This window comes from Medicago sativa, chromosome 5, assembly GCF_051527215.1.
Source record: "Medicago sativa cultivar Bolivia chromosome 5, Bolivia_mono, whole genome shotgun sequence".
Lineage (NCBI taxonomy): Eukaryota > Viridiplantae > Streptophyta > Magnoliopsida > Fabales > Fabaceae > Medicago > Medicago sativa.
Window position 1 is genome coordinate 42742619 of NC_140753.1, and position 58151 is coordinate 42800769.

General features: G+C 34.4%; 4 protein-coding genes, 1 long non-coding RNA gene and 1 pseudogene across 6 annotated transcripts; 4 read left to right on the plus strand and 2 right to left on the minus strand.

The window, feature by feature from the left end:
* The first annotated feature begins 4279 nt into the window (after nucleotides 1–4279).
* Nucleotides 4280–9449, plus strand: SOG1 (NAC (No Apical Meristem) domain transcriptional regulator superfamily protein). Of its 2 annotated transcripts, none has more exons than XM_085715280.1 (6): nucleotides 4280–4384; nucleotides 5070–5211; nucleotides 6920–7106; nucleotides 7187–7671; nucleotides 8588–9046; nucleotides 9126–9449. In XM_085715280.1, the coding sequence occupies exons 1-6, from the start codon at nucleotides 4377–4379 to the stop codon at nucleotides 9180–9182; spliced, it is 1338 nt and encodes a 445-aa protein (XP_085571406.1). In that variant the 5' UTR covers nucleotides 4280–4376; the 3' UTR covers nucleotides 9183–9449. The 2 variants fall into 2 exon arrangements, with proteins under 2 accessions (XP_085571406.1, XP_085571407.1); XM_085715281.1 differs by having other exon boundaries at nucleotides 8597–9046.
* Nucleotides 9450–13082: 3633 nt separating this feature from the next.
* LOC146922249 (small polypeptide DEVIL 6 pseudogene) lies at nucleotides 13083–13742 on the minus strand (annotated as a pseudogene).
* Nucleotides 13743–16678: 2936 nt separating this feature from the next.
* On the minus strand, nucleotides 16679–21328 carry STN7 (Serine/Threonine kinase domain protein). Its single transcript, XM_085715275.1, has 10 exons — nucleotides 20870–21328; nucleotides 19991–20077; nucleotides 19504–19623; nucleotides 19282–19380; nucleotides 18739–18907; nucleotides 18551–18644; nucleotides 18303–18396; nucleotides 18144–18200; nucleotides 17400–17813; nucleotides 16679–16978 (listed from the first exon to the last, which is right to left on the minus strand). Exons 1-10 carry the CDS (start codon nucleotides 21293–21295, stop codon nucleotides 16817–16819), a joined length of 1722 nt encoding a protein of 573 aa, XP_085571401.1. The 5' UTR covers nucleotides 21296–21328; the 3' UTR covers nucleotides 16679–16816.
* A 3089-nt stretch (nucleotides 21329–24417) lies between these two features.
* On the plus strand, nucleotides 24418–25178 carry LOC146922251 (uncharacterized). The gene is made up of 3 exons (XM_085711500.1): nucleotides 24418–24441; nucleotides 24530–24949; nucleotides 25077–25178. Exons 1-3 carry the CDS (start codon nucleotides 24418–24420, stop codon nucleotides 25176–25178), a joined length of 546 nt encoding a protein of 181 aa, XP_085567626.1.
* A 286-nt stretch (nucleotides 25179–25464) lies between these two features.
* On the plus strand, nucleotides 25465–27307 carry LOC146922252 (uncharacterized). The gene is made up of 5 exons (XR_015012408.1): nucleotides 25465–25771; nucleotides 25881–25945; nucleotides 26090–26134; nucleotides 26308–26351; nucleotides 26934–27307. It is a non-coding gene; the product is annotated as an uncharacterized LOC146922252 (long non-coding RNA).
* Nucleotides 27308–32039: 4732 nt separating this feature from the next.
* LOC146922253 (Di-glucose binding protein with Leucine-rich repeat domain-containing protein) lies at nucleotides 32040–41480 on the plus strand. The gene is made up of 9 exons (XM_085715276.1): nucleotides 32040–32118; nucleotides 32197–33276; nucleotides 33557–33707; nucleotides 34208–34279; nucleotides 35935–36003; nucleotides 36552–36620; nucleotides 38170–38247; nucleotides 38697–38902; nucleotides 40817–41480. Exons 1-9 carry the CDS (start codon nucleotides 32049–32051, stop codon nucleotides 40921–40923), a joined length of 1902 nt encoding a protein of 633 aa, XP_085571402.1. The 5' UTR covers nucleotides 32040–32048; the 3' UTR covers nucleotides 40924–41480.
* Nucleotides 41481–58151: the final 16671 nt, after the last annotated feature.

Sequence of the window (58151 nt, forward strand, 5' to 3'; positions counted from 1 at the left end):
TCTTCATCGTTTTTAGGTTTTCGTCTTCAAATAAATTGCCTCGGAACTCGGAAACAAAATTCCTTCCTATGTAAATTTTCCTGAGGCCTCTTGAATCTTCATTCTTTGTCTTCCCAATGTCTTGACAATTCTTCAGTTGTTCTCGATTTGCCAATTTGCATGATTTCTTCGTGAATTATTTCAAAAACCCCCTAAAATTGCTTTGTTTTGGGAAAAGTAGAATTACAGACTCAAATATAGAAAACATTAATACTCCTCCTTTTTACTGCTAAAACCTACTGAAAATGAATGAAAAACATGCTAAGAATAATGTAAGATGACCTGCCATCACAACCCCAAACTTAAATTGTTGCTTGTCCTCAAGTAACGAAAGAAAAACATATTTTATTATTTGCATTTTTTTCAAGAAAAACATACCTTTCTGGGAGTTGTGCTTAGGACATCATCCATCGCATTTATAGCAGAGCAACAACTAACTTACCACAATATATTCAAGCGGGCAGAGCAACAACTAACTTACCATAATACATTCAAGCGGGTCTGGCTTGGTAAAAGTAACTTATGTTCATAACCATACTCTTTTCCATGATACACGTAGGTATCTCCTAAAGCTAGTAGGGCTGGTCACGGAATTTGCCCACTCCAGTCGTCACATGAATGTACCTTGCTGTAAATTTGAAGAAATTCTAAACAGACAGTCAAAATTAGTTTATTTACACACTTGGAGTACTTTTGAGGGTTATAACTTGGCTTAGGTTAAGGGTGAATATATTTGGGAAAGTAGGCTAATAAAGAAACTTGGAGTTAGTTTACTAACATAGGGATTCCTACTAAAACATTATTGCACTCATCCTTCCTTCCTTGGTTCTAACAAAATTGGGTAAAATAGTAGAACTATTTGTCTTTTTATTTTTGACAAAAAGATACATTTTTTTTAAGAGACCATTTTTTTGGCTCTTGATTTTTTTTCTTTTTTCTATTTTTTTTTGTAGATCCACGGTCATCTACATTTTTTCGTTTTTTTTTCTGACAAATGTGTTCTACTGTTACCCCACCCCAAACTTAAAATGTTGCTAATTCCAAAGACCAGCCCCTAACTTAGTTTCAAAACATGTGCAGTCATAAAATACATACCTATGTAACTCTAAGTGAAATCATACAGGGTTCATGTAAAGTGCAGGACTGTGACATGATTCGTCACTAATAAAGAAAAGAAATTTCATCTCAAGTGTTGAGTGTCTAATTTCTTCTGAATGGAATAATTTAGGCCACCAGCGACCATTTCGACTAACTCGTGTTCAGGCACTTGAGTGAAACATCTTTCCTTTAACATTTGAATCTATTGAGATAATCATCAATGGATTCAGTGGAATTCCTATTGACATTCGCCAATTCTTTTAGACTTATTTTAGATTGGCCCATGTAGAATTACTCATGGAATAACCGTTCCAAATCAGTTCAATGTTGGATCGAATGCAGTGCAAGAGTAGTAAAGCATGTGAAGGCATTCTTTATTAGAGAATTGGGGAAGATTTCAACCTCAAATTCTCATTATTTGCAAGGTCTCCTGCCTCCGTCAAATATCTTGTGATATGTTCGACAGTGGACTCACTTGTATCCCTTGCAAATTTAGTGAACTTAGGAATTTTATAACCCCTAGGAAGTTCAGATTGTAACACCAATTTCGACAAAGGAGAAACAAAGTTTGGCCTATGCAGGCCAATATTTAAACCATTTTGAGCCATCATATTTTCGACCAAATTGGCTATATTGTTATGCACTCCTATGTTTTTGTTGTTGGACTTTCCTAACAACTTCATCGGCATTATCATTTCTATCTACCAAGATCACTCCTATGTTTTGTTGTTGGACATTCCTAACAACTTCATCGGCATTATCATTGCAATGAGAAAACTCTTCGATTCCTGCAAAGTAAAAATGTCAAACAAATGTTGACCATATTAAATGAGCTTGTTAAATTTACAGGCTAACAATATCGCGAAGTGAAATGTCGGGAAACTGTCCCGACGTGTATTTCGCCTATGCGTTTTTTTGCTGACTTCAATCTTTTCCACTACTTCCCTTGAATTCCGCTAATATATGTTTTTTCACTTGTTGCTTTTTACTTCGCTATGCTCTCGTGATACCATTTGTCACTGGAAATAGCAATGCTCTTTTTATTGTGTTAATGCGTGTACATTATCAACGATATTTTATATAAGTTTTTTGATATAGATTAAAATTATAAGTGAGTGTGTGTGTGTGTGTGTGTGTGTGTGTGTGTGTGTGTGTGTGTGTGTGTGTGTGTGTGTGTGTGTGTGTATATATATATAGTAAAAATAAATTATAGATATCATGTGACTTTCAAATGTAACAATTTTTTTTATCTTTTTTAATAACACTGCGAGCCCTGAAACATGTTGGATTAAATAGTTCGAAACATGGTTCAAATATTATATACCGATCAAAGATATTTCAAAAATTAAACCAATAAAGGCCATGATAACCAATGTCCCACGATGCTGGTTAATGAAGAAAAAAACAAGTTCTAAATTAAAAACAACTTTTTTAACACTTTAAAAAATTGATTACACAAATTTCAAAGTAATACTTCTATATTTGTTTTCTTTATCCGTGCCCCGGAACATTTTATCCGTGTAAGCATTTTCCAAACAAAAAATAAGAGAGATTTACTTTTCCCACCCTGTGCCTTTCCTAGCGCGTCCTATTTTTTTTTTTTTCATTTTTACCCCTGGTCCAGATTTCGTTTTCCGGAATCGATTGTTAGAATTTTGCAGATGTATCCGGATTTTAAAATCCGGAATTGTTTTCTTCCAGAACTACTTCTACAATTTTAAGCTTTAAAATTCGTAAAATAAAATGCAAATAAAGTAAAAAAACATAAACAAAAAGACACAAACATAAAAACAACTCATTTTATTAATATATGAACAATACATTACAATAATTTTCAAGCTTTTTAAGCTTATTACATAAGATCCTAAATCTATTTCTAATCTCCTAAGAGCCTAATTCTAATCTCCTAAGAGCCTAACCACTGCTATGTGATAGGACATAGCAGTAGTTTCCCTATTGGAGGGCAACTGGAGGAGGAGGGCGGAAAGAAGAGAACAATGCCCCTGAGGAAGGTAGAGGGTTCTCAAACTTACGCCCAGACAGGCCAAGCTAAGAACCACACTGACCCACATGACCCCCCAGATGAACCACACTTCTTTGCAGCGCGGTTCCATCCTCATTGACCGTTCATACAAACCCTGAAAGTTTTCAACGAGGCTCTTATCTATGAAAGGCCAACGATGGAAAATCATGGTTGTAGAAGGAAGAAGAGGAGGAGAGGGTGGGAGAGGATGGTCGGGTTTGGAAGGCTATTTATTTGGAGGTGGGTCAAAAACGGTTGGGAGGTCATAAATGTAGTCAAAAAACGTGGTAAAACACGTTTTTTGACTTGACCACCGACAAAAACATGTGGTGCAAACCACCGGCATGACATTGATGCATTCTGGAAAATAAAATCCGGAATACACCTTTGTATTCCGGAATATATTTTCCGGATTAATACGATAATGGTGAATGAGGAAAAAGTTGGCACTTCTTGTAGGGCTAAGGAAGTTCCGGATTGTATAATCCGGAAAGCTTCAGCATTGGATTCTTTTGAAAGAGAATCATTAATGTATGTTTGGACGGTTACAACCACTAACACGTTTTCATTGACTGTACTAATGACCTATGCCTTGTTTTAGGCTATAAATAGGCTTCCATCTTCAACTAATACCTTCATTCTTCACATCACCTCTTTTCTTCCATTTTCTACAAATGTTTAGTTTTTTTAGGGGTGTCGGTGGTGTCATGGTCATTGTTGACCGTTCATATGAACCCTGCAATTGCATTGCAGCTTGTGTGGGTTCATATAACGGTCAACAGAGACCCTTGACATCAAAGAAAGACACAAAAAAGCACATAACATCTGGTCCGAAGTTCGTTTTTCCAAAAATCACTAACAATCTAGTCCGGATTTTATAATCCGAATCAGGGGTATTATTGGAATTTTTGCAGGGCGCGCGAGAAGGCAACTGGGTGGGAAAAGTAAATCTCAAAATAAGATGGGGAAAAATAATACTAAAAAAAAAATCGTTTCAAAAAAAAAAACTATAAAAAAAACTCTAAAAAAGCAACGTGGGCCAAGGTATTTGAACAGTCAGTCAGCAACGAGCGAGTACACAAAAATGATATAAAATTAAAAACAAAAATCATTGTTGGTAGTTTCTTAGAAAGACACAGCGAGAAAGAGAGAAGACAAAACCTAAAACAACCTGAAAAGTAGGTTTTGTGCTATCATCAAGTCAAGTCTCTCCTCTATGGCTGGGTATGTAACATTCTCTTCCTTAAACTATGTTTCATTATCAAACTCACTCTTTCTTGTTCTTGTAAAAAAATGATAGCTTTTTTGTATTCTAATTTGATTTCTGAGATGGGTTGGTTGTATTTGCGATGTTTGATGTTCTGTGTTTTAAAGTTTGTGTTTTTGTTCAAGTTGGTCAGTTTAGGTTTTTTTTTGGTCTTTTTGTTATTCAGTGTTTCTATGATTGACAAGAAAAATTAAAAAAAAATATTTTTAATTTTTTTTGGTTTTCTTTGATGCTACATTGAATCACTAAGTGTAACTAGTTCCTTGGTTTAAAATTGACATGGTTGGTCTTTGTTTTAACTTCATGAATTTGGACATTTGGATAAAAACTAAATGGGTGATAATCTTGCAAATGTGTTTAGTTTGAATGTGTTTTCTATGTTTACATGGCAATGCCGGTTTACGACATGATGTTTATTTGTCGAGTTTCTGATATTGATTAAATGCCTAAATCTGAAATATGGACTTGATAATGCTCATAGATTTTGTGGATTTTTTGTCTTTTTCAGTTACTAAATCATCTATGCAGTAAGACCAGAGGAATCTCTTACTTAATATTTGTTGATTCTCTTAGATTATGTGTGTTGACTAGGATTCTGAATGATAACTGACTTTTTACATTTTCTTGCTTTTCTATATGCAGACCATCATGGCTGGTGGACAAAAGTAGAATTGCAACCAAAATAAAAAGTGCATCGGGAGCATGTGATCCGGAAAATGTTACATGGAAAAGCAATCCTACCAAGGCTTGCCCAAATTGTCAGCATACTATTGACAATAGTGATGTATGTTTATCTTCCAAAATGAAAGTTGCTATTCCTTTTCCTGACTATATTTTAGGGTACATTGTTATGGGATGGGAGTTGCATCTGATCTGTTTATTTCAGTTTAATCCGTAGTACACATTGTATTCAGTCTCAATCTTTCTTGTCTCTAGTTTAGTACTTGATAGGTAATCCATTGTTAGTTAGTTAATGGGTTATTTAGGTAGTTGGTTAGGAGAAATAAGGAATATCTCCTATAAATAGGAATGGCGTTTAGATTGTGGGTAGGCAATTGATGAGATTAGAATCGGAAAAGTCTTGGTTTCTTGATATCTAGGGATGTTTGTCCTTTTATTCGTTCAATGATAGTACATAATACATTCTTTACATTCAAATCTAATCCATTAATTATGTTGGAAAAGGAGAGTTGATAATCGAGAAGTATTATTTGTGAGGGGGCCATTTGGCTTGGTCTGGTAGAGTTGATATATCAGATTTCTTTTGTTTCCTCTTTTGCAATTTTGTTTTTCATCGTCCATTCATATACCACAGTATTATTCCATCTAATTGTTTGCTTGAACCCATCAGTTTACTTTCAGTTTTAGACTTTTTTACATTCATGTGTGTTACGTAGCTATGAATGAGAAATACTGTGATATTATCTTCTGCTATTTTCATCTTCCTATTGAGTATCTTCGCTTGGAAGCTTAATTGATTTTTTTGAGAAATTGTATATTTTTAATTCATGTCTTGGTTGATATCAAAATAATCTTAAACGGGTATTATGAAAATAATTATTTTAACCATATTAGAAGTAATGTTTCTTGTGTCAACTGTTGATTAATGTTGAAACAAGTGTATAAGAAAATGGTGGACTTTTCATTAAACCAGCATGAAAGTGGGTTTACTTTTAGAAAAGTCAGAAATTATAGACCCGGAAGCAATGGGGCATTATTTTACTCTTAACATGGATTGCCCTATATAATATTGTTCCTTCACTTCTGGTGAAGAAACACCCATGAATTGCATATGCAACATCTTTCATTTTTTGTCGTTCTCATATTGTGCCTACTGGGATTTGTAGACTAAGTTAGACAATTAGAACAAGATCATGAACTCGTTGGTTGTAGTTACTGACTACAATAGCTCACAATGTGTTAGACCTGTCATAGTAAGGGTCTTTGAGCACCATGTGGCCCTTTTCAAATATTGAACAATTTGTTAAATTGTTATTTTTGGATTATTTCATTTTTTCCGCGCTGCTATCTTTTTAGTTTAGGCCGACTGCCTGTTTAGTTAGAGTTTTGAAGCATGTACTAGACGGAGGATAGAGGTCAAACCATCTGGATTCAAATGGTCTATCATTAGACTTGGTCCATCATAGGACATTATGAGATCGTTTGAGAAAAGGTTATAATTATCATCTTTGACCCACCTATTTAGCCTGCAATCTGTTGTTACATCAGTTGGGTTTTCGATTCCAACTCACAAGCTAAATGTCAAAACAGCTCTGTTACTTGACTGTAATTTTGACAGTGCTGCTTGCTGTATATTTTAGTTCCTGCAAATGTCTTAGGAAAAAATGATTAGCATTATAGAATTAAAGATAAGATTATAACATCATGACATTAAACTTAAAACTTCATCGTTTTTTATTTATATACCATATATATCATATTGATAGTTATAAACAATTTGACATATTTTTTTTTCTTCTTTCTGTTGTAAGGTTGTAAAAGAGTGGCCTGGTTTGCCAAAAGGTGTCAAATTTGATCCATCTGATCAGGAGGTAATTTGGCACTTGCTTGCAAAATGTGGTGTTGGAAATTCAAAACCTCATCCTTTCGTTGATGAGTTTATCATTACTCTTGAAGTGAATGATGGAATTTGTTACACTCATCCTCAAAACTTGCCAGGTTGGTGGCTTGCGTTTTACTCAGCTTTGAGTTGTTGATTAATTTTCAATCAATCTGATAAGCTTCAATGAAAATGTCAGGTGTTAAGCAAGATGGAAATGCATCCCACTTCTTCCACAGAGCAATTAAGGCTTATAATACTGGCACTCGGAAGCGCCGAAAAATACATGATCAGGATTTTGGTGACGTCCGCTGGCACAAAACTGGAAGAACTAAGCCAGTAATCTTGAATGGGGTTCAAAAAGGCTGTAAAAAGATTATGGTTCTGTATATGAGTAGTGCAGGAGGAGGAAAAGCTGAGAAAACTAATTGGGTTATGCATCAATATCATCTAGGAACAGAAGAGGATGAAAAGGATGGCGAGTTTGTTATCTCTAAAGTGTTTTACCAACAGCAGCAAGTCAAACTGGGTGATAAGGATGAACAAGATATTCCTGAAGCTATTGAAGCAACAATCACAAAAGTGGATCCGGTTACTCCCAAATCTGTGACTCCTGAGCCTCCTTATAGTGAAAGGCAGTATTCAGATGTAGATCTAGGACAAGACACACCTGCCATTCCCCAGGTAAACCTTAAAACCATTTTTTCTTGTTATCAAATATCAAAATCTATTTCCTATTATGACTTGCCATGAACTCTACTGTGTAGTGTATTTTAATTATTTCTAAAAAGTGTACATCAGATAATGAGTACTCAGTAGTAGAAATACGCGTAAAGCATCTGTACTTTGTAAAAACACTTGTTTTGATCTGATAATTTTGAACACAATTTTTAAAGAGAAATATCATCGGCCAAATCACTGAGTATTTAGATTTTAATAATTTGCCTTTAGACATCATTTAAGATAGGTTTTGATGGATGTAGTTAAGCCCACTAGTGAGAAAAGGTTTTGTTGTTGTTCAGTTTTCCCTCATAGCGTCCTCGTGAGCTTAGCTCAGTTTGTAGGGATAATGCATAATATATGCAATGTCCGGGGTTCAAACCCCGGCCACCACCAAAAAAAAGTTTTCCCTCCTAGCATGTACGTACTGTGTTGGAAAAGCTGCCCTAGTTTCAATCCACCTATAGGCCTTAATTGCGGCATCTTTGAGCTATCTTTGTTGCTTTCTGTAGTATCTTTCTTGTGCTGGTGTGAAGAGTGTTTTGACTTTAGTTTCACATCCTCTAGAAATATGGCTTTAATAGTGCAGATAAGGCCTTAAAAGCCTGTACCTTACAAGTTGTTTTGTGTGTTTGAGTTAGGTACTTCAACAGTCTCCCTTAATGGCTTTAATAATGCTATAATAATTTTGCCATTCTGCACATTTTTGTTTATTAATCAAGGAGTGTAACATAGCCACTTGGCTACATTTCTAACTTTGGATTTGCTATAAGGTTACTTTTGCAAGTGCTGCTTGTGATGACTTAGCATAGTGAATTTGAAATTATCTCTTACTATGCAATTCCTGATCAATTTTTGTGTTCTACGCTATTTACCGAAGCCTCCTCAGATGAATTGTCTGGATGAAATTCAACCTTATTGTGAAGAGCAAGCAAAAGATGATCTATCCATGGTAGAAACTGAACATAATGAAGGGACAGATAATAATGAAAATAATGCTGATGATGGCCAAAAATGGTGTGAAGGAACAGATAATATTGAAAATAATCCTGATGATGGCCAAAAATGGTGGGATAGTGAATCACAAAATCTGTTGGATTCACAACAACTGGTTGACGCATTGTCATTGTGTGATGATTTACTTCGTAGCCAGTCTCCTACTAGAGATGGTAAAGATGAAGAACAAAAGAACCAACCCAGCCTTTCTATTTATGCTCAGCTAGGACCAGAGCATCTGAAGAAGGATATTGAAGACTGTCAAAATCTCGTCCTTGAGCCTTCAAATGCAGAGTCAAATGTAGAGAATGACACACCTTCGGAGTTTCGACTAAGTCAATTGGTATTCCCATGTTCTCAATGAGTTTTTATTAAAATGAAATTATTTTATTGTCATTTAACGCATTTTTGTGTTTATATAGGAATTTGGTTCACAAGATAGCTTTATAGCATTTGGTTACAACAAGGTAGTAAAGTAATATGGTTCTTCGCCTCATCTGAGATGCAGATTTCTTGTAACTATAAGTTGTGGGTAAGCTGACTCATTATTGTTAAACTCTCCCGCAAACCTAACTGTTGCTTCTTTGTTTGACAACTTGGGCTGTAATTTTTGGCAGTGAACAAGAGTTTGATACTTGTTCAACTTGTGCTGCAACACTTCAAGCATATTATCTTCTTTTTGGCTTATTGAAGTTTGACTAATTGTGATGTTACTGCAACACTTCAAGCATTTTTTTTTTGGCTTACTGAAGTTTGATTAATTGTGATATTTCAACCGCTCAAGTTTGTGGACAAAATGCTGTTTATATGGCCATTACTTTTCCCACCCTAGTTTCTCGCGCGCTTGTTCAGATTTAAAATCCGAAATGTTTCAACTCGTTTTTGGAGGTTTTTATGGGGCGTTTATGCCATTCGGATTCTATAATCCGAACTTCATAGGGCGTGCGAGAAACTCATAGGTGGGAAAAGAAGCCGTCATAATAGACCATTGTGCAAGACCAAGTTTATGGGGTGTTTATATAGCTGTTAAAATTGGTCTTGCACAATGGGTTTTTTACTAATAGACCCCTATGGTTCTATGATGAAACAGGATTGGTTTAAAAGGCCTAGGGCACTATAGACTCACTCGGGTCCATGGTGAAATAGGATTTGGCCAACGCCAATGTGAAATTCTTTGACCGTTAACTTTATACGCATGTGTGAGAAACAGTGTTCAACAAGACGAGTTTCTTATTTAAGTACTTTCTTAACCATCTAAAACCATTTTATGAGCTTCAACCTTCTTCCATGGTTGTAACTTTTTACTTACACCCTTGGTTCATTCATCATCAAACTCAAAGCCATCTAGTAACTCTTTAAAGTGAGACTAATTGAGGTTTAGTCAATTGCTACATAATCGTTCAAGATGATGTTATGGTCCTTTGAGGATAATTGCTTTACTCACTACAGATGGGTGTACTACATGTGCTTTTTTTAGTAATGTCTTGTAGTATGATTTTTGACCATTTGATAGTCGATAATAACATGCTCCCGTTTGTGTAGCCATGTTGAACTGGTCTGGCTATCCAAAACACTTACCATGGTATCTGTATTCATAGTATGTGATTCGAATTATTGACTGATGCACTCGTAGGTGGGGATGTTGTTTTGCTTTGAGTGTGCATGTGTGTGTTGTTCAAAAGAGTAATTTATGCTAGCATGTGATTCGAATTATTGGTTTCACTTTTGTAACTTATCTTGTTTTTGTTTTGTCTGGGTCCCTTAGTTACTCAAATAGGTCTTCATCGATATTTAACCTCACATTTCTAAGACAGACCAACATTGTAGATTGTCCACCAAAAACCTCATTAATTTTTTGTTGAATGTTAACCATTTGACCTTGTTAAAAAGTAAATCATTGAGTCTTGATGGTATATTTTATTTGACGGTGAACAACTCACAACTAATTATTTTTACATTTCTTCATCTTATTCTCCATCTTCTTTTTCATCTTCATCATCACATTCATAAACCTTCATCATAATTCATACAAACCCATAAAAAACATAAAAAAAATCAGTAATAAAAAAAAACCCTACTTTTCACTATTCTCTTCTTCCTCAAATTCAAACAGAACCACAGCTTAAAAAACACAAACAACAGTAAAGACAACCTCGTTCTCTCATGCTTCCACAACAAAGCTGGCTAACTTCAAAAAAGCAACAACCCTAATCAACTCCATAACAAACTCATCTTTCTTCCCAACCCTCTTCCATCTCTACTATCAAAGTTGCTCGTTAGACATCTAGTGTTTGCTCACAAGCACCTCAGATGACTAAAATATCCCAAATGACAATTAACCATCGTTCCTGTTTAATGGAAGTTAAAGATCATTTGCAGAAACGGCAATTAATTACTGTTCACATGAACAATAGCTAGAATGTAGTCAGGGATAAACACATTAGCAGTAGCAGAAATTGATATTTGGCCAAAGTCATTCAATCAACATTCATTCTTTCATTTCAAAGTCATTCATTCATTTCAAATTGCATAGATTTCTAAGTCAGTCGTTCATCATTCAACCATTCATTCCAAAGTCATTCATCATTTAATCATTTCAAAATGAATTAATTTATAAGTCATTCATTCATCATTTAATGTTCAAAATGCATAAATTTTTAAGTCATTCTTTCCAAAGTGAAAAATAATTGATTATGAATTACAATACCAACATTCATCGGAAAGTCTTCCTCCTTCATGCAACTTGATATTAAGTGGCCGACAATGTTTCATCTACAATCCTTGCTAGACAAGCATATAGGCCATCGTAGGAGGTACCGTTTGCCATGTCATCCACCACAATGGTCCTAACAGTCCTGATCAGTTGCAAGGTATCCATAGTATCTCTGACATACTCATCCTATATCAGAACCTCTACATTTCCTCAGCGTCAAGGTTCTCCCTTGACTAGGGGCACATCTTTTGGATGAATAGATTTCACATTAATGTGACCATTTTAGAGCCCCGTGTAGTAAACTCAGCGACGGGTAACAAATAGTTGGAATTCGGGACACGTGGACAACTGGATCGTATCAAGGAAGCATGCTAAGAATACCCATGGAGTATAAGCTGCTTTGCTTTTACAAAGTCATCATCGAGTATAAGCTAAAAACATTAAAAACCAGGTATGATTGTTGTTTTTTATAAGCAGAATTCATTATAAGAGTACTGGGGGTATTCAATCCCATTACAACAAAATAATGTTTTTTATTATATGCCAAAGGGTTAATACATCAAGAGGAGAAATTAAAGCATGTTTTGGTTTCGGTTCAAGCTAAAAATCAAGCTCATGACAATGTGTTGATACCATCGAATACAACTTATACATCTCAAATTAGGTGTCATCTTTGTTATTTTTGTCTTAAAAGTATTTGTCATTTTTATAATATCAATACAATATTTATGACATTTCATCGCCTTATTACTCCACTAACTAATAAGGGTGTTTTAATAAATAAAACACATTTTACCATTAAAATCAGCACTACTAATCATTTCTTTAATAAACATGTAAACTTAAAAGAGACACTTAATTTGAGATTGAGGGAGTACCTTTGAACAAAATATCATTTCTCATTATCCATAAAGACCAAGTAGTTGCTAATCATATCAAGCTTTTCCATTGTTTTTTATGAATTCTACCCTCAGCAACCTTCTAAACTGAACGAAACGTTCTTCCTAACGAAATCAAATATCCTATACAACTTCCCACTTTCCTCCACACCTCCTTTGAAAATGAACATGAGAAACCCATATGTGTTCCCGTTTCTACAACCTGGAAGCATAATGGACAAACTATGTTGTGTTCTCCATTTAAAATGCCTCTCTTACACGGTTCATCCCGTCTTGGTAATCGCCCCAACAAAAGTCTCCAACCGTACCTTTGGATTCCAAACAGCCATGATCGCCTTCCTCAAGTTTCCTTCCACGATAGTTTGATTATGTGTTGAAAAATTATCTCTCTGTAGCAGGACTTTACCGTAAAACCATATTTACATTTTCCACTAGTTTTCTTTTTCTGCGTCCGAGAATCATGCGTACGTTAAGATAGGTGAAAAGTTTACGAAAATAAGTTGAAAACCACTTATGACATGTCATAAGCTGTTTCAATATGTTATGTCATACAATCTTATTAGTGCTTATGTCTTTAGATGCATTGACATATAACAATCCAAACATGTTTGGTTAAATATGTTATGTCATACAATCTTATTAGTGCTTATGTCTTTAGATGCATTGACATATAACAATCCCAAACATGGCTTTGCCTAATATATACCGTATATGTTGCTAATTGTAACTTCATTCTTTAGTCTCAAAATGTAGAATATGTAGACAAGTGACTTATAATGAGATATACATATATACATATCACTCATCATGAGTATTTTTGAACATGATTCACATGGTTTTTATATTACAAACAAAGAGGAGGGTGAGGGATACAAAATATAAGATACATAGATTGACATCAACCAACAAAATGGCATTTGGACATACGTATGATGCATTGATATAGTTAGCTTCCATTTGCCAAGGAAATTGAAGCAAGCTAAATTGTAGTTCAAGTCCCTCACTCACATACATATTTATATATATACACACTACTACTCATGCCAACAAAGGAGCATGATCACACATCTCCTAATTATGTATAGCCTTGCCCTTTGCTCTCTAAGTACTCCTCCAAATCCTTTGTTTGATGATAGCCCATTACTTCTCTTTGACTTTGATCTTCCCATAGGATTACTTGTTTTCTTAAGCTTAAAGCTTTCAACTTGTGTGTAACTTGTTTGGTTTATAAAAATTGTTGAATGATGGGTTCTTAAAGAACTAGCTTTGAGGATGTGGTCAAAGGACTAATCCACCTTGGTCTAGTAAAGAGGCAACTATTTGGCATGAAAGGGTGTGAAGTGCCTCAAAATCCAACAGACAAGACAAACACCAATTGTACCCCACCTGACCATTTGGGAATTAATGCAATGCATGCATACCCCAATAAGGAGGAACTAATAAAACAAAACATGCAATTTAACCAAGCTTCACTTTCTTGCATTGCAATTTGCAATGTCTAACTCTATATATATTATTCTACGTGTAGCCACTACCCACCAACATAACATAATGGACTTGCCATTACAAGGATAAGGTGTCATTGATTATTCATATTTAACAAGCTTCCCTCAATTTGTGCATGTTAGGTGATTAGATTTGTAGCATCCCCCTATTTAATTTAATTTTTTTCCTGCTTTTTTCTCTTCTGCTCATTGTTAATTCTTTGTAAGTAAATTCCTTGGATTTGATACTTCCTCCATTCCAAAATTTTGGTGGTTTAAGATATTTGCATAAGGTTTAAGGAATCATTTAATTAATGTATATTTTCATAAAAACGTGGATTTGTCTCATATGGAACTTCAAAAAATGGATTGAAGGGTAGACCTTTAATCACAATATTTTAGTAAAATATTGAACTAATAATAATAATAATAATAATAATAATAATAATAATAATAATAATAATAATAATAATAATAATAATAATAATAATAATAATAAAAAAAAAAAGATTTGTACCCAAAAAAAGACGAAGAGATGTAGTATTTATTAAAATTTACTAAATATGATAAGGATGCACATTTTTTTTTTTTTGACAAAGTAAGGATGCACATTTGGAACCATTTTTAGAGATTCGTATTATATGCACCCTCACATGCAGTTAGATTATTAATAACTTCATAAATTTTCAATGAAAAGAAAATAAATAATTCACTATAAGTAATTTTGTAAATACAAAACATTTTAAGTACGAGTTTGTTTAATTCGTAAAATCAACGGTCTCTATTCATTCACCTTGTTAACAAGTAAAATTAACATAAATGTTAAGAAATGAAAATAGAATGTATTTTCGCAAATTAAACGAGCCTTAAAATTCTCAATTTTATGAACAAAAATAAAAAGCTAAAACAAGTAATGAAGGAGTAGTGGATATGGGGTTAGTTTAATTGTATATATCCTACATAAGAATCAATTCATAAATAGAAAGAACATCTAGAAAGTTTTAAGATCATAGTGAAGGGCCCCTGCCATTTGCATCAAAGTTTGCATTTTATTTTATTTTTGTTTAAAAATTGTGTCCTTCCATTACTACAAAGTCCAGAAAATATTGCACAATATTGGGTGATCAACTACTCAAAGAAATTAAACAAAGAAACTGATATGGATGAGCCTAACCCCATAATAACAGCAACTTGACTTTCCCTGGATTGTGGAAAGGAGGGACATGATGTTAGACTCCATGATTGGTAACTTGAACATTTTTACTCTTTTTATGGACATCAGGAGCTTATTTCTTGACTTAGGGTCGACCCCTCAGGTGATCTACATCTATAGAAAACTTTTGACTAATTTGCTTTGCAAATAATACAGTTTACTATTTTATTTTTAATAATTATATACTTTATTTAAATTATATAACTTTATCTTTTGACATTTTTTTCTCTCAGGTGGACTCCAAACCAGAGGCGTATTTTAAGGGGTTGCACCACCAACACACCCAAGCAAGACTGTTTCTTTTTTCATCCTATTAGTTTCTCGCGCGCCATATGCAGTTTGAATTATAGAATTCGAACGGCATAAACATTCTATAAAAGTTCTAAAAACACGTTGAAATATTTGGGATTTTAAAATCCAAATAGGATACACGAGAAACTCGTTGGGTGAAAAAAGTAATAACCCCAAGCAAATCCACCCAACACCACAGCCAAGCGATTAGGATCAGACGCTATTTTAAATCCTTCAACAGACTCAACACATTTCTCTTAATTCTCCTCATTAGAAAAACTTACACACACTCATTAATTCTCCATAAAAAACCTCTCACCCCACATCATTAGGAACTAAGAGTCAAAGTGCTTGCAAGTACAACTCCTCTTGAATGAGCTCAACAATTGTTCTCCATGTTCGCCGCATTTCATCAACTCTAGCCATCAATCTAGTTTGTAATAGCCCAATTTATTCAAAAAATAGTGAAACATTAGTTTTATTTCTCTTTTTATGTAAAATATTAATTTTATTTCTTTTGCTAAATACATATAAAGTGTTGGATTTTTTTTTGGTTACATATAAAGTGTTGGATGATAATATTAATTTTTTTTTCCTTCCAAACAAAAAAAATACATAGAAAAGTGTTAGATAATAATTGGTGTAAATTACATCGTGTAACCCTGCTGCAATTATACTCAAACTATTATTATATCATTGTAGAGGTCTTTTTGTATTTATTTATTTAATTTATGCTTTAATTCGAGAGTTTTCAAATTTGAAAGGAAAAGGATATTTAATTAGATCCCAACAAATACAATTCCTTCCTCCCTTTTCATTTCTGTATCAAACAATTGTAAGTCTTTTCATTGTTCTTTTCTCAACATCACTCACTCTCTCAATCTATTCCCTTCCTTTCATTCCTCAATATAAGTAAGTAATATAAATTTAAGAACTGGTTTGGTATGCTTCCATTTTCTAATATACATGGCAATTTGTGAGTTCAACCACTCAACAATTCCCATTCTTTAACCAAGCAAAAAAACCATTTAAGTCTTTAAACTTGCATTTCTTCTCAATCATATGATAATGTGAGGAATAGAGAAGTTATTGGTTACAGGTTCTTTTTCTTTCAGTCTCTCAAAAGTCTAACCAAACACAAGACATTTTAAAACTACTCTCTTCCCCTTCCCGTACTTCGCCTCATCCGTTGAACCAAACGGATCCTAAAGCAGAAATAATTGAAGCAGTACGCCTGGAGTGAAACCAACATATTTTAAATATCACTATTTCATTCTTTCAACCATACCTTCAAAAAATGTTACATAAATGTGGTTGCACGTCAAAATATTACAGGCGCATCAATCAGATTCTACTTACTTCATAGCATACTAAATACGATTCAAGTAAGTTTCATTTCTTTTTTTAATTTCATATAAAACATTGCTCTATCTGAACAAGATAATTGATTTCGATATACAAACTATAGACAAAAATATTGAAAAGAAAAAGGGGTGTTAAGTATTTACAACTTTCATTCCTCTCTTGGGATCCATCTCCTCCACCAAATGCTTTTCCTGTTTTTGCTGAGCTCATCCATACTCTCGTTTAAGGTTTTTATAATTTTCCTTTGCACTTTAAGAGCTGAAGCTAGAGCATTTCTTTGTGCACCAGCCTTCTTCTTGGGCACAATTTCCTACAAAGCAAGAAATGATGGATAAATGGTGTCAACAACTATGAGGGAAAAAAGGGTTGAATATGTTTGTGGTTCAGTCAAATAAGCAAATTTTCATTTTGGCCCCTAAGATAGTGACTATGACAATAAAAGGGTTAAATATGTTTCTGGTCCACTAAAATAAACAAGTTTTGATTTTGGTCCCGATAAAAAAATTCTTTTGATTTTCATCCCTCCAAAAATAGGGAGCCTTGGCGCAACGGTAAAGTTGTTACGTGACTGAAAGGTCACGGGTTCAAGTCCTGGAAACAGCCTCTTGTATAAAAAACAGGGTGAGGCTGTTACGTGACATCTCTCAACAGCTTATGTATCTAAAGAAATGACATGTGGCCATCTGTCGAGTGTCCAGCAAAAAAAATAATTTCAGTATTAAGATGCGTACTCTAAGTTCCTGTAGTTGAGCTTCAGTGAATCCACCCTCCTTTTCTGTTCCTGATTTTGCCATAAGCTGAATAATCCACTTGGCAGCTTCTCCATAATCCTGTTGTGTTGCTCGAAAAAACTTAAGCCTCAGATTTTGCATGATAGATAATGCCAACAAGCCTTCTTTGTCAAAGTAAGGATGAGCTAACGCTGCTTTAGCACTCAGCCTTTGCCTTGCTTTATATCGGACCATTGACGTCAAAAGTTCCCATCCTATTCCGCCATCTAAATCCAACAGCTCAAAGCCTCTCCTAAGTTCAGCGCCACATCGAGGCTCCACAGTTTTTCTCCATGCAACCAAGTCATAGTCACACCTCTTTAATTGACGGTTGAATTGTATAAGGCTATTATCAGAGCGTAAGCCAGGAAATGCCTATATAAAATGATCAAAATTGTGAGCAATAAAGAATACCAGTTTGATCATATAATTGATTAGAGCACTCTTTGCCATTGTTTAAATGATTTCCATGATTAGAAATATAGGAAACTATTGTATAAAAAAAAAATTGATAGATCAAAACAATCAAAATCATAGCCATAATCATTTTAACTACAAAAATACGAAAGTGCAGTCTTGTATTTGTCAACGAGGTAGTTATACTACTAATTTACGTTTTATATAATTTATTACAGAAATTGACTAATGAATTCAAATAACAGCGACAAAAGATAATAATCAGTTTTCTCATTATTTGATACTCACCATTTGGAGGAATATTAGACCAGTACTGTAGATATCAAATCTGTCAGGAAGATTCAACTGTTTGAAACAAGAAGACAAACATAGAACAACATCATTAGATGTAAATGAAAGTTACATGTGCTATTATTAATGATGGATGGTTCGTAAGAAAAGTTTAACCTGCCATAAGACTGGAGAGAGTGCAGTTGCAACTGGAGCTGAGGGTGCAGATGGAGTTTGTGTGCTCATAATGTACTGCTCTGGTGCAGCATATCTGAAATGGAAGGATTGTACACAACATGAGGGTAAATACAACACATACTTTCTAACTTGAGTCATCAAGGATCCTAATAATGTATCTATTAATCAACTAATCATTAAACACAAACTTTGATCAGTGGAGTAGGTTTAAAGTCATCTGAAGATACCTTGGATCCAAAAGAAACTCTTTAGGAATGTAGTTAATGCCAACTCGCAAGTCTGTAGCAGCTCCAAGATCAATTATTTTGAATGTACGAGACCCTGAGACCATGGTTAATAAAAAAAATTAAAGCATAACTTGGTTTGAGAATGTTTTGTAATTTGAAAATGTTATGCAATCTTTAAACTCTTTTACCTTCAGAGAAAATAATGTTCTGCGGCTTAATATCCCTATGCACAATACCAGTTGAGTGAAGACCGTCTAATGCGAACAAGAGTTGTCTTATGATTGTTTGAATAATTTTATTTTCTCTTTCCAATCCCTTTGGAAAATCTTGTACCTCGCCAAGAATCAATGTTTCGACCTGAAATTTTTGGCACCATCACCGGGGCTGATACTGGCGACCTTTAGAGATCATAAATAACCAAGGAAGCATAAAATTTAAATAGAACTTTCTCGGACAGAAAAGTTTTAGTAGAATTTAAGCGTGAAATAAGTGTTTCGGAAAAAAGTTTTAGTAGAATTAAAGCATATGAAACATATCCTCACAGATGAAAGACTGATAATTTAAGCGTGAAATAAGTTTTAGTAGAATTAAAGCATATGAAACATATCCTCACAGATGAAAGACTGATAATTAATTCACTGGTATATAAACTTTGTTATAAAATTTAAGGCTAAAATACCGACATTTTTAATTTATCGAGTACAATGATCTTAATTAAAGAGACTACCAACATTATATGGAAAATCTCTACTCTGCAATAGATCAGCTAAGGTAGCATCCCCTTCAAACCTCCATATAAGCCAATATTCAGGAGTCTTCTTTGTAGACCTCTGCAAATAGTAAATGACAATATCAGTCTTTGTCGCAAGCAAACTAAAATGATAAATGATGAGACTGAGAACGCCTTCGATTTCTCCAAACAAGTAAGACAGTGATACCCCAAAAATCCTTACCTCAAGAAAACCATAAACAAAATCTGCACAGCTGTTTGCACAAGCTCTTCGTACTCGTTCATTCATCCAAATTTCTACAGCACCATATTCAGTCGCCTTCTTCAAGACTAAGTCACCTTCCTTCCAATGAGAACCAAAAAGTATCATAAGTCATAACTAAACAATTCAAGCGACCCAAGACCAACTGAAATTTCACAAACACATGCTATACCCACAAGTTGGTTCTTCATTTTATTTTCTAAAAATCCTTAAGAGAATCTATAAATAATTAATGGTTAACTTGAAATTAATTTATGTTCTTATTCATGAAAAACTGCAAATAGTTTATTGTAAGTCCAAAAACATTAAAATAGTTTACGAACCTATAAATATAATATATATTATAATATAATAACAAGACTCAGATTACGTTCCCCCAGCTCGTATCCTGACTTCATCATATCTAAGAATGATCACAAAGAATCCATATTCATAACAATAATAATACCTTTGAAGAGGGCTTTTTGGCTAGTGTCACTCTATAAACAACTCCAAATGATCCCTCCCCCAGCTTCTTCCCTAAAACAAAATCATCCTGCCATAATAAACCATTCTCAGCAATAACAAATAGAACAGACTCCCGAAATACTATTTCATAAAAATACAATAAAATTAAATAAATAGTAAACCTTCAATTTCGTCACTAAATTTTCACTCTTTCCTATTTGGTCCATAAATTATCTCTATTCTATTCTCAGTTTATCAAGCCTGTTTTGTCGGCTCAAGTTAGGCTCAATCCAAATTTTAATATAGTATCAGAGCCTCGTTTCGACCAAGGGACGAGTGGGTTATGGATTGAAAATAATTTAGGGCCTATTTAGGATCTATTTGCAAGCCACAAATTTGAGTTTATAGCTTATAGCTTTTGTCTTATAAGCTCATTTGACTAAAAAAGACCCGCACTTTCTCATGACTTTATAGCTTATTTTTACTAGCTTATAGAGGTTTTTGGTAAGCTAATTCAAGCAGCTTATAGCTTATAATTTTTTATCTCAATTTTACCTTTGTAGCCCTAATTGAAAAAAATAAATATTAATTGAATATATCTTATTTATCTCATTTCATACTAATAAGCTAGTTCAACTGCTATTTTACCAAACACTTCAAGCTCAATCTGCTAGCTTATCTGTTGTCAACTATATATTACTTTATCAATTATCTGCTATAAGTTCATCCACTATAAGCTAGCTTATAAGATATTTGCTATTTTGTAGCGAACATAGTCTTATTATATTTCTATAGCTCATCAAACAATTTATTAGGAAAGTGTAATAGTTTAGATAATAAATTGAAGCTCTATTCTAAAATAAAAAATAAATTGACAAACCTTCCTGAAAGTGGGTCTAAACAACCTTTCAACAAAAGCAAGAACAAACATATCAAAAAAACCAGGAGCAACACCAGGTGTAGCCCAAAGATAAGACAAAGCACCAAAAGCAAGAACAACACCAGGGACAGTAACATTCAAGCCACTAGACTTAGGAAGAGTGCTTCTATAGATCATATCTCCACACTCCATCACAGTGCATGGAAGCCCAACACCAACACCTACAAAAAGGTTGTGAGCTGATTCAAGAATCCATTCAGCACCATGAATGGCTTTTGTGGTGATGAATCTTGCACTGCATGGTGGTGGTGGTTCATTGTTTGAGGGTTTGATTCTAAGTCTTTGGCCAAGGAAAATGGATTTTTTGTTGGGGTTGTAGGGATGGAGCTTTGTGACTCCAATTCCTTTGGTTGCAACAGTGGCCATATCATGAAGTTGGTTTTGGCTTGTGGGAGAAATGGTTTACAACTTCACCTCTTCAACTCATATCAATCTACTTCAATTCTATACCACAAACCTCTTTTTTTGTCTCCAAACAAAATGACAAAAAATCAACCATACTTAAATTGGGGAATTAGTCACTTTAGTCTCTGAATCGGAAGGGATTCGTCACTTTAGTCCCTGAATGCAGATAAATTGCAAAATAGTCCCTGAATGTAGACTTTGTTAGTCAATTTAGTCCCTGAAGGCAAACTTCGTTAGTCAATTTAGTCCCTGAATGTAGACTCCGTTAGTCACTTTAGTCCCTGAAATTGACCATGCAGGGATTGTTTTGCAATTTTTCTTCATTCAGGGACTAAAGTGACGAATCCTCTCCTATCCAGGGAGTAAAGTGACTAATTCCCCTACTTAAATTCCTATGTTTAAATTTGGGAGGTCGGTCATTTTAGTCCCTGAATAGGAAATAAGTCGTCACTTTAGTCCCTGAATGCAGATAAATTGCAAAGTAGTCCCTGAATATAGACTCTGTTAGTAAATTTAGTCCTTGAATACAGACTTCGGTAGTCAATTTAGTCCCTGAGTGTAGACTCCGTTAGTCATTTTAGTCCCTGAAATTGACCAAGAGAGTCTACATTCAGAGATTGTTTTGCAATTTCTCTCCTTTCAGGGACTAAAGTGACTACTTCTTTTCCATTCAGGGACCAAAATGACTAATTCCCCTTTAAATTTAGATAAAGATTTCCCGTCTAACAATATCAAATACATTCTCCAATCAAAATTATTAACAAAAATTTATATTTTAAATTCATTCAATTAACAATGGATATAGTCTTTATTATAGAACACATGTATTAATTAATAAATAAATTTAAAATGTTAGATTTTTGCTTATAATAATGAACGTGTATATTATTAGATTAGCTAAATCAAGTTAATAGAACTAATTAATCAAATAATTTTTCTATTGCATTTAATTGTACGTGTTATAAAACATTTTTACCATAAACCTTAATCAAATCAATTTAAAAAACAATAAAATAAACATTTTTAATGATAAACTTCTTTTATTATAGTGCAGGTTTGTTGATTTTTAATTAAATATTATATCTATTGTAATAATCACCGCTTAGTTCACCCAAAATATTATAAAAATGATAAAATCATAAATAAAATAGTTTACATGGAATATATAATCTATACTATATTTATATTTATACTATATATAAAGAAAGCTTCCATTTTCAGCACTTTTGGGTTGAATTTTTCTTTCCAAAAATGCCCTCAATTTACAATACAAATAACACATGTAATAAATAGATAAGAATAAATTTAAATATTAAAACAAATGTAACAAACACGATATGATTTTTTTTTACCTTTATCATTTAAAAAGTGTAACAAACTAGATGAGTATATTTATACTTACTTTTTCATCATTCCAACTATACCTTTAAACAACTTTTTCTATAATCTTGTCAAAAAAAAAACTTTTTCTATAATAAAATTGTTGTTGGTGTCATTAAAAAAAGAATTTAGATTGTATTTTTTTGTTATAGTGTATTATTGTCGGTGTCGTTGAAATAGATAATCATGGTTAGTTTGATTTTTTATAATTTGAAAGCAACAAACATTTATATATTTTTTAGTTTTAATCAAAATCAAAATTTCATAAAAAAAATATCGTTCATAATTTTCAAACGTTAGCGCAATAAAAAGAGCGGAAAGACGGGCACGTGAGTGCCCGTCTTTTCGCTAGTTGGAAGAAAAAATACTACACCAAATTATGGATCCTCTTTATATAGGTATATTTTTTTAAGGATATTTATATAGGTATATGTTTAGTGGAGTAGTTTTATTTATGTCAATTAATCTAATAACTAGAAATTCACGTCTTAGTTGACCAAAAAAAAATCACCTTTGAAAATGAGAAAGTAGGGTGATCGAGTTTCGAACTTCGATCTCTATTTATATTACGTAATGTCTATATCAATTGAGCTAAATTTATGGACTCAATGAAATAACTTCTACTATAATAGATTAAACAATTTTTTAATTAAAATTTTAAATAGAAATATAAAAAGAATAAAATAGAAGAAAAAGTATTACTGTAATTTTCTTTTATTACATTAAAATTATGTATCCTTAAATAATTATAGATATATTATATTATTCATATATTAAATATTAAATATTAATTAACAGATATTATAGTTATTTTTTGTGGATACAGAGAGTTCGGAGTTTGGACGTTTGGAAATTTGGATTGAGGCCTAATATATGCCACAGAGAACACGGGAGGAATTGTCCCCACCCCACGTTTTTAACAAATTATTTTTTGAGGGAACAAATTATTATACGTAGATTGTAAAAAAATAATAAAAAAAATTATTATACAGTTTTTTGCAAGTATATTTTTTAACACTATTTTTCCCCTAAAAAAACACTATTTTTTTAAGTAGTCGGCAAGAAATTATCTTTATTAAGGAGAATAAGTGGGGTGTCCGGGGTTCGAACTCTGACTCATCCTTATTATTCTAATCCTAAGCTACAATGCAAACAAATGATGCAAACCCTTAACCCTAGATTTTGAGCGGGAATTTGTTGAATGTCGTTTTTGAAATTCAAATTCTCTTTTCCGTTTGATAGTGGCGCTAAACCACCATTTGTAGCAGTATTTAATGAAGAATTAAATGTAAATGTATGCGTTCAAGATCCTTGACTAGGTATTCTAAACAACCATTACAGACTCTTCGTATCCCTCCATTCTCAGCATTGAATGTTGTCAAATTTCCAATGCAACGTTTACCAATGGAATGTACCATTTACATCTATAAATACCTCTGTTGTTTCTGGCTTGCCCTCAATTCACAGTGATCCCATTCGGCCATGGCTCACAATGGCATACAAACCTTTTTGTCCTACCAAATTTTGATAGGCATGTATTTTATTTTATCTGAGTCTGAAGTTCATATTTATTTTACTATCTGTTAATATTTTACGTTGTTCCACATGTTTATTACGTTGTTATCTTGCAGCTCCTTTGCATCCAAATCTAACGAATGACATTGACTGAAGGATCAACGAGCTGAAGCTGAAATATAGGACATATGGCTGCATGTGATGTTGATTGGGTGAGTTGTTTGCGGTTATTTTCACAATGCGCAGCTCTTGATCTTTCTATAATGCGAAAATCTCATTTATTTGTTTGCTTTTTTGCAGGCGTCTGTTATGCTCCCCATGATGTTTGCGCATGATTTTGGAGACCAGATCGGGCAATATGTGACTATGGTAGATCCTAAAAACAATGTCTTTGAAGTATTGGTTGAGAGGAACAATGTTGGAATTTACCTCACCAGGGGATGGGGTGCGCTTTCTGATTTTTACAATCTCACACTAGGTTCTTGGGTGACTATTGTCTTTGTTGGTGATGGAAGGTTCAACATAAGAGTACAAAACAGGTTTGGCAAAAAGATCTGTTGTCCCAAGTTTTCACCTCCAAAGCAGTTTTTGGTGGATAGGAATGCTATTCCTATTACTCTGTTCAATGTTGTGCCAGCTCCGTTTGCGCGTGATGAACTTAACTTCCAACACACATACGAAAAGAGGCTTGATTCTGATGAAATGAATGATGGAGTCTTGGTAATTTTCGATACATATATATATATATATATATATATATATATATATATATATATATTACATTTGTTATTTTCTTTTGTATTAATGTTTACTAATGTTTTATATGTCATTTTTTTTACGTTTGCAGATTCTTGCGTATGCTGGGTTTTCTCAGATGTGTTTGGATACAAGCTTTACTGCGTTGAAGTTGGTTGATGAACGTGGGAATCTTAATAATATACAAACATGAAGCAACAAATAGCAACTTTTTTGACATCAATCCAATGTGGCACATCCCCAATCCAATGTGTCACATCCACAAGCCCCTTAATGTCACATCACCATTAAAAAATAATTTTAAAGTTTCCACTTTAAGCATTTACACATTACAAACAATAAAATATCATTATCTTATATTTTCCCTCTTTCAATTCAAAATTCAAATTTCAAAATTTTTCAAATCCTCCTTTCCCTCCTATTTTTTCTCTTATCCCAACAAACATCACTTTCTATATTCTTTATCTTCCATTCCTTCTAAACTTCTTTTTCTTTTTATTTTCCTCACTTTTTCTCTCACACACACAAACTCAACACCACTCTCTCTCTCTCTCTCTCACACACTCTCTCACGTAAACCCCAACCTCCATCCATGAAATCATCTTTCTTCTACCTTCTTTCATCATTTTCTATCAATTTCGGCCTCCTCCCACTAAAATAAAGCCATCATCATCTTCATCTCTTCATCCTCTACAAAAGCAACTCATTCATTTATACATTCTATCAAGTTCAATTTTGAGACCACCGTTGACCACCACGTCGAAATTCTCTCTCCACCGCGCTGAGGTATCATCAGTTCCTTTCTCTCTCTTTCATCCAAAAATACTCATTTTAATTTGGTTCTGTTTATATTGTCATAAATCTCTCTAAACATTAATATTATTTGTTTTTGTAGTTTTAAATTTTGGATCTGTCGCTAAATGAAAGAATGAGATAGCAACACACACTTCTGGGGAGGAGGTAATGATTCATCCATTTTCATCTTCGGATTTATAGATTCATTATATTTTGAATTTTGAGTAAACATTTTTTTTGGTCAAATCCCATTTATCTTTCTGGAAAATTACTCACACACACCATGTTTCTATTTTCATGTGCAATCAGAAATTGGTGCTGATGAATTTCAAGAAATAGGTATGACAATTAAAGGTATCAGATTCAGTTTTCAAATTGAATTTCAAAACGTTAATTAATTATTGCTTCTGTTTTGTAAATTATAATGGATAATGGATTTTTCATTAACTATGTTAGCTTCAAATATGATGGGTTGTTAGTTTGAGTAATTCTGATTTTGCAATTTTGTTTTACGTGATTTTGTGCAGAAATGAAGAAATCTATATGAGAAATCAAGCAACATGGTTGCAAGGTATTGCTATTTTATTTTATATCATAATAATAACTTCATTTTATTCAACTTTAATAGATTACTTTAATTACATTAACTTTTTCATATGTGAAAAGATTGGTTGATGTATTTTCAGATTTGCATTTGTCTAACTTTGCATTTAATTATTTTCGTTTTATTTATGTTTTCTATGTTTTTTCTATTTTTCTTTTCATGTTATTTTCACATAGTTTGGTTCTGTTCTGTTTTTAAGAAATGCTTTTGGATGTGAGTTGGAATTTCAAATTAACATTATAACTTTTGGATAAATGATAGATAGTTGTTGTCATTGTCAATATGTTGTCATTGTCAATATGTTTTGTGAGCTTTTATTCTAGCTCTATATCAGCTTTTTGTTTATTTACTTGACAATACTTATGATATACTTGAGTAGAATTAAACAATATCTTGCTTTAATAATGATTTGGTTTGCCTATTTTTTTATTCTTTTATATAACAATAGTAACTCAACAATGAAGTCAATTACCTTTGATGCTTAATCCTACAATAGTAATAATGTTTTACTTACATACCTTGCAAAATAATCTCTTCAATGTTGGTCAGCTTCAGCAGAAGGGTCTGATTGTTGTGATTCAAAAAGATATGTGTAAGGGACGATATGAGGATTACCGGTGCTCAAGGATTCCCCTGTTATTTGCACTGCTTGTGTGGTTGGAAAGCGGCACAGGGAAGCTATTCCAAAGATGAGGTCTTGGAGAGTTGCTCAAAGACTTGATATCTATATCAGCTTTTGGGTTATTTACTTCCTTTATTTTATTTTAATTAATCTTTGTAAACATAGACAAAATTACTATTTGACTTAAGACACACTTTATGTTTATCCATTTTATTGGGATAATTTCAAAATACGCCCCAAACCTCCTCATAGTGTAACTTGAATAATTACTAATGATAGAGAGACAACTATTCTTATGGGTGGGTAAACAAATAAGGCTAATATCAATCTGGGTAACCATAATTACTTGCTTTTTTTAATTTATCTTTGTAACATAAACAAAATTATTATTTTACTTAGGATTCACTCTTTGTTTACCCAATCATTAGGATACTTTCAAACACATGCCCAAAAAACACGGGAGGCTTACGGAACCTTCCTCCTCATAGTGAATTTTAAATAAAAATTGAATTATCCAAGCTATATTTATAAAATTCAAAAACCTTTGTTTAATTTTGTATATTACTTTGGAGCTATCATGCGATGATGCATCTATCTTCAAGAAGGATATTTATTTTTTGGATTAATTGCCCTTCCAAGTGTCGACTATTTCTTTGTGTCACTTATAACCTTTTTGAGTTATGTGATTGCTTTAAATTAAATTGAACTATATGTCAAATGATGAAATCTTTATTTTGATGATGACAACATAATCTGATTTGTCTAACAAATGCATTATATGTTTTTATTTTGGTGGTACGTTCAGAGTAACAATTTGTTAACGCCACAAAAAATCTTTATTCGCCCGTTTGCCCGTGCGTTGCACGGGTGGAAAAACTAGTAGGTGGACATGCACTCTCCAGTTTGTGTCGGGCAATGATTCGCACTTTAAGATAGGTGGTGCTTGGAACACAATGCTCAAGGCTACAGGACTTACAGAGGGTGCAAGGGTTGTTATTGGAGCCCCTGGAGTTGGTTCAAACGAGACAGTTTATTTTGATGTAGTCCATCGCTTAGCTGTTTTGTTATTGGATGACCCATGTCTGTTAGGGTTTTTCTTATTCCTGCTTTTCAATTTTCTGTCAATGCTTCTGGACAATGTTGCATTTTTTTTTTGTCATTTATGTTTTGTGTTTTTATTTAATTCGAACAATGTTAGATCTTTGGTTTTATGAGCTTGATTGTACTGTCATTTTATCTGTTTTTAATTTACTGATTTGTGATTCCATACGTTGTTCTTGATATCAATTATTATTTTCATAATAATGTTCTCATCTCAGATGAGTGCTACGAAAGTTTAACCCAAATCAAACGTTTAAATCATGTAAATCATAGAATCAAATTGCTTTCTTATATATACAATCAACGCCGTGCATGAATACTTCTTTGATATAACATATTCCACTATTGAATCACCGCAATTTATTGAAAGTCTTGCAACCTGGCAGATAATTAACCACATTGTATAATCATCATTGCTGATAACCGCAATTTAAAAAAGTGTGTTTTATATGCAACATCATTCTTCCATTGCTAGTCACCGCAGGATATTATAAGATGGTACAATGGCTAAAAGCAAATTAGATAAGAAGGCACAATTTACAAAAGTATATTTCAATTAGTTGCTAGATATGAACATGACATTATTATGCAAAACATTCGTTGCTAGATATTTCAAATATGAGTCAAGTAGTATCAGGATGGCTAAAAGCATTATATATTCCACTTTTTATATGATTGAAACATATCAGTTATGGTGTTATTATTATGAAATTGAATACGGATAATATCTGAGACCGTTTACTTATGAAGCTTTAAACGCATCAAATCATGAACTAGAATTCATGTGCATTCACCTCAAAAAGGGGAGGTTACAAAGTCTAAATTTCCCTTTTTCCAATGTCTGTTAGATTACCTTTGTCTTTATGGTGACTGTTCATAATACCAATGTTAGTTAGTAATGATCAAATTTTGATTCTTCACATCCCCCAATCAGTTAATGTACAAATATATGTGCCCATAATTGATGGTTAATGCTTATTATTATTCCCAATGGTATTGTTGTTATGTTATAAAAGGGATTTATGTCTTTCAACATCTTATAAGCATTTTAGGCACTTAGCAGCTTTACCTCTATCAATGGCATTCGACATTGTTAAACATACAACATCTGCTCTGTACAGTCTCAGAGGTATTTAACGTTCCTATTACCTTAACATTTTTTCTCTTTATGTTATATGTGTATGTTCTCCTTTCAGAATTACTTATTATTTTGTGAAATCAATCGCAACTGAGGTTGATTGGTTGGGGATACTTGATGATGATAGTCTTTTTGTGATGGCTGGACTGAAATGGCGCACCTTCACCATTGAGTTCAATCCCAAGCAGGTATGTGGTTAAATCAATGTGTATTCAGTTTTTGGTTAGTACACTTAAAGGAGACTTACTGTCATGCCTAAATGTAACAGGATAGCGTGATTTTGCCAACACTTTTGATTGATACACAATAATATGAATGATTCTGCATTTTATATAATTTGTAAATGTTTATGACCCGTGCGGCAGCACAGGTAGAAGTTCTAGTATTATGCAATGTCCTTAGCAACAAAACACTATATATATTTTAACACTATATTTATCCTCTCTAAAAAGACATTATATTTGATCTTACCTGGTCAGAAGGTGACTATCGGTGTAGTTCTTATACGACGGTGATTACGTCAGTTGATAACTGGAACAGTGGGGAGTGTGTACCTGCAGACACTCCGATGCTCAAGTCAGTAAGAGATCAGAATGAGGGTTTACAGAGAGGTTAGATTATACCTTGGGGAATGCAAATAGTCCCCTTTATATAAAGGTGGGTGTTTGCTAAGCCGTTGTAAGTCACATGTGTGCTCGACGATTACGAATTCATAAGAAGTGTAACAACTGAGGAGAGATTCGTGGGAGCCATGATGGTGATCGTTATTGTTTGTTTGAACTGATCATTGTTGCTCCGAGCACCCCCTTCGCGGGGAGAGAGTGTGTTGCGAGTAATATTGTCAAAGTGAAGAGAGGAGAGTGAAATGCTTTTTATAGTGCCAAGAAAGAGGTTAAGAAACCTTTGGGTTTTGATTCTGAACCAATAGAAAATAGCCACATGAGTAAGGTTGAGGATAACGAGGACATGTAGTTATTTTCCACTAACTTTTCAATTCTGAAGTGATGACCCATTAAATCCCCATAAAGTGGCGCAATAATGAGTAGAAATTGAAAAGACAATTTTTGAACGTTATGATGAAGATGACATCATCGTCCAGAGAATATGTAAAAAATTTCAATATTCTCCTTTATTTTTTCAGTCGAAAATGACATTTTTGGGGGACAATTTGTTAGCCTGTATTTTCAAAATGTGGATTTCGACATGCAAAGAATAATACAAGACTACATGATTTTCTAAGTCCAAAGAAAGTATGAATAATTTTTGACAAGAAGATGTTTCTATTGAGAACAGGAAAATATAGATAGGGAGAGCCTTTGAAGGATTTGAATTCTTTATGAAGAGACAACTGTGAAGGCTTAGATACGTGGGAAAAAAGCAGAAAATGTCGAAGGAATGCATTTTCTAGCTGTTGGTTTTTGCAGTTATTTTTTCTGATGTATATATAGTAGTTTTTCATAGGAAAAAGGGGTCACAAATCATTTAACAAAAGTTCTGTACACTCAAAGTATCAACGTTTAGAGAAAAGAGTCGGAATGTATGTGTTGATGATCTTGTGAACCATCTTTAATTTCAATGCAATGCAATTACTTTTTCTTTAAGTTTCTTTGCTTTTAAAACTTTAAGTTTTTATCTGTTTTAATCTACTGATTTTTGTCGAACTTCTTCATCCTAAAAACGGTTTTCTTCATCTTGTTCACTCATAAAACTATGAATATGATGAACATTCATAGATTTTCTAAAAAATAATTGCACACCATGTTATAGGATTTCTAGTTTGATCCTGCAAGTAACATTTTAAAACTAGTCTTATTGTTTACCCAAAAACACCGGTAAACAGGAGGATCCCTGATCCTACATATCTCCAAGTGTTCAGGGAATCAAAGTTACACAATTATCTTGTAAACTGACAACATGGGGAGAAGAAGTGAACGGATTATGATGGCATGCCGCCTCATATTTATAGCATGAGTGATTTAGCTGCGAGTGTCTGAGAGTTAAGGGTTTAGTGTAGAGTGAAGAGCGGAAATTGAGTAAATTGTAGATTTTAACATAAGAGAGAAATACAATATTTTCTAATGTGTTTTGAATAAGAGGAGAGATAAATATATATTTTAACATAAAAAGAGAAGAGAATGTAATTCAAACATTTTGAGGGAAAAAGAGTATAATTTACTCAAAATATTTTGTTACTTGAATACTTTATATAGTAAGTTTTTATAGATATTTATGCATTTAATGCATAAGAAATTGAAGTATTGAACATTTACAATAAAAGTTGTGTTATTTGAATAACTATTTATTGACAATTTACCACCATAATTTTACAATGAAAAAGAAGCATTGACACAAAAACTAAAATAAAGCATGAGAAAAAAACAATTGTACAAATATCATTTCTCTTTCAATAAATAATTGCTTAAGTAGTTTTTTAGTTTTTTTTCCTTCCTTTACTTGCCTTCTTGCATAAAAACAAAAAACAGAGGTTGAATCGAAAGAATTGCCTACTTAATATAATATATTCTCAATTTTGCCACCCATCATAAAGAACCTTTACTAATACCACCGTCCGTGATTCACTAACGTGTCCAAGTCCACAGTAGACCAGACTTGAACAGTAACTAATAAAAACAACTCATTTTCCACTCCTTCATTCATTTCTTCTCCCCTTCTCACGCCAGAAACCCAGTTTCCATTTTTATTACATTACCAACTTGTCAGTTTCTCTTTAACAACTTGGTCCCCACTCACTTCACACTTACCCTTTATGTCTCCTTACCCACACTCCCAATCCACACACACAATGCCTCTCCCTCTCACTCTCTTTCTCTTCTTCTCCATACTCACCACCGCTTCCACCGCTCTCCCATACGGTAAGTAACCACCTTTCAAAAAAACTTTCTCTCTCCTCTAACTAACTTAAATACTAATCATTCATTCTTCATTCGCAGGTATCTCTTACCACATTGACTGCGGCACTCCAACTAACACCACCGACTCATTCAACACTACTTGGCTCTCCGACCGTTTCTTCACCGGCGGCACCACCGGCTTCGTCTCCGAACCACTCCGCTTCCACCACCACCACGAAAAAACTCTCCGCTTCTTCCCTATCTCCTCCGGCAAAAAAAACTGCTACTCCATCCCTTCCTCCACCTCACGCTACCTCATTCGCACCTTCGTCGTCTACGACAACTACGACGGCAAATCACATCCTCCTTCCTTCGACGTCTCCGTCAGCGGCACCGTCGTCTTCTCCTGGCGTTCTCCCTGGCCACAAAACCTTGCTCGTGACGGTGCTTACTCCGACTTATTCGCTTCGTTTAAAGAACAAGAAGATGTACTAATCTGCTTCTACAGCTTCGCCACTGATCCTCCCGTTGTTTCTTCCATAGAGCTTTTCGCAGTTGATCCCGCTTGTTACGATTCAGCTTCCATTGGCAACAATGATACCATACTTGTTAACTATGGTAGAGTCTCTTGCGGTTCGAATCAGTGGGGTCCAGGTTTCACCAACGATGATGACCGGTTCGGTAGGTCTTGGCAGTCAGATTCAGACTATCGAATCTCCGGTTCCGGTTCAGGACGGAACAAGGTGGTTGCGGTTTCTACAAGGAGAAACATAGCTGGAACGGATCAGAAACCGAATTACTTTCCGGCGAAGCTTTACCAGACGGCGGCAACTACAGCGGAGACTGCGGAGGAAGGTGGAGGAGTGTTGGAGTATGAACTAAACGTGGATGCTAAGCTGGATTATCTTGTGTGGCTGCATTTCGCGGAGATCGAAGATCGAGTGAGGAAAGCAGGGGAGAGGGTGTTTGATGTGTTCATCAATGGTGATAATTTGACTAGAGTAGATATTTACAAACAAGTTGGGAGTTTAGCTGCGTTTACTTGGCATCATACAGTGAAGAATTTGAGTAGCAGTTCGTTGAATGTGAAGCTTGTTGGGGTTGTTGGTGCACCCATAATTTGTGGGATTGAGAATTATGCTTTGGTTCCTGGTGACCCTTCTACTGTTCCTCAACAAGGTGTGTGTTCTTTGTTGAATGATTATATTTGGAATGGAATTGTTGTTTACTTTGTTGCTTAAAATTATTCTTTGATTTTTTTATTTCTTCTTTTGGTAACTTGATAGTAATGGTTTGTATGTGTGTGATTTTGAATTGATGCCATCAATTTGTTTGTTAATAGAAATGGGAATTTTTGTTAGGGAATCATGATTATGAATTTTGTTCAAATATAGTTACCTATTATTTAGATTTTTTGGGTAATCTTTTTTATTTCTTCAATTTAAATTTTTGGGTGCAGTGATTGCAATGAAAGCTTTGAAGGATTCACTTAGGGTTCCTGAAAGAATGGGTTGGAATGGTGATCCTTGTGCACCTACTAATTGGGATGCTTGGGAGGGAGTTACATGTCGTATGAGTAAGGATAATAGTGCTCTTGTCATAAGTCAAATGTAAGTCTTCCTTTGCATTAATTCTGCTTAGTTACGCAATTGAGCTTGTAATTGGTTTATTAAGATGATTAGTATTGCTATGTATGGTAGGAATCTCACTTAAAAGTCTCTTAATAATTGCTAAACTTTTTTATGTGTAAGGTTAATAGTTGGGTAGGTCCCATGTGCTAAATTTTCAGATTGTGGGTGAATCTAAAACACTCGTGATATCTTGTTGTCAATATCAAAAATGGTTCTTATTCTTTTTTATTACAAAACTATAAATGTTATTTTCCTATTCTGCAATCAACCTATCAGCAGCTCTGTTTTCCTAAAAAGTTTTGGTAGGTATGAATATGGGTTTATTTTCTTTCCATTCCACAAATGCATATTTGAATTTTTGAAACATAAGTAAATAAATAAAAAGGTGGAAATTGCAATTTTTTATTCTTGTTCAGCAACAATTTTATTAATTTATTTTCATCTTCTAAGCCTTGAATTTATATCAATTTTCATTCCAGAGATTTGGGCAGTCAAGGTTTGAAAGGGTTCATAAGTGACCAAATTAGTCTTTTGTCGGACTTGGTAAGCCTGTAAGTATCAGTAGCCAAAATGTTAACATATGCTTGTAATCTCTCTCATTGTTAGATGTTTTTCAGGTTAACATGTAATATGTGTCGTTGTATGCTTATTAGTCAAGGTCTACAACATTTCCCCTTGATTTGAATTTCGCTGTGTTTTTTATGTTCTTGCAGTAGTCCTAGTTTGCCATTATTATTTTGTATTTCAGTTTCTTCCATATGAACTAAGGTTTTGAACTTGAGAGTATTCATAGAACTTCCATAGGCTCATAAGAGTTCACCTGGTACCAAAATAGTTTTTAAAAAGGTGTTTCATTAGGAAAATATTCCATATCAAAGAACAACATGGCCGTCCTTATCCATTCACATGCTCAGGCACATAAACCTTCTAACGGCAAGTGAAAATAGAATTGAAGCACGTGAATTGAAAGAACAGACACAAACAGAACTTACCAAGACATTCTGTAATGGGGACAAGAGAACAATTTGAAACTCAATGGCGAGGAAGATACACAAACAACAGGATATTGCTCAATTGTTTTGATTATCGTCCCCATGCAACAAACATAGCAGATCAGGGAGTGTGAAAATGCATTGAACACAACAGAAATACGACAGGAGCACAAACAGAACACTTGGAAGTCGAAATGAAACAGAACACATAATACTTAGTTGTCTTTAAAACTCGAGCGCATGAAACACTATACCAGATCAGATTGCAGAGAAAAAATTGATCATTCGGCCTTCATTTGAGAGTTATGACCTGCGTTTGCAGACAACACGATTTCGTCCGTTGTGAATCACAACCTGGAATTGCTGGGTCATGACTCACATTTTCTGAAAATGATTTTGTCATGCAACTGGTTTATGAATGAATCTGCTGGACAGATATCAACTTTGGTAGTGTGGGTTACTGGTTCTCGGGGGCGAGGGTTTGATCATGAGTTGTGTTTTCTTTGGTGTATCATGAGTTGTGTTGTCTTTGGTGTTGAAACAGTGCATTAGTAAGGGAAGATGAGCAGCAACAACACAGTCACTTTGGAAAATTTGGTGACAGAACTCTACCTTCATATCAGACTCTTAACACTTTTTTTTAGACTCGTGATACGTGTTTGTGTGACTCTGAATGAGTCAACTTGATATGCCTTGCTATAATCATAAACTCATACAATTCTAAGTTCACTTACAAGTTTTTACTACACTAACCAGAAGAGAATGAATTATATCAATTTTCAAATGATAAGGTTTTTATGCTTTCAACCAGACTTGTTCTTTCACTATGATTGCTCCAATGGTTACATTTTGATATGGTTAATTGTATTAACAAAATCATCACTTTCTGCATTATATTTGAGGAATGAACAATATTCACGATTTGTTTCAATTCTTAATAACCATTAGACCTCCTTCTTTTTCAAAAACCATTAGACCTCCTTGAATATTCAAGTGTTTGTCTCAATCTCATAGCTGCATTCATTTTTTATAGTAATGTTTCTCGGCACAATGCCATTCATGTTGACCTCAATTTTGGATCATGATGCCTATATACATATGTAGTAGATTGTAATTCATTAAGATTATGTTGTCATCATGTGTTTTCCTTGACAAACTTCAGCCGCATTTATATTGGTTTCTATTATCCACTAATTTCTATTTTAATTTTACAGGAACTTGAGTTCTAATTTGTTGGTGGGTGAAGTACCGCCTGGCCTCGGTCAAAAATCCCTGACACACCTGTAAGTTCAGGGTTCTCTTAAGATGATATGCAAAATGCTTCGCAAATCCCAACTGATTAGAGTCCTTTATTTGATTAGTTCATAAAATGCTTCATCGGTCTTTTCATACACTGAAAATTTATATTTCATATGATATTTCTTTCATTAACTCTTCCCATTATACTATATATACTGAAGTTAAAAATGTCGATTGTGTTATTTTATAAGGTATATGCCACACGACATCAGTCATCCATTTACTAGAATTTTTATATTGGTCTTTGGTTGATAATTAAGTACTATACTATTCTTTTGGAATCAGTTTGATGCCATTTTGAAGCAAAATTTCATGGCATAATATGAATTGACTGATCCATTTGATTTTTCATTCATTTATAAATGGAAGACCAAAATGGATATATAATTATATATAATATTTCCACATTGTGTATGTTTTTCTTGCATATGTAAATTATGGAGCCACTATTTGAACAAAGTATAATTTGTAAAAATACTATGATGTAATTTATTTGATATTTTACGTGTTTCATTTGTAATTTATATGGCAGGGACTTGTCCAACAATCAGTTAACAGGCTCCATTCCGGATAGTATAACTTCTTCAAGTTTGCAGCTTGTGTAAGTACCAACTGCATTATATTAAGTGTTTGGTTAAAATGCGACCTTAAGAGTTACGAGATAGATTAATCAATAAAAAATAGAAATTATTATATGAAAAATAAAATCATTTAATACTTTCTTTTTAATTAATCAAGGCAAGTAGTAAATACCATTTTAATTTCTTAGGATAGATGTTCACAAAAGCCTTATATAACCATGTGATTAGACTCAAGTGGTTAATGAGCTCCCCCAAAGGACAAATCGTTCGGGAAAACCCGAGTTTGATTCTTGGGTGGAGCAATTATTGGTTAGACTTTACTTACCTCCCGGCCGAAATCCGGATTACCAGGACCCCTTTCCTCTGAGATCCGGGGAGTTAACACTAACAAGAAAAGCCTTATATTTATCACAATTGTTTTTTTATTGAGATAAGTGAATTGTGAGATGAAACTGAATTGTTTGAGAGATCGACTCTTAGCTTCCGAAATTATATTTATTAGTCAATACATACAAACTTGTGGATCACATTTTTTAAGGCATTGAATTACAACAGTGTCCTAATATAAGATATGAACAACTAATAAAAACAATCATCTTGAATACAACGAAAGAGGGAAGTCACTGCATTGTCCTTTTTGTGCGTTCCTTAAACAATGCCCTTAGGGCACTTATTAGCAAGACCCATAACTTATTTATGGACTTCAAAGTGACTTGGTAACAATTATTTCTAGTTGGTGGTTGGAATTCACAAATGATGCAACACTTTTTCCATCGAGAACTTTCTTCGAGATAAAATGACAATAATTCTGTGTGGCATCTGCTCATAAATTAAGGGCAATGTGTATGGTGGCTTGCTAGTAAAAAATAAGACTCGTACATTCTATTTTACTGAACTTCAACTTGGATATGGGTTATTTCTGCCATGTTACTTTGCATGTGTTATAGATAATCTAAGTTACTTTGCTAGTATTATTTATCTTTCCATAATTTTGCAAGGAGATGTCATATACTCCCTTCATCCCATAATATGAGTTGCTTAAGGTTTTTTCACACAGATTAAGAAAAACAATAATGAATAAATTTGGTGCATTTTTCCAAAATTATCCAAGTTACCTAATGGGTATTAATCGTTATCATTTGTCATAAATGTATAGTGGAGTATAATGGCTTGGGAGCAAGGAACTCAATATTAATTTTGGGTTGTACTTGGAAAAAGGAACTAATGTTACATTGATAAAATAAAACGACATTTATGTTCGGACATTATTTCTTAACTAAAAAAGACACTAATGTTGGGACAGAGGTAGTACTGTTTCATTCATTTGTATAGTGAATGAATCCTGTGTTTGTCATTTATTCCATTCCCATCAGTTACAACTTATCAATCTGTTTGTTTCTCTATTTAAAACAGACCATTCTATTTTCTAGGTGCCTTTAGGTGTACTGACATTGTAGAAAAGAATTGGTAGATAACACTTAAACTCTAGCAAGTCTTGAGCACGTGTTCCTTTTATCCTTTCATTTTTGCTTATTTCGTTCTGTTTTTTAATACATTTTGTTATGCCAGGCTATTGAATGGTAACTTATTGGAAGGACAAGTGCCGGATGAACTCTATTCAATTGGCGTGCATGGCGGAGCCATTGAGTATGTCACTTTTATCTGATAGTTTTACTATGTCTGCTGTGTAATGTATTCTGATGGAAATATTTGATGACTTACCTTCCCCATGCTTTATAGACATTGTTATGTTTTTCTTGTATTTGTGTGAGATGGTCTGTTGGTGTGCACTTATCTTAAATAAGCGGTGCCACACCCTCCTAGGCTCATTGTATCATATGTCATCAGCATTTAACGATGCATAGTTGCGATTTTGCCTTTGTTTTATTGGAAAATATTTTATGAAGTGAACAAATCAAATGATTACCATTGCAAACTTGTCAGCTTTACGCAGACGCTGGGGAATTGTTGAACAGTAGAAGTTGTTACATACATTCGTAGGGTTGTTTTATTTACGGTGCAATTAAATTTAATTTTGTTCTTCAATGATAAATAATCTCTCGTTCTTCAATTTGTTGTGTTTTGCATTTTTGCAGTCTCTCTGGCAACAAAGGTTTGTGCGGTGTACCATCTCTGCCAGCTTGTCCTATGTTTTGGAAGAATGGCAAATTATCTACTGAGGGGAAAATTGCAATAGGCGTGTCTAGTCTTTTAGTTTTCTGTTTGATAGTTCTGCTGGTCTATATCTATATCAGGAGGAGAAGGAATGATTATGACTTTGCTCTGCCTCATGAATTAACAGGTAATTATTAATTCAAGAAGATTAATGTGGAAATGGAAAATATTTTTCTGAACTTTATTTCAAAAATATATTGAGAGTACAATTACTAATTGTTTAAATAAACTATGCTATTCAAAACAGGCCTGATTAACGGGTCAAATACAATTTGTACAAATAATTACAAAATATAAGATGATAATTACAACAGTCCCCCTCAAGTTGGTGAATTGATATCTATCATTCCCAACTTAGAAGTAAGTTGGCTGACTCTTTGGATTGGTAAGCTCTTTGTTAACACATTTAAAGCCTATGCCCAGAAGGAATGTAGGTTTTAGTTATCAATCCACAATCCAGCTTATGTCGGTCTATCTCAATGGTCTATGCTGAACTGGATTATGAGCAATACTGGTAGTCGATTTATTGTCACAACACTGATTGCATATGCTAAATATGGCTTGGTGTGAGCCAAACAAATAAACTTCTCCACTACTCTTTAATACTGAACCTTAACGCTTTTGCTGTTATTACATTCACTCTTAAACTTATCCATTTTTGTGTGATTATTTTTCCATTCCTACATTCTCCTCTCTGCAAAACACTGTTTTCAATCTTATTGGCAAGTTATTGTCCCAACATTCAGTACAATAAAGGATTATTATCATTCACTCCCATAGATATCTTAACTGTTTGATCTGTTTTATGCTATAGGGCCCGTTTGTTAAAAAAAATCTATTTTATTTTTATTTTTGTAGTGTTTGTTTCAGATTTTTAAAAAATTTATTTTGTTAAAAATATCATTTTTAGCCTCAAAATGAAAAGCTATTCCAAGTAGCTTTTTCAAAATCTATTTTTTTTTTCTTTCCAAATACAAGGAACTCAAGTGTAAGAGCTTCAAATCTTAAAAAAAAATGATTTTTATGTTAGTAAACATACAGAAATAGCTTTAGATTTTTTTAAAAAATCTCTAAAAAAATCTCTAAGATTCTTTTAACCCAAAATCTATTTTTTTTAAAGCTGAAACAAACGCACCCATAGTCTATAAATTTCACCAAAAGTCAGTGTTAGATGCATCTTGCTAAGCTTAAATCTCATACTTGTCATATTACATGTACTTTTTTTAAATAAGCATATTACACGTACTTGAATCGAAATCACATGATTCAAGAGCTTCTCTCCATAACTGTAGTATACCAAGTATTTCCTTGAGTAAATGAATACATAAAGGCCCTGGCTCTTGGATGGGGTTGGTAGATACCACATGGACTAGGGATATGGCCAAGTTAGTATTTATAATGTTTCAGTAATCCCTGCATAATTAGCTAGCATTCGAGGTTGAGTTAGATCTAAAACCAAATTCTAACATGGAATAAAAACCTAACGAGAAACCCAGATTCATCTTTACCAAGCAGACACATTGTCCACTAATACCAATTATGTATTGATGTACCTATACCCTTTTGTATATTTATATAGTTCACATTGACTACTCATATTCCAAGACACTTATTGGTATATCAGGGGTTTATTGTGGAAAAAACAATAAATGTATCTAGTAGTTTGAAAAGGGTCTTTTGTATATAGGAACAATTTTTTTCTCAGAAGGTGCTTATAAAAGTGGACGAAGGGAATAGTCAAATTAGTTCTTATAAGACTTGAGCCTTTTGAATTAAAATGTGGGGTTAAGTTTACAACCTAAACTCCTTGAGTTAGGAAGTGTATTTGTGACCAAGATGAAAAGGTAAGGACTCAAAATTTACATTCGCTGTAATCCTATAATTTAAGGGAAATGATGTGACAAATGAGAGGAAATAATTTGGACAGAGAAAAATGGAGAGATGATACAGAAATGTTTTTTTTCAATAGACTTAGATCTCTTATTCTTTCATGTTTTGATCCTTCTGTTATCTGTTGACCTATGTCTTGTTTCATTTGCAGCATTAGCTGCCAAGAGAAACCGATATCAGAGGCAAAAATCTTTGATGGTTCTTGAGATGGAGAGTCAACACGCTAAGGGACTACCTTCACCATCTGCCACACAATAGCCATACCATATTATTCTTCAATGGAAATGGAATATTGATTGTCATAGTTTTCGGCTAAACATATACTCACACAGCTTAGAGAAAGGATTTCAATTATTTCTGCGCCAATACCAAACAACAATGTGACAATACTAATCTTTAGCAGGAGAAAAATGCTTGATGCCTGTCATTCTCATACAACTTTCTCTTGTCAAGGATTCTGGAAGCCACTTATTACCATGCATATTCGTTGTTACTTGTTGCTTGACCTATCAAACAAAAGCATTGGCCGCAGCTTTTGCTGAATGTGATGGCAACAATCCATCAATATATATGAAATTTGATTTTAGCCACAATTTGGTGTACATATTTTTCCTTGCACATCCGTTATGCCCGACTCTTTAACTGTGTATTGATTTATATAGATACTGTGATTGGACCCTATTGTACATTGTATTTCAATTTTTTTCTTCTTCCGTTTACACCATAACAAACTTTCTATGCTTCAATATTTTGCTTCACAAGCAAATAATTCAAGAAGTTGTTTTTAGGAATTTCTATAAAGTCGTGTTACGAAATGTAGTAATTTGTAGTAATGTATTTGATTGTTTTGATATAATGTTTTTGTCTAATATTTAACATAGCCGAATTTTTTTCTTATAATTGGACCAGAGGGATCTTTTAATTTGACCAAGAGTTTGAAAGGCCACAAAAGGCAAGTGAGTCGGCTATGATACGTAGAAATCGACAGCTTGGAAGCCAGCTAGAAAACAAACTAATTAGTTGAGGGAATCCTAAAACAGTGAAAGATGACGATGAGGATAAAAAAAAAAAAATGCAATGTTGACTAATTTCAATTCATGGTTTATGGGATGGTACATGGTAGATGCAAAACCAGACATTAGCAATAAACTTTAGAGAACCATTTCAAACTATACTATAAGCCTAAATAATTTTTTACAAATTTTAACGTATGACTTTTAAGAACAATTTTTCCAAGTTAAATTCATCAACTTAATAACAATAATGCACCTGTTAGCATTTATCATATATTTTTTCATTATTTGTATAAGATTATTTAGGGTCTGTTTGGTAAGACTTATGAACGAGCTTATAACTTATAACTTATAGCTTATAAGCTCGTCTGATAAAAAAAGCTCCGTTTGGTAATGGTCTTTTACCAGGAGCTTATAACTTATTTCACGAGCTTATAAACTATTTTTCAGAAGCTATTACAAGTAGCGTTTGAACTTATAGCTTATAGCTTATTGTTTTTTCTTCCACTTTTACCCTTATTACTTTATCTGAAATCTGTTTTTACCCTTTATAACTTATTATAGTTTAAAATCAAATATATTTAACGTTACGTTTCCTTTTTTTTTTTTTTACAGAAAAGTTACGTTTCTTTTTTTTTTTTTTGAAAGATGTTACGTTTCTTTTTATAAAGGTTTGATGTTACTTTTTAATAAATTGAAGGATGTTACATTTTTTTTAGGGAATTCTTTTGAGTGGGTTTTTACTTTTTATACATATTTTGTTACGTAAACAATATATTGTTACATTTATAATATTCGTTTTATTGTTAGTTCCTTTCAAAAAAAAGTTATTGTTAGTTATATAATTTAAATGAATATAAATATAAATTAAAGTTATGTTGGAAAAAATCATTTTATTAATAATAATATATAAAATATATTTTAAATTAACTATTTAAATTACTAAATTTTAAGTATCTTAAATTTTCATAAAAAGTAAGTATTTTAAGTATTAATTGATATAAATTTTATTTTGAATTAAGAATGTTCTTTTATGTCATTTTACATTTATCAGTTAGTTGAACCGCTAATTTTACCAAACACTTCAATTAGCTTATCAGATATTAGTCATCAGTCATCACATATAAGCTATCAGCTATAAACTATCCGCTATCAGTCATCAGTTATAAACTATCAGCTAGCTTATCAGCTATCCGCTATTTTTACCAACCAGTATTGAAATTTTGGTCGACCGAGTAGTTAATTATAATGAGACGCTGGAAAACATAATAATGGTTGCATATGTCATTAGTGATGTAATGATCGAGAGCAAACAAAATAACAACGACTATTTCAACAGACTTCCAAACTGCCAACTGCCAAACTTTGTTGCAGATGTTAACACATGATCACATCACCACTAGTATAATTTTAAATTTTGACCATTTATTTTGTTTTATATCAACAAAAGCCATCAAAATTGTTGAAGTTTAATTATTCGTCTTTTATTAGAGGAGTGATATTTTGACAACCAAAATCAAACAACTTTAATGACAATCTTTTTTTCTCTCTTCTTATTGGACAATAACAATAGAGAGAGAAAAATAAAGAGAGAGAATAAAAATATAATGTGAGTATGAGAGAGAAAGTTGTCACAAAAATTGTTTAAAAGTGGTTGTCAAAATATCATTTCTCCTTTTATTAATTCACATGGATTCAAATTTGCATGAGATTATCAAGAAAGTGCTTGTTTGGGATGGAGTTTGGAAGTAAAAAAGCAAGTTTGGGGGATTCCCAAAGCAAAAACTGCCGTGATTTTTAAAAGCTAACAATTGGAGCTTTTGAGTTAAAGGGGTTTGCTGCCGTGATTTGCTGAAAACGTGGGTAGAAAAACGTGGTCCCAAACAGGCTCAAAGTCTTTGATAAATTGATCACACTATATTTTTATACTAATTAATTCATACTCAAATATCGCATCAATCTCAAGTCGATTGTAATGGTAGAAATGGACAAATAAGTTGACTTGGTTGACCTCGATTTCCATGGCTAGTTCAACTTGCCCTCCAAAAAGTCTCCTCCTCCAAAATACATCATACACAATTTTTTTTCTTCATGATATTGAAGAAATATATCAATAGCTTACTCCCTCCGGTCTCAAATGTAAGAAACTTTTCACTTTTTTGGTTTATTCAATAAATGATGTATGTGGTCTATAATAAAGACCACATACATCATTTATTGAATGAATTTAAAAAGTGAAAAGTTTCTTACATTTGAGATCGGGGGAGTATTTAACTTAATTTTATTTCATAAAATAATATAATTGCAATTTGAACAATTATTTGATCATAGATGGTGAGTACGTGAACATTTGAGTGTGAAAAATGAGTGTGCTGTAGTTAATGCAACACGTACCGAGTGAGGCTTGCACCGGTAAAAAACAAACAAGGTGTTCATATTCCTCTCTCCTATCTCAACCATGCACTTGTACTTAGTTGCCACTCCAATAGTATGTAAATATCATGCCCGGTTTTGGGGAAGTGCAAAGTGTTCAACCAAGTCGGACCTCCAAAAGTTATGGATCTAAAAAAAAAGTTAAATCTAATTTCACCCCCACTTAAATAAATAAAAAATATATGTAACTTATTTTTCTTTCTTCAGTTTACGTTTCAGTCAATTTGAAAAGTTATTTCATTGAAAAAATCACACCAATAATTTCTTTTTTGTATAAACCATTCGTTTTTCCCTTTCTCACAACTGATGAGTGACAAATCCAAACTACACCGTTAGGTAAATTTCACCTCTCTTTCACTTAATTTTTTTTTTTATATTTCGTTAATGTTTAGAAATTTTTCTGATTATGATTTTTTTAATGAAGCTTAGCTACACACAAAAAATTGTATTTTTATTTTATGGGGCCTATTTTAAACAGAGAGCAGAGCCTCCTATTTCATAGGAACAGCTCTGATAAATATGTAATAGTGATAGGAAGGCTGAACCGGTCGAACCACCCAAGATCAAGAGAGCCGTCCAGAAGCCTAAGTGGACTAAGGATTTCATTTTTAAATATTAATAAGACTTTTACTGGTTTTAGTGTGCCTATCTTGTTGGGCCGGTTATTTCTTTCTAGTGGCTTAAGAGCCCATCTAGTTATTCTGTAATAGTACCCTAGCTATATAAAGGGACTACCTATCAACCGTGTGACTATGAATTAAAAACCCAGTTTATTTCTTTTTTAAGTTTCTGTCGAATTTAAATTCCTGTTTTGTTTGTCTTCTAGTTTAGACCTAGTTCTTGTGAGAACCCAGAACGTAGCATCATTGGTGCTTTCATTCCACTTACTCCATGCCTCCTAAACCTGCCACCCAACCAAACCCCACCACCAGAGATCTGGACGAAGCCATCACCGCTCAACAACAACGAACAGACGATGCCATCGCCGACGCCATCTAATCCACTCATCATCACTTCACAGAGCAAATCGGGATCCTGGGCACAAAATTGGACAATCAACAAAGTACCATGGACAGTAGAGATGAGAATTTGAGGAAAACGTTGGCAGCTCAACATGAAGCTCTGACCAAGATGATCGCCGACACCATCCTTTCACGGCCTGCTTCCGCAGCAGTTCGTTCTCCTGGAATTAGATCTCTTGCATCAGCTTCAGGTATACCAACTCTCAATTCTCGTTCCACAAGCACACCTTTACCATCCACTCCCTTGTCCCTCATCCCCCACACCACCCACACAACACAACCGGTTCCGCCGTTATCATCTACTCAAATTTTCCCTTTTATAACATCAGCCCCACTCATCCCAACCCAACCACCACACTCACTATATTCCTCCCAGATCTACACTTCTTTCCACACCGCCACTGCATCAACACCAATTTCCACACCACTTCATCACGCCACTTTCACTCAACCGGTGATTACAACATCCTTATACCTCCCCACCTCCACCATTTCCACCAGCCCCCATCACGTCCATTGGGACCTCTTCGACGTACCCACAACCCACTTCCACCTACTCCTCACCCATGCCAAACTATTCTGCCTACAATCATCTACTCTCCCACACTCATCCAACACAACCCAGCAGTACCTTTACTAACCCACTTCCTCGCAACCCAAAGATCGAAATGAGTACGTTTGATGGAACTGAAGCCCTTGATTGGTTATTCCAGGCTGATCAATTTTTCACTTTTTACAACATCCCCTTGGAAAATAGGTTACAGATGACATCCTTTTATATGAAAGGGGAAACCCTGATATGGTATAAATGGATGTTTCAAAGCAATCAATTGATTGATTGGACATCTTTTGCTCCAGCCTTGAAACTCCGTTTTGGACCCTCCACGTATGAGAATCATTAGGCCTTACTTTTCAAGCTAAAACAAGCAGGCACAGTTGCGGAGTATCAGGCGACCTTTGAAAAAATTGGCAACCAAGTCACGGGACTCCCCGCCGATGCTATGTTCAATTGTTTCATATCCGGCTTAATCCCCGAAATCCGAAACGAACTCGCCATACAAAAACCTTCCAATATATCCCAAGCCATCGGCCTCGCCAAACTCATTGAATCCAAAATCAAGGATTCTAAACCCAAATTCCCATGCTCCTTCCAATCCAACACCCCATCTCCTACTACACAAAAACAACTTAACCCACCACTTTCAAAGGCCCAAACCACAACAACACAATCACCCAACACTCAGCCCACACCACAAAACACTTCCTCCACAAACACACCTATCCCTAAATTTCCTATTCGACGTCTCACTCCTACCCAAATGCAAGAACGCCGCGCCCTTGGCCTATGCTACAATTGTGACAAAAAATTCGTCGTGGGACACAAATGCGCCTCAGGCAGATACCTTCTTCTCATTTTGGAACCGGATGAAATTTTTGAATATGAGGAACACCAAACTGAGGAACCACAAACCGATCCTCCCCCACTAGAGGAACAAGCCGAAACATACTTTCAGCTTTCGCCACAAGCTCTTACCGGCAAATTCTCTCCAAGAACACTCAAATTCAAAGCCCAACTTTACGGAATGCCCGTAAAAGTCCTCATAGATGCAGGGAGTACTCATAACATCTTACAACCCCGCATAGCTTCTCATTTACAAATACCACACCAACCAACTCCCAAATTTTCCATCATGGTTAGTAACGGTTCACATATGCATTGCTCTGGCCTATGCCCTGATGTACCCATCACCCTCCAAAACAACCTTTTTCATATACCTTTTTACCTCATACCCATCGAAGGAGCCGATGTAGTTCTTGGAATGGAGTGGCTTCTTGAACTTGGGGAAATCTCAGCCAATTTCAAAGTCCCGAGCATATCTTTTGCCCACAACAACAATATCATCACACTTAAAGGAGACCAACCCTCACTACCCCAACACCCCTCCTTTCACCAAATTTACCAACTTATGCACACATACTCTGTACCCTCATTTCACCTTCTCTCAGTCACACCCACCAAAGACCACCCACATAACATCACTACCGAAAACCCAACCACTCTTGATTCCCTATCTTCTACATTGCCCCCAGAAATGGCCACCCTACTTCACCAATTTCCCTCGGTTTTTGCCAAACCACATGGACTACCACCTTCACAAGCCCATGACCATCAGATTCCTATCCACCCCAATACCGCACCCGTGAATGTCAAGCCTTATAGATACCCTCATTCTCAAAAAGATGCTATGAACACCATCATTAAAGACATGTTCCACGAGGGCATCATTGCTCCAAGCACTAGTCCATACTCCTCACCGGTCCTTTTGGTGCGCAAGAAAGATGGCACTTGGCGTTTTTGCGTCGATTACCGCGCTTTAAACGCCGTCACCGTAAAAGACTGTTTTCCCATACCCACCATCGATGAATTGCTCGATGTGTTGGGTATTTATGTTGGCTGCATTATTGCTAAAACAAATATCCTTGTTCTGTAAGTTGGAACCAATGTTCCAGCATGTGGTTAGGCGACTCTGTAAGATGTTGGATACAATGTTCCAACATCCTGGCACGGTTCAGTGTGCCTGGGTTCATGCCTATTTGTACGCGCGTATTTTATCGTTTAAGGAAACCATATTTCCTTTACTTACTGACCAAGTAACGCGCATATCTTCTAAGAATCAGCTGTGGAATATTTCTAAAGTAGATATTTTATTTTAGGAAATATTTGTTAATATTTGGAACGCTCTTATAAATGTTCCGACATTTTAGGACGTTCCAGATTTGTTTTTGATTCTTGTTTTGCAGGTTAGCTGAACTGATCTGCAAGTTTACTGAAGCCCAATGAATTATTTAGCCCAAGCTGCTTCAGTATAAAAGGAAGACTTCAAGACCTAATTGCTCATTCAAGCCGTCATACTAAAAAGTTTAGATCTTTAGGGTTTGAGTCTTCATGTATTCTGTTCTTGTGTCGTTTGTGATGCAAGTCTAGAATCTTTACTGTGTGCCTTTCTTGTGTCGATTTAGATACTTGTTTAGGACTGAGTTTGCGAGTATTGATACTCTTGTGCACTAAACCGAAGTTGTGAAACAAGGTTTGGTTGTTTGTGTTGGAAGGTAACTTCTATTTTGTTGTGTTTGAGGTCTGATAGGTCACTGGGGCAGTGTCTGACCATTAGTATAGTGAGATGGGATCTCAGATCTAGGAGTTCCTAGGTTGAAGTCTAGACGGGTAGGTCCTAGGTCATATAGTGTAAACGAGGAATTTGCTGAGAGCTATTGAATAAGGACTACACTAGTGGATTTCCTTCCTGGCTTGGTAGCCCCCAGATGTAAGCGTGTTGTGCTGAACTGGGTTAACAAACTCACTGTGTTTTTTACTTTTCTGTCCTTTACTTTCTTGTTTTTTATTTCTGTTTTATCACTCAATGTTGAAACATTAAGCGGAACATTGCAAACGTTAAAACATCTGACAGAACATTTAAAACAAGTGCGCTAGAATTTCACGATGAACTCGGAGCCGCCACTATTTTTACCAAGATTGATCTATGTTCTGGCTATCATCAAATTAGGGTTATTCCGGAGGACACTCACAAAACAGCGTTTTGTACTTTTGACGGTCATATGAGTTCCTAGTTATGCCTTTCGGCTTATCTAATGCTCCCTCCACCTTTCAGTCTGCTATGAACGATTTGTTCAGTCCTTATTTACACAATTTTGTTTTAGTTTTTTTTTATGACATTTTAGTTTATAGCAATTGTTTTGCAGACCACTTGTTACATTTGAAGTTAGTGTTGGAAGCCCTCGCTTCACATTCTTTTGCAGCCAAGCTTTCAAAGTGTGTCTTTGCAGTCCAAAAGGTGGAGTATCTTGGGCATATCATCTCTCAAGACGGTGTCATGCCAGATCCAGAAAAGGTCCGTGCCATGTTAGATTGTCCTCGGCCTCATTCGCTCACAACACTCTGTGGGTTCCTTGATCTTACCGGCTTCTATCGCCGTTTTGTGCAACATTATGCTACAGTCACGGCACCCCTCACTGATTTGTTATGCTCAACCAAGTTTTCCTGAAATACAAAGGCTGAAGCAACATTTACAAGTTTAAAAAAATCAATGACAGAGGCGCCGGTGCTATCTCTGCCAGATTTCTCCAAACCATTTAGTGTGGAGACTGATGCTTCAGCTATAGCTATTGGTGCGGTGCTATCCCAAGATGGTCATCCCATAGCTTTCTTCAGCAAGAAGATGTGTAGCCGTATGCAAGCCTCCTCGGTCCATGCTCGTGAAATAATTGCAATTACTGAACCTGTCAAGAAATGGAGACAATATTTAATTGGAAGGCACTTTCACATCTTCATCGATCAAAAGAGCATAAAGAATCTGTTGGTGCAAACTATTCAAACTCCGGAACAACAAAAATGGGCCTCTAAACTTCAAGGATTCAGTTTCGATATATCATACAAACCGGGAAAATCTAACCTGGTCACGGATGCTTTAAGCCGCAAGCATACTGACCCCCTGCAGACAAAACATTCATGACGGTTTCATCACCTATCCCGTCCATTATCAACACCCTTCAGCAGTACTACACCTCTGACCCACAGGGAATGGCTCTGGCATCAAAGGTACAAACAGATGATAAAATGTCTACTGCCTACAGCTTCACAGGAGGACTGGTCTATTTCAAAAATAGGATTTTTATACCTGACATACACGAGCTGCGCCAGTCCATCATCTCTGAGTTCCACAACACTCCTTTATCCGGACATTCTGGGTTACAACCAACTTTGTCTCGGATATCTGCCTCCTTGTCTTGGCCAAATGTCTATCGTGATGTCAAGAAATGGATCCAGGAATGCAAAACCTGTCAGCACAACAAATATATGCCTAAAAAGAAACAGGGTCTTCTTCAACCACTCGAGATTCCAGAAAAGGTTTGGGAAGATTTATCGATGGACTTTATTACCCACCTACCAGGTTCGTTTGGACACACGGTAAACTGGGTCATATATGACCGGTTGTCTAAATATGTTCACTTCCTCGGTCTTCCAACACACTTCATAGCTCAAGATCTGGCCACCCGTTTCTCCGCAGAGATCTGTCACCTTCATAGAATACCCAAAACCATTGTTTCGGACCGAGATCCCCTCTTCTTAAGCAAATTTTGGAAAGACTTATTCCGCCTTCAAGGAACCACTCTCATATACAGCACATCCTACCACCCGAAGACCGACGGTCAAACCGAAGTGGTTAACCGAACTTTAAAGACATATTTCCGTTGCTTCGCAAGTGACCACCCAAAAACCTGGTTCAAATTTCTCCACCTAGCAGAGTATTGGCACAACACCACCGTGCATTCGGCCATCAAAATGACGCCGTTTGAAGCACTTTACGACCGGACACCTCCCTCCATTCCAGACTATGTGCACAACACAACTACAATTCCAGATCTGCAAGCTGCATTAGAACACCGTCAACTTGTCCTTGCCACACTCAAAGAGAACTTAGTCAAAACCAGATGGAAAATGGAAGCTCAGGCTAACAAACACCGACGTGACATTACCTTCTAGTAAGGGGATCTAGTTTTGCCACGCCAACAGCCATATCGCCAGGAAACTGTAAGCAACTGTACTTCACAGAAACTCTCTAAACGCTACTTTGGGCCATTCACGGTTCTTCGGCGCATAGGTACCTTGGCTTATGAACTGGACTCACCACCATCCTCTAAAATCCACCCGGTCTTTCATGTCTCCCAGCTCCGTAAGTATAAGGGTAATGATCCAGAAAACCATTTTGTTCCCATTCTTCCTGCACTCTCTACCAACAGTACTTCACCAATGGACAGGCACAACAGAGAGGATAAAGGTAGTCCAAACACAGCTGCAGACCACAAAGCAGATGAGTATCTGGGAAGAGAACAAGACACTCTGACACCATCCTTAGCTAGTGAGCAGATTCAAGGAACTTCTCCACATAGGGACAAAGCTGCATCTGGACCATTGGTCCCTAACCTTGAGGACAAGGTTAAAAGTGGACCGGATAGCAGTGATAGGAAGGCTGAACCGATCGAACCACCCAAGATCAAGAGAACCGTCCAGAAGCCTAAGTGGTCTAAGGATTTCATTTTTAAATATTAATATGACTTTTACTGGTTTTAGTGTGCCTATCTTGTTGGGCCGATTATTTCTTTTTAGTGGCTTAAGAGCCCATCTAGTTATTCTGTAATAGTACCCTAGCTATATAAAGGGACTACCTATCAACAGTGTGACTATGAATTAAAAACCCAGTTTATTTCTTTCTTAAGTTTCTGTCAAATTTACATTCCTGTTTTGTTTGTCTTCTAGTTTAGACCTAATCCTTGTGAGAACCCAGAACGTAGCATCAAATTGAAAATACATCATTATGGATCTCTCACCTGCCTCAATCATTGATTGACTTGAGAATAAGAGTGCATGTACTTACAATCTCACCATTGGACAATTTCAATGTATATCAGCCATAATGCACCACCATTCGTAGAATTTTTCTATTAGCGTTTCATACTGTGAAATTTTCTCTCTTTCATGTATATTTTTACTGTTCAATCTATTAAGTGTGATTCAAACTCTCATCATGTTGAAAAGAGGAGGCTTTTGTAAAAGCTATTTTTGGTTGGCCTCATGCTCGTGGCGTACATAAGATACCCAATGTGAAATATGCCACTCGCAGGGTGCACGACTGTGACCTATTCTATAATTGTGTATTATGCATTAGTTTTCGGAGCAAAAAAATGCAAATACTTGGGAACCAAAGGAGGAGAAAAAATTGGTGCCCTTTGGGGAGGGATTCATGGGATGGAAACACATGAGAGGATGAGAGATTTGTATGCAATTTGGATGAATCTTGGGAAACCAAAAGAGCAGATCCTTAGAAAATCAAAGGCTAAGAGTTGGTTCTTTCTAGGGATAGATTCTACGGTTGGGAAACAATTGTAAACACATTGGGTAGAGAAATCACCGAGTCTTTTGGTCATGGGTTAGGAAAAGAGTTGAAATTAGGGTTGCTTTTAGAGAACTTGTTAAAACTAATTTCTTGTAACTCTTATATCTATTTGTAAAAAACTGTCATTGATAGTGGATTGGAGATATGCTCTCTCCCTAAAACATAAGTCAAATTTGGATCGAACTAAGTAAACAAATATCAATGTGTTGTCCCTCTATACTCTTTTAGCTTGATGTTCTTTGGTTCAATTGTGAAATTGTGTTACACTCTTGTTAGATTTGTTGTTGTTGCTTGAAATGTTTTGGTTATTTGTTGTATTGATACGCTGCTGCTTCACACGTTGACCTGGGATTTGAGGCCGAATTCACAACACAGTGAAAACACATCATTTCACCAATTGAAATGTGTATCCTAAATTTTTACACCATTTGATTAATATCGATTATGTTGTTTGCAAATAATAATTGATTTCCAACACACAAGCCTCCCTTAAATTTCAAGTCATTAACATATTATTTGCATCTTTATTTATTGTAAACCCAGTTGGATTATATTTTTGTTGAAAAATCCTTAGGATTATATTTATAGCTTGTTGACTTTTGCGATTTGACCCAGACTTCAAGTCTGCTAAAAAAAAAATCATCTCATTTAAAACTATTTTGGCAAAAACAATTTTCTTCCACAATTTTTGCAGATGATTTCCACCAGCTCATCACCCCAGTATCTAATACTCCATCCGTTTCAAAATGAGTGTCGTTTTAGGTGTTTACACACATATTAAGAAATGCAATGATTAAAAGAAAGAGAATGGTTATTTTACCAAATTATCCTTATTAACTATTGGTTAGTTTTAAAAGTAATACTTTGGAAAGAGTGTGCAGAGTATTAATTGGAGGGTATAATTGAAAAGAAAAAGTTATTATTGCATTGGAAAGTGAAAGTGACATTCATTTTGAAACAATTTTTTTTGGCTAAAGCGACACTCATTTTAAAATGGAGGGAGTATAAAATTAGCTTGCTATATTCAAATATCTTAGCCACATATTCCTATGCATATGAAACTTCTTAGAACGAACAAAAACGTTGTGGAAACTTATTGCAGAATCATAATTTTTCTACACCAGTAAGAATTTCATAAAAATTAAAATAAATTGTTGTCAGGAAATTACAAATTAAGGGATAGTTTCTTAATTAATACGTTTTTTTTCTCATTTATATACGTCCAATTTTTTATTTACAATATTTGGATATTTTAGTCGATTAAATACTTCTATGAAAACCGGCGATGAGTTTAGCCGAATGAACTAAACTCCCACAAAGTGGAAAACCAATATTTCAAACCAGCTTGAAAGATACATCAACAATTTAGTGACAGACAAACGAGGAATATGATTATCTCCGGACTCAAGTAGAGGAACCTATGTGGAACAAAAAGTTACTCCCTATGTGTTACTTTTTTGTTGTCCTTACTACATAAGAAAAAATTGTTCATATATTATTTTATTTGTCGTTTTCAAATTTTAAAACAACATTAATTATTAATAAGTAGGAATTTGTCATACATAATAGTGGTGGAGAAAGATGGACCGGTTCATCTTGATGTGTCATTGGAAGAAGATGAAGAAGTAAGGGAAATTAAAAAAGTAGGAATTTTTTTTAATAATAAAATCTAAATAAATCTTCGTGACTTCCTTATCTAAAGAAATGTTGTATTTGATCAATGAATAATTTTTCTTGCATTTGTTATTAAGTAATCTTTGTATTGTAGTATGAAGTTATAAAAAAAATAGAATGATTAATATGATAGAGAAAAAGAATCATTTTTCAAGAAAAGAATAACTAATATGATATTTTATATTGAAAAAAGTAATACATTTATTACACTTTATCTTATGCAATGTTGCATAGGTTAAAAAAACCCTTTTGTAAATACTACTATGTTCAGTTATTTATTGCATATTCTGTACATATTCTGTACTGCAAGACATTCATTTACTAATTTGTGTTACATTCATTTACTAATTATTAAAACAACAATAACAAATGATTAAGAGTATTATTGAAAAAAATATAAATACGATTCTTAAATGTAACAGTTTATTTGTTGCCTCATGTCAAAAAAACGTCAAACAACAATTGAAAAGAAGGAGGGATACTTCCATGAAATGCTGTTACACTATACACGTAACTTTTTTCTTTCCATATTCTGTACATTAACATTAGTAAAATGAGTCCCGTGAGTATAGCTCAGTTGGTAGGACAGTGCATTATTATATGCAGGGGCCGGGGTTCGAACCCCGGACACCCCACTTATTCACCTTATAAGGTGAATTCTAGCCACCAGGCTACCTGACCAAAAAAAAAAAACATTAGTAAAATGAATGTCTAGCTGTTTGTGACAGTCAATTGAAGATGGAGAATGATTCCCTTTGATAAAGTCCAACGCAATGAGACCCTATCAAATGAAATCTATGGATGAAAGTCTAAAACCATGGAAACTTAAAAACTGTCCATTGAAAAAAAGAAGAGAATATCTAGGTCCCTTGTGAAGTTATATAATAATTCACACATTTTCCTCCGTCTTTGTTGAAGGAAAACGGAGAAAATACTCGCTTGTGTCTTAATTCTATTATATTTTTTTTTTAGCTGGGGTTCGAATTCCAGACCTATATATTATGCATTGTTCATACCAACTGAGTTAAGCACACGAGGACTTAATTCTATTATACTAATAGTAAGGGAAATGCTAACATTAGATACTTGTTAAAAAAATTAAAGTGAAAACTTTATTTTAAAATTTAAATATTAAACACATTCAAACAATAAAAAATAACTTTTATCAATTATTCTAATTTCGAATCCTTAACAAGTGTCTTTGTTTTAAGGACATGTATTATTATTACCTTAAGAGTCATGTTAGCTTGTGCTTTAAGGACACATGTTAAGGAACCCAAAAAGAGCAACTTTGCATTGGAAAACATAATATTTTAACTTTTTAGAAGTGACATCACAATTTTTTATACGTATATTTCTATAATAACTTCCATAACATATGTTCTTGAAGGCACAAATTAACATTTGCCTTAACCTAATAGTAATACCCCCACCCCCATAAAGGCCAGCTGTATCTGACATAGTCCTCTCAACCAATTGCAATAGTTATGTGGCACACAGGGTACAGTGAGCCCCAATTATATGATATTTAGTGAAGCCAAATTGGCTAAATGGTGACCAATTCCAATTGGATGCATAGATTACTACTAGTAATTTAGTCAACAAAAGCAACTTACAGTTATGACTTGGGACGTAAGGGTGGGACTACTACGTGATAGTTACATGAGAGGGGTGACCCTATAATATCACTAGGTAGCTGCTACTTGTCAGAGGGGTAACTTTGACACAACTGATAAAGTTGTTGTCATGTGACCGGAAGGTCACGGATTCAAGTCCTGGAAACAGTCTCTTGTGTAAAAACAGGGTAATGCTTAAGGCTGCGTACAATACAGTAAATGATGGAACCCCTTCCCAGACCCTGCATATGCGGGAGCTTTAGTGCTCCGGGTTGAGCTTTGCCTTTTTTTAGCTGCTACTTGCCAATTATATTCTTTCATGATGACTAGATTGGTATATGTCACTTGCTATTGGTTGCTTTATAAACACAATGCATTTCAACAGCTGTATTTGTATGCTTTAGTTTTTTGTTTTCATTTGTTTACTCCAATTGGAATCAAATAGAAATAGAACCTTCCTATGATGAACTCCAAGATATTAAAACTTTCATTGGCCAATTCTTTGTCTCACTTTTTAAAGGATTGTTGCATGCTCATATACCTACCCATTAACTGGAAATGTATACCGCCAGATATGGTGGGAGCTTGTGAAATATATGTATGAAACTAATTTGGATTATTACTCTCCCTTCATCACTAATGTTAAGAATTTTTGTAAAAAAGAAAGTTTTTCTCTAAATATTGGTGTTCTTTCAAGTTACTAAGTACATTTATTATTTATTTTCAAATACGAAAGTCAAATATTAAATACAATCGAGCTAACTCATGAAAATATAATTTCTCCAACGACTATTTAACATTCATCAGAATAGAATGCTTTGATTTGGTGAATCGACAGACTCTTTGGTAATCCAAGCATAAAATCTGTAACAATATTGTCCACTTTCGGGCATATACATTTAATGATTGCAACATATGGTTTTTAATATTAGTTGTTAGATTAATATTAACGGTTTCATTCGAGTTTGAACTCAATACTTCAAACTTCTTACTCCTTCTATCACCTCTTGAACTCTTTGGAATGGACGGTATTGCTACTCTTTTTTCTTGGTACAAGACGATAGTGCTACTCTATTTTTTACATTTTGATATATTGATTTTCTCCTAAAAAAAATCTCTAATCTCTAATATCGAGTAATTGATATGAATAAAATTTTTAGTATACTCTTTGATCGTTCAATTTGAGTATGAAATTCATTTGTATGTACTTAACTTATTCTTAGTTTATAATTTAAACCTCTTGCGCCTAAATACAACGATTGCACAACTTGTGTTTGATGTAGCTTTTGAATAAAATTCTGCTGATTAAAAAAAAAAACAGACTATGATTGAAATCAGACTTGCGTACATGATTATGTCATTGTATGATCTGAATTAGTTTTTTTAGTAAAAGATCTGAGTCAGTTATTTAGGGCCTGTTTGGTTTGGCTTCTGAGAAGCAATTCTAGCCCAAAATCAATTCTCTACAGTGCCAAAAGCAATTCTAGCCAAAAACAACGTGTTTGGTTCAGCTTTTCAGAATTGCTTTTATCCTCCAAAAGCAATTCTCCATGAAGCTACAAATCCTAGCTTCTAGCTTTTCTAGAATCAATTCTCCTTGAACAACGTGTATAGGTTTGTATATTTTATTATTACAACATGTTATTTTACTTTATTGCCCTTTATCAATTCTCATTCTTTATCAATCCTCCTTTAGCTATGTCTATTTTAGTAATTATACATTCAAAAACAATTCTACATAATTGCATCCAAACATAAATCATTTTGTTTAATCAATTCTACATAATTGTTTAATCAACATCAACAAGGGTTAAATTAATCACTCATGGGAATAATTTATGTTATGGAGATAATTATGACACTAAATAGGGGCTTTGGGTGAGTTGTATGGAACAAATTTATACTATCACGTGGTTTGAACAAAAAGGCTGGATCACTTTCCACGTCGGTAGGGAATCAAGCACCCATAAAATATCTTCATTAAAGTCAAATTATCGCATATCCCTTCAAAAAACAAAAATCAAATTATCACATTAAAGTTATTACCTAAGACTTTGTCTGCAAGTTTGGAGAGGAAGGGAGGGAAGTTATGCCCCACACTCCTACCTTTATACCTTCATCCAAATATTTGACATAAACTACCAAATTTATCCTTTATATAAAATAAAAAAAACGCAATCACCATTCACTTGTTCACCCCCATATTTTTTCTGAAAAAACGTTAGCCTGGAGAAAATTCCAACAAACAGGTTGTTTTTTCCAATCATCAATTACCGATTGTTCTCTTAATATTTTCATGTGTTTGTTCATTTAACCCACTAATATTTTCAGTGGGTTACCGGAATCGTTCACGTAACTGTGTTTTGGATTACAGGAATCAATCTCCAAATCATTGATTCCCAGAAAACACATGCAAAACTTCAGGTTGATTCGAAATCGTTTACGGCAATTTGTTTTTTAAAATCTTATTTTTACTTATTTTTTAACCAAACCTCAGCCGAAATCGTATTTTTCCCAGAAATATTGCAATGTTAAAATTGAGATGGGAATTATTGCCGTTTTTACTCAGATTACTGAGACTTGTTTCGAAGACTAAGTGGGCGGGTTAATTACTTACCTTGCTTTGTAACCAAAAAATTACGTATCATGCTTTTCTCTATCCCTCAACAATATCATTCAATTATTTTTTGCTTGGCACAAAAGAGCAATAACTTTAAACAAGATATGCTTATTTTGAGGATTAAAAGTGATTGT

Coding starts and splice junctions, on each gene's coding strand:
- SOG1 (XM_085715280.1), top strand. Junction 5,212..6,919: donor ATACTATTGACAATAGTGAT/GTATGTTTATCT, acceptor TTCTGTTGTAAG/GTTGTAAAAGAGTGGCCTGG. Junction 7,672..8,587: donor ACACACCTGCCATTCCCCAG/GTAAACCTTAAA, acceptor TATTTACCGAAG/CCTCCTCAGATGAATTGTCT.
- STN7 (XM_085715275.1), bottom strand. CDS start 21,295: ATGGCCACTGTTGCAACCAAAGGAATTGGAGTCACAAAGCTCCATCCC. Junction 18,201..18,302: donor TCTCTCCAGTCTTATGGCAG/GTTAAACTTTTC, acceptor TGTTTCAAACAG/TTGAATCTTCCTGACAGATT. Junction 16,979..17,399: donor CTCAACTACAGGAACTTAGA/GTACGCATCTTA, acceptor CTTGCTTTGTAG/GAAATTGTGCCCAAGAAGAA.
- LOC146922251 (XM_085711500.1), top strand. CDS start 24,418: ATGGCTGCATGTGATGTTGATTGG. Junction 24,442..24,529: donor CTGCATGTGATGTTGATTGG/GTGAGTTGTTTG, acceptor GCTTTTTTGCAG/GCGTCTGTTATGCTCCCCAT. Junction 24,950..25,076: donor AAATGAATGATGGAGTCTTG/GTAATTTTCGAT, acceptor TTACGTTTGCAG/ATTCTTGCGTATGCTGGGTT.
- LOC146922253 (XM_085715276.1), top strand. CDS start 32,049: ATGCCTCTCCCTCTCACTCTCTTTCTCTTCTTCTCCATACTCACCACC. Junction 36,621..38,169: donor TCTTCAAGTTTGCAGCTTGT/GTAAGTACCAAC, acceptor TTGTTATGCCAG/GCTATTGAATGGTAACTTAT. Junction 38,903..40,816: donor TCTGCCTCATGAATTAACAG/GTAATTATTAAT, acceptor TTTCATTTGCAG/CATTAGCTGCCAAGAGAAAC.